Source organism: Chrysemys picta, chromosome 3 (genome assembly GCF_011386835.1).
Source record: "Chrysemys picta bellii isolate R12L10 chromosome 3, ASM1138683v2, whole genome shotgun sequence".
NCBI lineage: Eukaryota > Metazoa > Chordata > Testudines > Emydidae > Chrysemys > Chrysemys picta.
The window spans coordinates 207,047,251-207,109,496 of NC_088793.1; the positions used below are offsets into that span (position 1 = coordinate 207,047,251).

Genomic DNA, 62,246 nt, shown 5'->3' on the forward strand with positions numbered 1-62,246 from the left:
TTGTAGGGAGACCATGAGGAAAAAATATGAAAACAATTCAAATGGGGCTTTAAAAATCAGTTTAATCTATTTTGGGACCACAGCATTAAAATGCATCTATCACCATTGCATGGTTATTGCATAATGTCACTGTTGGGAAGAATTAAGGTTGTTTATCTGTCTTAGCTATGAATTTCCATACCTCCCCCTGAAGGTGTTTATTTTTAGTTTGGCTCTTTCCAGTTAAGGTTATTCTTAAAGCAAGATGGGGCGAGTTGTGCCTTTCTCTCTGCCTTAGGGAGCAGGTTGTTCTCTCTCTGTTCTGGGTTTGGTGTGTCGTCGTCTAAAGTCTAAGAATGAAAGCAGGGCCGCCCAGAGGATTCAGGGGGCCTGAGGCAAAGCGGGGGAACGGTCATAAAAAAAGGCACCACCCGCTGCGGCGCTTGTACTCACCGGGCAGCGCTCCGAGTCTGCGGCGGCGGGTCCTTCAGTCGCTCCGCGTCTTCAGCAGCACTGAAGGACTCTCCACCAAAATGCCGCTGAAGACTCGGAGCAGGTGAAGGGTCCGCCGCCGAAATGCCGCCAAAGACACGGACCGGTGAGTAAAAATTTAAAAGGCGCCTCTAGCCAGGGAAGGGATTCTCAGCCAAATTGTCCCACTTGCCCCTCCCCCCGGGCGGCCCTGAATGAAAGTATCTTACATTGCAGCCTTCCAGCAAGATTATCTATCTAACATCTCTGTCTATATGATGTGAATATAAAAGAGGCACACTCGTGGCCGTGCTAAGGCTACGTCTACACTAGACACACGTTTGGTGATGGGGTGTCCGCAGTGGAAAGCACACCATGTCCACGCTGCAGTGTGTAGCTACACGGGTCAGTGAAAGGCTCTGGCAGAGGGGAGAGACTGAAGCAGCTGCCCACTGCTGGAGCTTCGCACTGTGGCAAGGAAAGGGTCTGGCAGAGGGGTGGTAGACTCTCTCCGCTGTCTCCCCACTCGCAGAGCTGTGGGGAGCTGGTAACCTTTCCCCACTGCCCCCTCCCCCGGGCAGCTGGAGTCTTTTTCTGCGGAGTAGGAACCGGTATGGACGTTGCGCACTGCCGCAAGAATCCTGCCCCGTGGAGGCACCCTACGTTCTCCGGGGTTCCCTCTTTTAGCCCATTTAGAAAAAGCACATTTATAGCAGTAGGATATGGATGCAATGCCTACATCAGGTCACAGCGAATTCCAAGAAATTACAATCCTGTGAGATCTAAACCAGCCTCTGTGTCCCGTCCAACACAAGTTGGATATTTGCTCCTGCTGGCCACAGTCACGGCCCAGGTCCCAGTCATGAGGCTTTCACGGCTTTAATTTTTATGCTCTAACCTACTTTATTGTGCAAGTATGTGCAGCAGCCTATTTATGGCTTGAGGATCTGAGAGAAATAAGACGTGGGTTGCCGAGTCCTCTGCCAGTGCCCCATGGTCTTGGCTCACCAGCACTGCAGATGTGATTGCGGCTGCTAAAACCTGCTTTTTCTTTTACTAACACATCCGGGGGAGCAATTATTCCAAGAAAAACATAGACCTCGGCTTCCTGAAGCAAAAATAATTTTATACGGGTGTCTTCAAAATTCAAACATTTCACAGGCTCATGTCATCTCTTTTAGTAGGAAGGATGGGCTTGTGGATGAGGCATGGGACTGTCCCTCATCTTAGCCCCGAATGTTTTTGTCAGTATAAGCCAGCTTTATCCTGGTACTGAAATAAAGGAGAAAAGCAGAATTTGGCCCCAGTATTTTTTGCAGTGTATTTAAGTTTTCTTTGTTTAGTTTTGTTAATTTTTTTCAAGGGCAAATCATCTGCATTAAAAACAATTCCTTAGTGATCCATTAACCTGAAAATCCTTAATGTCTGACTCTGTACACGTGGCTAGTTAGGTAACGATTCAATTGATTAATTGTTGAATGATAAATCTAGATGCTGTAGACATGAAAGATGACAGGGGCTCCATGCACACAGTTACGGACGATTGAGCCCAGCTGTCCAGATGGAATTCTCAGTTCACAGACTCAGTGCCGTGGACTGCAGAAGAGCTCTAGGTTGGCTGTTGTGATGGGTGAGACCCCGGCGCCTGCATACAGATATCAACAGAGCTTCTTGAACATTTCATTGAGAGACGCCCAAAAGTAACCTGACTCGAGCACTTGTTGCTATCTACAAGGACAGGGTTAGATGGGGATTCTGGTGCATTTCTTTGGCAGTACCAAGCACCAAGGCTGTGCAGGAAGGTTTCAAAGGGACCAAACTATTCATTGTTCAGAGCTCACGCAGCAAAACCAGACGTTATTTTGATTCTTCTATAATGCCGTCTCCGAGGGAAAGTACTGGGGGAACTTGGGTGCAGGAGACAGAATGTAATTACCTACATTGGAAATTGGCCAGAACATTGGCATTCCCAACTCTGGTTTTATAAACAGCGCAATGAAACCCTGGAGGCTTCAACTGCAAAAACAAAAGTCACCCCTCTGGATTCCCTAAACAAGAAGCTTAACTTTTATTTAACAAAGAAAACATTTTTCAAGGAGCAAGAGGGGCAAAGATAGAAGTGTAACCAGCATCCAAAAAAGCTCTTTAGTAGGGACTTTCCAGCATAGCTCCGGTTCCAGGCTAATTAATTAAACACAGATGCAGGCTACATTGTTAGAAATAGGCCTGAGCTGCAAAGTTTGTATCCAGAGCCGAACTTTCCCAATGCAGAGGGGTGTTTAGGTGTGGGGGATGTTGGTCCCTTCTCAGTCACTTCAGAGCCAACTCCCATTGAAACAAATATGGAGCCGATGATTAGATTTAATGGGAGTCGGATTGGGTCTTCAAAGCTGGCAGGAATACAGCAGGCACCTTCTGTTTTAATGAATCCAGGTGCAACAGACTAAAAAACTTGAATCACTAGATGAAAATATAATACACCATGTATAGCAGGACTATGATCATCCCCTGTAAAACCACACCCTGGGAAAAAGGCATGCAGACCATGGTTTTCTTGTTTACACATTCAATCTGGCAGCTGGTTTTTAATTTATTTTACTCACGGAGGTGGGACAAATTGTTGCAAACAGTCCATCGTCTTTGGAGACCGTGATACAGGCCCAGAATGGGGTGTAGTCTGCTGAGCTTTTGACAAAGCCACCATGTCACAGAAGGCAGTTCTCTTCCTTTGTCCATCACGCAGCTGGAGATTCCAAAGACTTGTTTGCGCCTTCCGAGGTGGTGTTCTCCCCTCCTGAAACGGCCACACAGCACAAAACCTCAGCCCCTTTCATAGGTGCCAAGGCCAGAAGGGATCATTGGGATCATGTAGTCCAAGCTCTGTTAACCGTGTTGACCGTCGTGTGTGAAGAGCTTCAGTGCCCCAGACATTTGTAGCAGTACAGAGGTAGAACTTACAGTCCCAGGTGTCGGAGTGCCCACTGGAAAAGGCCCCAAGAAATCATGTCTCCAAGCAATAGACAAGCACCACTTGTATAGCAGGCCACAGAACCACGGCTGCTAGGATACAGTCTTCTGAGAGGTGTTCAGCATTGCCAGCGCCAAGCATGCAAAAAGCACAAGTCACGTCCTGGTGAACCCTGAGATTATCTTAGAGAGAGAGAGAGAGAGACTCTCAGTCTGTAGCGTGCCAGTTGGGCCACTCACCTGGGCTGGAGGATCCCCAAGTTCAAGGCCAGAGGCGCCGACTTTCCAATGTGCCGGGCGGTGCTCCCCACGGCTCTGACCCAGACCCCGCCCCCACCCCACCCCTTCCCCCGAGGCCCCACCCCCACTCTGTCTCTTCCCGCCCCTTGCCCCAAGCACACCCACCCTTGCTCCTCTCTCCCCTGTCGGAGCCACATTCATTTTGACATATTTTAGATCGGGGTAGCCAACCTGTGGCTCCAGAGCCGCAGGGGGCTCTTCAGAGGTTAATATGCGGCTCCTTGCATAGGCGCCGACTCCGGGGCTGGAGCTTTCTTTCCAATGGGCCGGGGGGCGCTCACTGCTCAACCCCTGGCTCTGCCACAAGCCCTGCCCCCATTCCACCCCTTCCTGCCCCCTCCCCTGAGCCTGCCGTGCCCTCGCTCTCCCCCCGTCCCCACCAGAGCCTCCTGCGCACCGCGTAACAGCTGATCGCGGCAGGTGGGAGGTGTGGGGAGGGAGCGGGAGGCACTGATTGGTGGGGCTGCCGGCGGGCAGGAGGCGCTGCAGGTTGGAGTGGGGGGAGCTGTTGGGGGGCTGCTGACGTATTACTGGGGCTCTTTGGCAATGGACATTGGTAAATTCTGGCTCCTCCTCAGGCTGGCTGCCCCTGTTCTAAATTAAAAGGTGCGACTTTCGGTTTTATAACAATGTTTTGGTTTGGAATTTAGGTAGGCTTGTTGAAATTAAAAAAAAAAGTAAAACAAAACAAAAACAAAATAATTTTGGGTCAAACAAAACATTTTGTTCCACCCCCAAATATCCCCCCCACCATTTTGGGTGAGAAAAAACAAAAACGATTATTTGGATTTGACCCTAATTGAATTTTCTTTTGTTCAACCCCTGAAGCGACCGATCAGTTATTCACTCAGCTCCACCGGCTCACGTGCGTTATCAGGGGTTCTCTCTCGGACCATTGCCCTTTGTTTGAGGCAGGGGCTGCTTTTCAGGGCCACTGGGTTCCATTTATTTTATAGTTTCAAATTTGTGCAGTATCCAGTATCCCCACCGCTTGGTGACAAGTGATTTAAGAAAATAATAACATCCACCATAGGGTCAGTTACTGGAGTAATCCAAAATCCCTTTCTTGCTACTTCCCTACATAACACTGCCTTGCTTCTCTTGTAGAAGATCCCCTGTATAAAATAAAAGCTGGTTTTTTTGCACCCCCCCAAAAAATTGTTCTAAGAAAACGTAGGCAATTGGATTTTGGCTAGAGAGACCAGACGGGTGAGGTAATCTCTTTTATTGGACCAGCTTCTGTTGGTGAGAGAGACAAACTTTCAAGCTTAAACTAGTTTCCCAGAAGTTGGTCCAATAAAAGATATTCCCTCACCCGTCTGGTCCCTCTAATGACCTGGGACCGACACAGCTGCAATAACACCGCATACATAGTGCAGGAGCCCGACTGGGCTAGGATAACTGTGAGGAGAAGCAGAGGCAAACCAAGACAAGAGGGATAATTTAAAAATTTTAGAACTGTACAAGGGAAAAAAATCCTAAAGTTGTACCAGGAGCATAAACACAGAACATTACCAGGCACTGACTACTTACAATAAACTATCAACACATTAACCTTTGTGAGCTTGTACACGCTTCTCTTCCTCATTCTGAGCAGCGAATACCAGATGCACTGTTATGAATGAGATTACCCTACAATATACTGGGTCACGTCAGAGAAGCATCAACTTTTCCTCTCCTTGGCTGTAGATCCAGCTCCACGCTTGCTGTCCTGTTTCTTTGCTTCTCTTCGGCTTGAAGTGCTCTTTAGATAACATGTTCCTGTGGCTCTACATCTTTGCACTGAATTTATCCACAAACAGATGTCTTCACCTACTGGGCCCTGACTCTCCCATTAGGCACCTTTGCTCTGTGCTCCTTCAGTAGGTGTTCAACCAACCACTTTCTCTGTTCATATACTTTAGGTCCTTTGTGGGTGGGTTCTCATGTGCTGTTTTTAGGGTCCGTTTTCATCTAATACAGCTTTCTGATCAGCTCCCTTTTTCACCCGTTCAATTTCCTTTCATGTTTTCCCCTTGACACGCTCTCTGGTACATCAGTAGATTTCACTTCCCTTCTCTAATGGGGTCTGCTCGTGTATCAAGGTCTATTTTTTTTCTGCTTCACCTGTGGATCTGGGAGTCACGTAGCAAATATCAGTGTACGTGGGGGCCAGAGTGAGAAACTCAGACCCTTACAAATGGGAAAGCTGGCAAGGACACAACCTGCTACCAGAAGGCAGCCCTGAATGACAAGAGGAGTAGGCAAGGCACGGAACCCTGGTGCCATGCTCTGCTTCTGCGCATGAACCATTGGCCTGGCATTCTCTAACTGCACCAGGCTCACAGGCAGGGCCCGGTCTGGCATGAGTCTATGAGTCTATTTCACTGATGGGGCAGGGCAAGCAGGCGAATACAGAAATCTGTCTCTGCAGACCTGGGTTCTATTCCTGGGTCTGCCACTGGCCGGCTTGAGGGCAAGTCTCCATGGCTGTGTTCTCCCCATCTGTAAAGTGGGGAGAAGGATACTGACCTCCTCTGTAAAGGACCTGGAGATCTACTGATGTGAAGTGCTACAGGAGAGCTAGCGGGTGATATTGTAGGTTATTGCAGGCCAGTTCCACTAGCCTCTTGCTTTCAAGAGGAAGAAAGTTCACTCCAGAAAAGCATTTATTTTTAAAGAATTCCAATGGAAAACAAGCTTGCTATTCTCCAACATTCTTTTTAAACAATTCCCGGCTTTATAACGCCCATTCTTGCATCAAATACACGTATATTTAAGATTTATTTGGCCTAATGTGTTAGCTGGCAGCTATTTTGATACATAATGGGGTAAAATGAATGTTCAGCTGTAGTGCCATGAATATGTTTGTGATTCAGGCCTGAGCATGACTTACAAACCAGTTCCTTTCAACCTCACAGACGCCGGGGGAGTTCCAGCCAATCCAAACTTCCTGATGTATCTGAACTCAGCGAGGTAAGCCCTGAATCAACAGTAACGCTCCTTATTTAAGCCAGATACACATAAAACAGTCATTTCAGCACATGGAAGAGGAACGCCTACGCCTTGTGAATTCTTTATTGTCTTCGAGACTGAATGTCCCTCCTTGTGCTGCAATGAAGAGCTCCATTTTCAATTCCAAGTCCAGGGGGATGTCATGGGATAACCCCCATGGAAATCAGGTGCAGAGACACCAAGTGATTTCCCACCCAGCTCCCGCGCTCTCTAGTTACTCCACTGGAAATCTTGGAAATCTCTGCTGCTTAAATTACCATAAAATGCTGACAACTTCTTTTAAAAGCCATGACTTCCACGGATGGGGTCCAGCATTCTGCACTCGGTCCATATTCATTAATCCCAGGGCATGGGGATCAGAGGTGTAATTGCAGCTTGGGTGGGCACACCCACGCTCGCTTTAACCGAATGAGCATGGCTAAAAATGGACACAGCAATGCGGGTGCAGCGTGGGCCGTACAACCCCCCCCCCAAGCCCTTGGTACATACTTGCTTTCCTAGCCTGTGCTGGGGTCCATGCCACCATGTGGCATGCTAACTCAGGGAGAACAGGGGGTTAAAAAGCCAGCTCCGAAGGGACCAGAGGAGTTTTGCGAGGAAGCGTGAGAGCTAGATACACCTAACAAACATTCTCTAAATTTATGCCTATGATCCTCCCCCACAAACAAAGAACAAACAGAAAACCCCTGCAAGAATCAAAAGAATGCAGGCAGAAGTCCAGCAGCAGAATAGGGGCGATCTAGTTTATTGCACTGAATGCAGCCTGGGTAAAGATTTACCTGCCTTGTGGGCAGATGGCAGGTGTGTGCATTCAGTACAGGCAGCTCATGGCCCTCAGAGACCCAGTACTGGCTCCCGAGGGCAGAATGGCTGAACTGGAGGAGCACAGGGAGACAGAGAGAGGTGCATAGAGGAGACTTCCCAGGACACAGCAGAACGGTCCCACCCCTGGTCTGACAGCCTCGGTGCTGTTGAGGAGGATGAAAGTCTCATGGAAGGAGAACATCAAGCTGGAGTGGAGAGAAACAATCCAATAGTTGGGACCCTCCTTCCAGATGATGTCATGGTATCTGCAAGCACGGAGGATACCTCTCTGGGGGAGGGAACCCCAGTTATTAGGAAGAGACAGACAGGTAATATTTATGGGGGATGCGGGCATTAGAAATACAGATAGCTGGGTTTGTGATGACTGGGAGAACCACATGATGAATTGCCTGCTGGGTGCACAGGTTGCAGATCTCCCAAGACATTTAGTTAAGCTTATATGCAGTGCTGGGGAGGAGCAGGTGGTTGTGGTATGTGTAGGTACCAGTGATACAGAAAAAGGTAGAAGAAAGGTCCTGGATGCCAAATTTAGGTTGCTAGATAAGAGATAAAAGTTCAGGACCTACATGGTAGCATTGTCTGAAATGCTTCCAGTTCCATGCACAGGGCTAGGTAGACAGACAGAACTGCAGGGTCTCAGTGCATGGATGGTGTAGGGAGGAAGGGTTTAGGTTTAGTAGGAATTGGGGAACCTTTTGGGAAAGGAGGAGCCTATGCAGGGAGGATGGGCTCCAGCTAAACCAAAACAGAACCAGATAGCTGGCATATCAAATTAAAAAGGTTACAGGCGTTTTTAAACGAAGGGCTGGGAGAAAGCCAACAGGTGTGGAGGGGCACACGGTTCAGAGGGAGCCATACCTTAGGGGAGGATCTATTACTGGGTATTCTCTATGTCCTACAGAAGAGGAGAAGCTAGAAATTGATAAAGTACAGGCAGGAACTGAAGAGAAAAAGTCAAATAAAAAAGAGAGAGTCCTATTCAGCTACATCGCATGAAGGCAGACAACTAAATATTGATACATTTTATAAGTAGTTGTATACAAATGCTAGAAATCGAAATACTAAGATGGGTATTAAATGAGCGCTTGGTATTAAATGAGGATATTAACAGGCATTGCAGAAACTTGGTGGAACAATGATAATCAATGGGACATGGTAATACCAGGGTACAAAATATGCAGGAATGGCAGAGTTGGTCATGCTGGTGGGGGAGTGGAACTATATGTGACAGAAAGAGTCTCAAATACAGAACAAATCTTAAATGAATCAAACTGTACCATAGAATCTCTCTGGATAGAAATGCCATGCCTGACCAATAAGGATATAGCAGTAGCGATACACTACTGACCACCTGACCAGGATGGCGACAGCAACTGTGAAATGCTTGGGGAGATTAGAGAAGCTACAAAACCAGAAAACCCAACAATAATAAAGGGGGATTTTGGCTATCTGCATATTGACTGGGAACATGTCACCTCAAGACAGGATGCAGAGATCAAATTTCTAGACACCATAAATGAGTGCTTCATGGAGCAGCTAGTGGTGGACCCCACAAGGGGAGAGGCAGTTCTTGATTTAGTCCTACGCAGCACACAGGGTCTGGTCCAAGGGAGGCTATAGTTGAACTGCTAGGTAACAGCAGCCATAATGTAATTATATTTAACATCCGTGTGTGCATGGGGATACCAAAGAAACGCACCACAGTAGCATTTAACATCAAAAAAGTGTCTATACGAAGGGAACACTCACTTCTTGTGAATGCCTCTTGTGGCTGCATCTGGTACTGCAGGCCTTTCCCTGCTCCAGGCGTCCCCTGTAGATTGTTAACCAGGTCTTCACTGCCTCGGCCCTCCGGCCAAGTCACTCTCTCAAAATGGAGAAACCCCTTTCAGAGTAGCAAAGAGTTCAACAAACTGTTGGCCCCACCAGGTCTTCAGCCCCGTCTCTGAGCCCTTTCTTTGGCTTCTAAACAAGCCTTGTCCCCTTCTTGGGGTTTAGGCCATTTTCTCAGAGCCTGCCACTGCTCCAGGTTCCAGCCCGGGGACCCTATAAACAGCAGCCATGTACTGCTCCCTTTAATTAATTGCTGCTGTTTTCGCTGGGCCTCTTCCCACCTGGCCCCTTTATCTTCACCCCTTAGCTCGGGTTACAATTCTCAGGTCCCCACTCCCCCAGGTCCAGTAAATGCAACCAGGCAAACTCATGTGGCCACAGGAGACCACCACCACTACCCCTCTGGTCCCAGCCAGGGACTGCTTTGCTCAGCCCCTTTGCTCAGTTCCTTTTATCTGAGCCTGCTGGGCTCTGATTGGCTGCTGCTGTACAGACTTTCTAGGCATGCATGGAGGATCCACCTTCACTGCTCCTTTCTTCCCTCCACATGGCATAAGATATAAAAGCTCCCGGCAACACCTCCATTTTGCCTCTTTTCTGCTCAAACCTCTGCACTATGGCGTTCTACTAATGGGAGCATTCTAACCAATGGTCTGAGGTCCTTCCAATGATTTGGAAGCAACCAGAGACTTATCAAGCCAGCAGTTTATCCCATCGCTGCTACAAGCCTGAACCAAGACCTTTGCATTTATTGTATATATTTGATTCCTTTAACCAATTTTAACTCTCACCTTTCTTCTTTTTCTGAATAAATCTTTGCATTTTAGATACTAAAGGATTGGCAACGGCGTGATTTTGGGGTAAGATCTGAGTTATATATTGACCTGGGTGTATGGCTGGTCCTTTGAGATCAGAAGAACCTTTTATTTGAGGAGATTGGTTTTAAAGAACCACTCATCTCTAAGTCTAGTGTTTTTGGTGGATACAAGGACTGGACTATCTAAGGAAACTGCTTTTCTGAGTGCTTGTTAGCCAGTGTGGTGAAACAGAAGTTTACTTTTGTTGCTGGTTTGGTATATCTCATGGGAGAATAACCTCCAGTTTTGTGGTGTGTCTGCCCTACTTCTCAGCTGTTTGTCCTGAATTTGGTATTCTCAGTTGTGACCCACGAAGGCATGGTTACACTCTACCACAACGGTAAGACCATTAGTGGGTACTGTGGCCAGTCCTGTGTCCCTACTTTAAAAAAGATGTTGAAACATTAGGGAGGGTTCAGATGAGGGTTTGGTCACAAGAATGACTTCGGGCCTGGATATTCTGCTTTCCAATGAGAGCTACAGCTACACTGCGATAAAAGACCTGCACCATGGCTGCAGCTGGCCCCCGTCAGCTGACTTGGGCTTGCGGGGCTATAAAATTGCAGTGTAGACAGTCAGCCTTGGGCTGGAGCTTGGGCTCTGAGACCTTCCTCCCTCAGGGGACCTCAGAGCCTGCAGCGGAAGGTCTACCCTGCATCCTGAGCCCCGTGAATCCAAGTCAACTGACCCAGGCTCTGTGCCTCGGTGCCATGGGGTTTTCATTGCAGTGTAGACACAGCCTTAAGGAGACAGCTACGAGGCAACTTGGCCCAAGCAGCCAGAGGAAGCCGTTTGCAGTGCATAACAAAAACCAGGAGCTATGTAATGTATGTCGCTGGCACCTTATCTATTAACTAACTGTTTACCTGACTACAAATAAAGCATTCCTGTACCTACACAGGGAGGTGATATCTGTAGCAGAGGGCTCTTTAATCCAGCAGGCAAAAGCGGAATGAGAATCCAGTGGCTGGAAGATGAAGACAGCAGAGTTCAGACTGGAAATCAGGTGCATATGTTTAACAGAATAAAATCAACCATTGGGCCAACTTACCTAGGGAGGTGGTAAATTCTCCATCACTTGGCGTCGTTAAAGCGAGATCACTTGTCTTGCTAAAAGAGATGCTAGCATGGCCACAGGTTCTGGGCTTGATGCAGGAATTACAGGGTGAAGTTCTATAGCTGGTGCTATGCAGGTCAGACTAGCTGATCGTAACGGTCCCTTCTGGTATTAAAAATCTATGAGTATCCTGATAAATAAGAACAATCAAGGTAGCTTTGATCTCTGATCCCAGTCCTGGGAGATGTAGCAAGACATACGCAAGTTATCAAAGTCCCTTTGGGCCCACATCTCACAAGCTGGCGCACTCCCACGTGATACTCTCTCCTCCTCTCACCTTGCCTCTTTCTCCTCTCTCATGCCTTTTCCTTTCCGAGTCTCAATCTTTTCCTCCTCTGGTTTTCATTTCAGGCCAGATGATGACAAGTGGACCGATGCCTTGACAGCCACTCCACTCCCGAGATACTATCCTGCCTAAAGCATGGCAAACACTTTGACAAGTTTCCCTTAAAGGGCCCCCTGGGAACCAAAGATTGGGATTGTGACATCACAGGGCTAGGCACAGCTGGGACAGGAACCGGCTAGAGTCCCAGTGAAGGATAACCCCGAGAGCAAAGGGTGCCCCACTGTAATGAAGCCCCTTCTCCTAGATGAAGGCCCATGAGACTGCCCTGACCAGCGTTTAAGTCAAACGTGTTGTTGACTCACCAGATACGTGTTGGCGTAAATCTGTCGGAGATGCCCCAGGATGCCAAAGGAGATAGGCTAGTAACAGCAGTCCAGAGAGAGATGGGAGGATGTTTTTTGTGCCCAGCCCCCTGCTGTCACGTGCAGCCTCCCAGAGCTGAAGAGACGAGCTGAGGGAGATGTGGGTGAGACGGCCCTGGAACACACGACTGTCACCGCCTAAAAGGACATGACGGGCAAAGGGTGGGAAACAGGGCGTGTTATCCTTCCTGCTGGACCCGAAGCCACACAGCGACTCAGCAGCCTAACCAGGAATAGACCTCAGCTCTGAGTCCCAGGCCAGGGCCCTCCCCATAAGACCAGCTTGCCTAGCAACAATCAACAAGTAATATTTGGACATGTTCTATTTAAGGCAGCACAAGTCTGTAACATTGCGTGTCCATGCACGTGTCCCTTATGCTTACCCAGAGCTCTCTGTTCCTCTCTAGTGGCTGGGCCGGAGAGGTTATAAGTCTGTCACGGTCTTCGCGCTAACAGAGCTGTGCCTTTTACCTCAGGCAGGAGCGGCTCACGCTTTTAGCTCTAGGGATCCCGAGTTCAGTCCCTACAGCCAACAGCCCACCCAGGGCGTAGCACCACACACACACTCAGAGCACATGCGTGCCTGGACACCCAGGCTCTGATTCCCCACCCCATTACACCTGTTTACCCCCAGGCAGGGGCTAATGACTTCAGAGGAGTTACTCTGGTGTGCAGCTGCATTGACACACAGCTGACCCAAGCCTAGTTTTCACAGCTTTCCCGTCCCGTGGGACACCTTTTGCACTGCTCTCCATACCAGGACCAGCGAGCGCCTTGTGTCACACTCTCCCGGAGTGACCCGGTGCCGAATGTTCCCTGGCCCATCAGCACCTTTGGTGGTGCCGGCTGGGGGAATGTTTGATTCCCTCTGCTCCAGCTCAGGGGTGGGAGTTCCAGCCTCCGTCTAGGCCTGCTCTTTACAGCGAGCCCAATAACGGCTGCCTTCAGGCTCCCAGGCGAGACTGAGCCCCTGGGAGAAGGGCGGCTTGCACACTAAAGTGGAAGCATTTGAACGCTTGCTTGGTTAGATTTACCAACTCTGCTGAACAGCTCCTAGAAACTGTGACTGAGGTTCTGTCTTTTCTCTATGGCTGACTTAAGCTCACATTCCAGTGCTGTCAGGCCTAATTTGGAGGGAAATTCACTTTTCTTCCTACTGTGCCCCACATCACTGACTCCTGTCCCATGTGTGCTGAGCTGTGGTATTTCGGTTCCATACAGCCTCTCATGGCAGCTGGGGAGCCTTCAAGTCACATTCTGAGACAAGCGTGTTGGAGAAAAGTGGCAAGGAATTCGCTCCTGCGGTAAAGCTTTGATGGCGGTGACCTGAGAGAGGAACCAAATTTGACTCATCCGGTAAGTACTGATTTTCTTTCCAGAGACAGAGCTGTAAATTTATTTAACAGAGACTAATCGAAGGACAGGCTACTCGGAAACCTAGAGGCCGGCTTGCTCTTTCCAACTGGAAGGCGGTCTGTATAATAGGGTTGTTTACTTTTCCCCCCTTTTGGCAAATAAAGGTTCCCTCTCTCCCAGATAATGGAATTCCTAATATTTTGGGTTGAATTCCAGATAAACCACAAGGTTCTATCCTTTGAAAGGGTGTAAGGTGTCATGTCTTGATATTAATTACAAAGCCCCAGTGCCCGAAGAAGAGGAATAACACATGTTGCCTCACAATACATATTTCTTGTGATTTGACAATAAATAACAAGCACAGTGTCTGTTAAAGAAGCATCCAAACCTCCTGGTCTTACTAAGAGTGGAATGTTCTTGGGTTGAGTTTAACGCAGCGCCAGTGTTTCACCCCGTTCGAATTGCAGCTCTATGCCTTGTCGTGATTAATGGGCCTATTTATGAAGATATTGTTTCAATCTAGTCTCTGACAAAGAGTGACTTTTGTTGTCTCCCACAGCCCATTTGGAAAAAGCGGAGCAGGGAGAAAGAACTGGAGTGTTTTCGATTTCCTACAGTTGATAACTCCCTGCAGATTTCTGGAAGAGAACAGGGAGCTCAACCAGTTTCCTGCCCAGTCTGACTGACATGACATTTCTGAAGCTTTAGGGCCTCTGCTTTCCATAATTAAGGACTTTAATATTTTGGTTTTCAGATCATTTCTGAAAGGAATGGAAGCCCTCCCACCCTCCCCTTTGTAAGGAACCATAAAACCAGATGCAACACTAAACAATTTGTAATCCCAGGTAATGCAACATTTTCAGCATGGAACGTTGGGCCCAGCCCTATGCTCCTTGTTCAGGCAAGTATGTAATTTCATGATTCTGTAACCGTCTCCACCCTGTTCTCCGTTCCCTTCCTTCCTCTTGTCAGTTACACACTCGTTCTGCTCTGATTTTCAGGGCATCACTCATTGTAAGCAGAGCTGGGTGAAATGTTTCAGATGAATAGCTTATTTGCCGAAAATGCAAACGATTTGCAGATTGGTGCTCAGACCCAACGGGAAAAGTCAAAGTGTTTTGGTAAATGTCCAGTCAAAATGTTTTGTTTGGGTAGGCAACATTTCATTTGGCTTGGCAGGCATTTTCCCAAAAACTAGGGAAGAATGGCTAGTCACCAACCAGCCAAGAAGGAGGAAGTCCTGCCCCTACTGCCTCCCTTAAAAGCTTCAGCCCAGTGGTTCAGGCGCTCATCTGACTATAGACTCCATCTTCCTCCGGAGCTCTGGCTACACACAATATGGCTTATGGCTGTGCTTTCCCTCCCTGGGGTAGCCTGGGGTTGGCTTGGTGGAGGCAGCTGCCAGACTGCCCCTGGGGGTGATGGGATCAGAGCTCAGAAGGAGTAGGGGTGAAGGGCAGGGGTGATGTGTATAGCATGGCTGGATGGAAATGAATTGCTGTGTAGGGTGGGCCTAGGTGCACATGAACGGGCGGGTGTGGAATGTGGGGATGCATGTGCACGAGTGGCTCAGTGTGTGTGTGTGTGTGTGTGTGTGCGCGCGAGCATGCACGCAGAATGAGTGGCTCTATGCGTGCAGTGTGTGCGTGCAGAATGAGTGTGGAATGAGTGGGGGCAGTTGGCGTGCAGAGGAATGTGCTTGTACTGAGCGTATGGGTGGAAAGCGAGGGTGGAGGGACAGTAGGAGGGGATGGAACGCCAGTTGAAAAGCATGGAGTGCGTCTGAGTAGGACAAACAAGCAACCAGTCTCTCAAAGAGAATCTACTGGTGGTTTGTTGGCAAATGTTGGCGGGTTTGCCTGGAACCCCTCCCAAGGATAAGGAGGTTTGTACCAGCAAGGTAAAGCAGAGGCCGGGCACAGCAGGGCAGATATTCCCCCGGACAGTAGCTGCAGTAACAGCTGTTGTTGGGTGCCGCCTGCACAGCTCCCCCTGCTGTGAGGCTAAGCACTTGACTACACTTACATGCTGCCTATGTCGACAGGAGAACGTCTCTCGGCATAGGTTCTCCACCTCCCCAAGGGGCGGTAGCTATGGTGACCGGAGAAGGCCTGCCATCGACACAGCTCTGTCTACACCGGGAGTTAGCTCGGGATAACCACGTTGCGCAGGGGGGTGGATTTTCCATCTCTGAGTGACGTAGTTGTACCGACATAGGTCTGTAGGGTAGACTAGTCTTAAGGCAGCTTAGAGATGCCTGGCATTATTGACTGACTTACTCTGCAGATTGCTCTGGGTTTGGATGCAGGGCCTGGTGTTTCCTGGGAGCCTTGGTCACTGCCAGAGGGTAGCGAGCGCCCTCCGTACCCTCCGACCGGAGGGGGCCCCGCAAGGAAGGGGGCCCCTAAAAGGGGCAAAATAAATACCGCATTCCAGTTTCTGCACTGTAAGGGGCCCCGCCTGGACATATGTTCGGAGGGGGCCACGTTCGGAGGGGGCCACGTTCTTTGTTGCTACGGCCCTGGTCACTGCCCCTCATTTACATAAACGAATCCAGTTTTCAGCTTCAGGCTTGTTCCTCAGGCAAATAAACAGGCCGAAGGGAAACACAGAGGGGCCCATGCTAAAGAAGAAGCCAATCAGAATGAGTGACACTTTGGATGTTGCTTGATTATTCGGTCCTGTTTGCATAGCTTTACTCATTGGGTGATCTGGCCAAGGTTTGAATGCCAATCATTGCAACCTTTCACAACTCCCCAGAGAGATTTAATATTCCCGTTCATGATACCACGCGTGCCCTTTTGGGGAATAAATCTCAACCAAAATTTCCAAATGGTGTGAAGTGTTTTATTCTTTTCTTGCAGCCAAAGACTATGTCATTGTTTAACCACTCTACGCAGGGGTATTAAAGAAGCATGCACAATGTAGTGTTTTGTGGCTAACATCTGAACACATTGAAATTGAGAAACAGGTGCCTGACAATGGAAGCGGTGATAACTTGTAACTGTACGGTGTATGTGTAAGCATTATATCTACATATGCAAACCATGCAGGCTATTTCTGAATCAGCATTGCTGCCTTCTACAACCGCGTAAACAGAACTAAAAGCATAGGCCGTGGTTTATCAAAAATCAAATATTCACATCTCACGTTCCCTTAGCTCAAGCCCTAAACACGATCAAGATATATTTTTCCAAAAGGGATAAAATTCATAGTCACTACAAAGTATTTTTGTTATAATAGTCTCATGGAGTTTTTCCTTAGGACTCATCCGTTAGGATAAAAAGAGCAGTTAATGAGTGACCTAAATGACGCAGTGGTAGGAAATGTATGTGGCTTAGATTAAAACAAGCTATGGTTGAATTGTTCTGTGTCTTTGCTAAATGGTCAACTAGTGTAATGGCTGTCAAGGGAAACTGTCACAATTGTTGACGCACTGGTGGAGATCTTTGATTCCTTAAGAAATCACAATGCTATCAACAATGCAATTCATAAGGCGACTTGGAGGATCAGAAAACAAGGCATACATTGACTTTTCAATGGATTTCATCACCCGTTGGTTCATATGGGAGTGAGGTAGCCGATGATCTGGCCAAAACTGGAAGATTGGAAAGTCAGGTTGGAGTGACAACAATTGAGGATATTGATGCTCTATCAAGGGAAATATTAGCTGAAATGGTCAAAAGATGAAAGATCCCATGATTGATATCAAAGCAACAGCTGATTCACATGGCTATAAATTATGTACCCATGGTGTCATGTGGAATGAACGTCCATCTCAAATGGTCCCTTGCAAGTCTTCTTCCTTCATCAAGATTCAGTCTGTCATCAACTTTCCATCTCAGCAGTTCTGAAGCTAAGAGGATGCTGAATTTAAACTTCCATGGCAAGGCAATTGCCCCCAATAATAACCCTCCTTACCTAGGAGTCGCTCTCAATCGCAGACTTACCTGTCAACAACATGTGAAGCAGGTAAGCCATAATATGAAGATTTGCATCAATATCATCCAAAAGCTAGAGGGTTCTAGCTGGGGTTGTGATCCTCGAATGCGACAAATGGGAACACTGGCTTGAGTTTATTCCATGGCCAAGTAACGTGCACCTGTTTGGGGAAGGAGCTCACACATGGACCTCATTGATATCCAGCTAAATGTGGTTAGAGGACTTGTAACGGGCACCCTGAAGTCCATTCCACTGTGTTGGCTTCCAGTCTTTGCAAACATCCTTCCTCCAACCATCCGGCGAGAGATGGCGACGTTGCACAAGTACAAGAAAGCTCTCACTGACCCAAAGCTCCCGCTCCATGACAACCTAGTTCACACACCTCACACTCGTTGTAAGTCTTGCTGACCATTCTGGGCAGCTGGAGAAGCTCTTCTGTCATCCAACTTCAACCCAGAAGACACCTGGTGGATACAGGCTCTGAGGTAAACAACAAGCTCCTCACAAATGATCCCACCTGGTTCCTTGCTCCGTCAAAGACAGTGGATGACCATCAACCATATTAGGATGTCCCATGGAAGATGCATACACCTGATGCACAAATGGAGAATCAACAATTCACCACAGTGTGCATGCGGAGACCTCCAAAGCATCAAACACATTGTGAAGAAGTGCTCCATCTTTTCATTCCCAGGAGGTCTAGCAAAGGTGCACTCTGCATCTCCTGAAGTCCTCGAATGGATTTCTAATCTTTGTATTAACTTGTAAATGTTGCTATTTCCAGCGGAAAAAAGAAAATTCAGTATGGGAGGATTTAGGCTTCTTAAATCCCTCAAAAATTGCATCTTCCAACCTCATTTGTGGCTGTCCTTATGCTCTACATCCTTCAACCTCAGCTCTTTAAACCTTCTGTAGAAGGGCACCTTCTTCTGCACGTTGGACATGACCTCACCACTGCCGTCATCTTATTCTGCACTGGTGCAAGACTTCAATTTGCCAGGATCGCCTCATTTGTGACAAAGCAACTCGGGAAATCACATCCGCTCTTGTGAGATTGCAGACAGGGCATACTGCAGGAATGAAAATCAACAGCGAAAGGACCAGGATCTCTCCTCTGTGCATGCTTTAACCCTTGCCCACACTGTTCGATGTAATATTGCAAGGAAAGGGAAGCTTTTCATATCAAACACCCTTCCAGAGGACCCCATGTGAGGCGCCCAATTCATTCTCAAACGTCACGGCCTGATATGATCATTGCGGGACACGATAACAACTGTCACAAGCCATTCTTACTGGAAACCATTCTAATTAACGCACACGCTCTAAACAGACAGAATTGTTTCCCCTGCTCGCTCGCTCTCGCTCTCTGGCCTTAGGATAAACAACCTCAGAACAAGAATGATTTGAATGCTGTCACCTTATCAAGCCCAGAAATTCAATTTCCCAGTGGCTGAACTACAAAGGCCTGAAGTCTGAATGTGATGCTGCCGTCCCGTATAGCTTACTACCATACGCTCCAGGCTGCATTCTCCTTCCTATTGTCCCAGAGCTGAGAGTGCCAAGGAAGCTCCAAACCCCTCCCTGGACCAGCAGGAAGGAGATTAGATGCTGCAGGCTGGCACTGGGCTTCAGGGTTTCTGCGGAGCTTTTTCCTTCTGTCCTACGGTTCCCTTGTCTGCCTGAATCTTTTTACAGTGTGAAGAGGGACCTTTGTGGACTGGCCCATTGCTCTGTTGCAGCCCCCTGATCTATTGCTATGGGGAGACGCTTGTGCTGATAATCTCATTTCCATTCCAGCACTTCATGGCTTGCTAGTTTCATTCATTTTCATGTTCCTGGCAGTAGCAGCTCATGGGCCTCTGAGCATGGGTGACTCTTCCCAAGGCCTGAGCCCGATCCAAATTCTGGTTGAAACATTGACCTCAGTTCTCCTCCCCTGTTTCTTTCTGAAGCTGTCACTTGTTTCCCCTCCCACCCCCGAGCTGTGACAGCCATCCCAGTGCTCCAGCTGTGGCTGCAGTGGCTGCAGGCCTGGGCCATGCCTGTTCTGGGGCTGCTCTAGGCTGCTCACGTGGGTGCACAGCTTAAATCTCCCATTCCTCCAAGGGAGGGCCGACAGGTCACGTCTGTCATGGACTTGGTCTCAAAATCAAGTCCAGGGCCACTCTCAAAACCGGACCGATATGTGCTGCTGCTTAGCCAGGCTGGATCTCTCGATATGCAGGTTCTCCGATTGGCACCCAGCCATCTGAGCGCCTCTTGGTTTTATGTTGTTTGAGGGACTGGAAAAGCTGTGCCCGGATATTGCGGGGATATGGCCAAAAGAAGCAGCATGGTTATGAAATCTAGTTTAGCCACAGGGCGTATGTTCGCCCAGTCCGGCCGACAGTACGTACAGCCGAGTGGCTCTGGGGAACTGGCCTTTTCCTGAAAGGCGGGCGAGGGGTTTGGCTGCATGTGACTGGTTAAGCTCACACGCCCAGGCCAGCAGGCTCAAACGGAGCTCTGATAGGAAACGTGTTTATGTTCTTTCTCCCTCATTCATTGCCTGGCACAGAGCTGGGAGATGGCGGCCTTCTGACCAGCCGTGGGAACCAGGATGGGACACGTACAGTAAGTTAAGAAGATTTCGGAGAGCTCAGCCGTGACCTCCATATCCAGCAATGGTGATTGCCGGGGGGAAGCAGTGCTATTTTGTCTCTGCAGTTTCATTTACTCGACGAGTCAGTGAACTCCCTCCAGTGCCACAGAATTGGTTTGAAGATGTGACACAACTCGGTCCTTGAAGGGGACGTGCCTGGAGCCCCCGGGGGAAGTGCACGTCTGCCCCACTGGCTGCAGATATCTGTGCTTGAACTGACAGGAGAGAGCCTGTCATCTGTCTCCAGGGTGGTTGCATCTGGCTCTAACACAGCTGCACAGACCTAAGCCCGGGAGATGTTATCGGGCTGGTAGAAAGCCTACAAAGCAACGTCCCAAGTGCATGTGTATTTAGATTAAACACCAACACGGATTTCAAACTCCAGATGTAAATGGCTTCAGGATTACGCAAAGATAATGGGCCAGAGACTTAGCTGGTGTAGGCGAGCGTCTCAATGGAGCTATCCCCCATCTACACCGGTGGAGAATCTGGCCCAATATTGGTAGCACTTGCCAGGGGAAAGAAACGCCCAGCGTCCGATAGCTAACCACTCCACTACAGGGTTGTTTGTGGGCTGTGCACCAGGGATCTGATCCAATGCCCACTGAACCCAAGGGCAAGATACCCATTGCCTTTAGTGGTATTAGCTCAGGCCCCACTTGGGGGAAAGTCTGTGGGTTTGCGTCTCCCATGAATGTGCAGGGGGAGTTTCCATGGGGAATGGCCATCAGTGAGTAGGTGCTGTGTGTCAGATCCTCCTATGTAGCCATGTGCGCATGGCCTCTAGTCTCCTTCCTGTGTCTGATGATACTATAGCATAAAAGGAAGGCGCATGAACCTCTCACCACAGGGTGCGGGTGCTGGAAAGAAACAGACACATTTCATCTTGTTGATGAAGGAAGCTTGAGAAGCAGCCATTGGAGTAACGTGCTGAGGTACCCGAGTGATGAGAGCAGGCTTAAAAAATGAACAAACCAACAAAAAACCCCAATCCCGAGCTGGATGGCAGCTGAATGCACAACACTACATTGTTTATCAAGCCACTGAGCCAAATTCTTCCCAGGAGTAGTGCCAGTGATGTAACCCCGGGGCAAATTTGACCCATGAGCTTCTCTAGGGCTGCAGGAATGAAACTGGGAGCAGAATTTGTCCCAAGCACTGTAAGATAGCACACACTATTCTGCATTCATAATGCAAGACACGGGGCATGGTGATGTCACAAAAACAGCCATTTTTCCTTGTCTGATGTGAGCTACGGAAAAAAAAAAAGTCTAAAAAGAGGCGGATTGGGTCTAACTTGTGAGCTCAGTACACATCTGGAGTAACTCCATTGAAATCAATGGAACTCTGCTGATTCACACCTGCTCAGGATCTGGCCCGTAGAATTTAATACAGAATGATCTCCTTTTGATAGCTTTTAGAACCATCCAAGGGCTCCATTAACAGGGAGGGGTCCATCAAACTCTATGGGAGGGATCAAAATGTCTATAGAACTCTTAGCGTTTATTACAATCCAAAGGGTATTTTCATAAGAGGAGTTTAAACCTTAATTGCTTTCTCATAAATATATATTTTAACAAATACTCTTACTCTGAAATGTTTCTTTAAGAAGGAAAATAGCTCGTGACAGAGAGTAGAACAGGCCTTGATTTTTTATATTTTTTTAAGGACAAATGGTATCTCCTTGTTATCTGTGCTGGGTATTTTCTGATAATAAAGCCACAAATACCGTATCCCTTTTGGGGAGGAAGTTGAGGTAATATATACTGACTGTAATCTGTAATTGTAGCATGTCGTGCTATTGATATGGGTTATTTTGGTGCCATTTTACACTATGCTAAACATGAGACTTGGATTCTAACTCTGGCTATGTTACGAGTGAAAGCAATCGGCGGTCTTAGTCTACTCCACTGGCGATCCAGCTACCCCACAGAACTCCCACACATTGTGGTGCAATTCAGAACTCAAGGAACTTCATCCTGCACCATTACACTGACGACAGCTTCCCCCCTGATTTGAATGGGAGCACGATCATGCCCTTGGTAGACCGCGCTCAGTAGCAACAAACGGAACTAGAACGACAGGAGAACTGGAGCCACTAGCCCGGAGCTGTCTTGCAGAGAATCTTACAGCGCTGGGTACCATGCCCGGCCTGTGCTATTGGCTCTTTGCACTTGTGTAAGCTCCTATTCAGAAAATTGAGTTTTCTAAAAAATGTTCATGGCCTTAGTTAATTGACATCTACAGACTTCAACCCTTTATTGGGGCAAATGCCTTGGGACGCCTTTTGAAGGGGATTGGACCAAGACAAAGGAGTTATAAGCAACATCCGTTTGTTCAAAGATTTCTCACTAGCCCGTTTTCCATTGATGGGGAGGCTACTTGTTGTTACGGTGTCACTGATAACTGTTGGGCATGTGGCCCATTGCTAATCTGACTGCAGGGCAGGCCAGATTTCTGGGCGGGTACAGCTGCTGGAGAGCATGTGATTTCATTCACACTTCGATGGCTGTTTTCCATGTATGTGAGTGTAAAACCATCCAGGAGACGGAGCAGACAAATCAACCTGAAATCTGATAGAAGGATATTTACTCTATGGAGGTTTATATAGGCTATAATCTGGATTTCATTGCTACATCTCTGTTACTATGATTAGTGTTCCTGGAGGCATGTGCTACAGAAGATGGTGAGAAGCAAAGTCAGAAATGTCCAGAGTCAAAACTTCTCAAGAACAAATGAGTCTGAGATTATTGCAAGCCCCATCCTGGCATTGCCAGAGTAATGTGGTTTGTCTTGTCTCTCAGCACTGGGCTTTTAAGGTCCTGGTTTTTAGAACTGCTGCAGCACCGTGGCCTTTCACCATTTCGAAAGGAAGGAATTTTGTTCGAGTCAGCGCTGAAAGAAAGCGAGGGATGACCAGGAACAGTCCTTGGGGCTGTGTATTTGCTGACTTGCAGAAATTGCGTTTCTTTAAAACTCATAGGGAGACACGAAGACTGTGATCTTGGAGACATGCTTCGCCTGGAAGGTGCGATCCAGATACTCGGACATGTCCACCTCCACCTCGATGGTCTGGGGTCCTTTCAGACTTTGCACAAGGATCAGTTCTCCCGTCTGCCGGTCGGAGCGCTGCATCACAAAATGCCCTCGGTTGTTGCCCCCAATAATCCCGAAGCGCAGGCTGTCAGGCCCAGGCCGGCCTGGGGCGGAGGCAGTTGCCATGCGGAAGAGAGGGGTGGGGGTTATTAGATTGGAAGGCAGAGGGAGATAATGGAAGGAGATGGACTTTGGGGCATGATGGCACAATCTGCTGTCCATTGGGCAGGGGTTGCGTTCACATTGGCTAGCAATGAAAGAAAGGACAAGGGTTAAGGCAGTCCTGGAAGCGGGAAAAGCCTGTGCACACTTACATTGTTACCGTTGGGCCTTTGTGTTCTGTTCTGTTTCTGATGAGCCATTAATGATCATGTGGAGACCTGACCGTCACGTTTATTGCCCACGCATTTCCTAAAGCACCTTCTCCAAAGTCACCTGGTGATAAAGCAGCACTCACGTACGGACCCCTAAACCACTGGAGACGCACGGCCCTAGGGATCTGAGGCAGCACTTTCATGGCTTGGACTCCTGAAAAGTATCAGACCAGGGGCCAAATTCTGTTCCTAGTTACACCAATGTAAGTCTACGGGATCTCCACTGAAGTCAATGAAATGAGCTTGGATTTATCCCTCTGTAACTAAGGACAGAAACTGGCCCCCCCAGTGACTGAACTAGGCCCCCCCAACCTAGACGCAGGAGCCTCTCTGGGTACGTCTACACGGGAGGTGGGAGCCAGCCTCCCAGCCTGGGGAGCCAGATTGTCCTAGCGGGGCTTGGGCTAGCATGCTAAAAACGCTGTCTGGACATTGCGACACCAGTGGAGGCTCAGGCGAGAGCCTCCATCCTGCCTGCTGGGTCTGAGCTCCGGGGAGCAGCCCAGGCCTGCACCAGAGCCGCAACATCCACACGACTATTCTTAGTGTGCTAGCTTGAGCTGAGCTAGCAGGAGTCTGTCTGCCCGGGCTGGGAGGGTCGCTCCCAGCTGCAGCATAGACAGACCTTAAGAGAGCTGGAGCTAGAAAGCCAGGCTCCGTAGAGGGAACTGTAGCAGACATCAGGTGTGGCTCAGGCACAGCAGGGGACGTGAAACCCATGCTGACCAGGGTGTCACACACACATCTCTCAGGCACGCCTGGAGGAGACCCAGGCACTTACGAAGGGTTGGGTATTGCCACTGAGATCTGCTAGGTGAAGCTGAGGGTGAAAACCAGGGAAGTCAATGGGAGTTTTGCCATTGACATCAACAGGGCCAAGATTTCACCTGGAGAATGGTATTGAACCCTATATTCATAGATGATACGGCCCGAAGGGGCCATTGTCAGTGATCATTTAGGTTGTCTTCCTGTCTAGCACTGGGCACAGGACTTCCCTGAATTAATTTCTGTTTGAACGAGTGCACCCCTCTGCAAGATGCTCCCTTCTTTTGGATTTAGCCAAATGGAGAACTGAACTAAGTTCCCGCCGAACAACCTGGGAAGGGAGGAGCCCTGTCCCCGGGGGTGACAGTGATCTCCCCAAAGCAGGCCTGTTTTAATACTGTCGGTCAAAAAGGTAAATACCCTGTCGAGCTTTTCAGCCATGGGCTGTTTTCTCTGGCATTGCCAGGGGGCTGATTCTTTTGCAGTCCCCTACTACTTACAATGGCGATGTTTTCACATAGCTGGCATTGCCGCTGGGCCGAGGGCACTCGGCGCTGACGCACTGGAAGCCTCCTCCTGTATTAATGCACGTCATGCCCCTGGTGCAGTTGTGCTGGGACAGGCTGCACTCGTCTATATCTGCAAAACAGCGAGAATCGAACAGAGCACGCCAGACGAAACTGCTCAAAGGGCAGAAAAGTGACCATCAGTCGGCACTGAGGGCCTGACATGGCCGCCGGACTCCTATAAAACACGCTCCCTTTTATGAAGGGAAAGACGGGGTCATTTTTTAGAGTAGATTTGCCCTTGGAAGACTTCACGCAGCAGCGCGACTCTGCGTTGTCAGAGACATTCCAACTCCCCTTGCGTTATAGCTGCCTCATTAGAAACGATTGTAAAGAACGTTAAATGTTGTTTTACTGAGCTGAAAGGGTTAACACTCCATTGTCACTCACTCTTGTCCACCTACATTTCATCTCTTTACTGGGGAAATTTGATTTTTTTGGGTCAGAGGCTGCTCTTATCTCCTTTTTGCCTGTTACCATCATAATAGCTTCTAAAGTGGTTAAATGGTTAAATATAAGGAAGAAAACATGATAGCAGCAATTTTCACCTGATCCCTCTTCCTCACTTAGCAGTCAGTACCTTCTAAATACACATTATCCATCTCCAGCAAAGTGAGTTAAAAAAGTAAAGCTAATGTAAATCATTCAGACTTGATAGAAACACTAGCATTCTCCATCTCTTCCTTTTTTCTGTCCTTCTGGCACATAACGGGATGCTTTTTGTACTATAACCTCTGTCCGTAGATAGGTTAACCCTTGCTAGCCCAGGAAAATCAAAAAAAGGTCTAAACTAGAGCAGAAAAATTAAAATCTATTTTTGTGACAAATTTCAAAATTACAGAGTTGCTTGAAACTGACCTATTTTTTTAAAATATGGATAGAATATTTTAATTAAAATCTTACCAAACCATTATAAAAATTGTATGTTTTCAGTAACTGCTTCTCCCCCGCAAAAATATATATATATTAAAAGGCACTAAATTTTTCACAAAAAAACCACATTTTGACAAAACTGATGCTTTTTCATAATGAATTTCATTTTTGAAAAAAGGCTATTCTTTGATGAAAATCTGTTCACCCAAACAATTTCAACCAGATCTAGTCAAATCTTTTAAAATAACCAGCAATGTTTTTCTCCTGTGAATTCAAATTGGAACAGGTGCAGAGAAGGGCTACACGGATGATCAGGGGAATGGAGGGCCTATTTTATGAGAGGACTCATGATAAAATCCAGAGAGCTGGAAGCATCGAGGCCTTGATTCAACAAAGCACTAAAGCACAAGCTTAGTTTTGAGTGGAGAAAATCCCACGTCCTCTCCCTTTTACCTCTCTCCCCCACTTTGTTTCCACTGGGAAAGGGGAGAAAAAGGTAAAACAAAGGGAGATAAAAGGATGTTTTTGAACAGCTTTATTAAAGACACACCTTCCACAGGATTCAGGAATGTGTCCATTTTGATGAAATTCTACCTGGTGTCCTGCCAGCTCACCTGCTGTCTCCTCACCTGAAGCCCCAGCGCCCAGGCTCACTGATCCGTGGCAGCCTGGAATTACCACTCTCCACCCAGCTCTAACAACGAATACTGGCAGGGTGAAATCCCGGAGTCAACGGGAGTTTTGCACCATGTGAGGCTTTCAGCCCACTGAAGTCAATGGGAGTCTTCCTCTATAAAATCTCTGCACACGTTCGGTTGGACCCAGCAGGTCTTTGTGACAGGAAGTTACATATGAAATCAGAAAATAATACAGCTTCTGCAAATGCGCTTTTGTTTCCTGCAGCAGGCCCCAGCCTGTGGTGCCCAGCTCTCCGAGCGCGCTGGCTCACCTTCACAGCTTTTCCCGTCTCCGAGGATCTTGTACCCACTGGGGCAGGAGCAGCGGTAAGAGCCGGGAACGTTGACGCAGGCGTACATGCACAGACGAGGGGCTCCCTCCAGCTTGTAAACCTCACACTCGTTTACGTCTGCAGAGGAAACACACCGTCCCATACAGCGCAGACCCTGCACAACAGGGTCCACCCCGGCAAAGAATTCCTGCTGACAACCATTTCGCTCTTTGCCAGGACAAGAACACCTGGGAATAGCAGCAAACTGCTCAGTTCCTCCCAAGAGTGGCCAGGAGTGGACCACCATGGAGAAACTAGTGAAACTGCAGAGGCACAGTGTTACCAGGGCAAAGATATTTCGGTGCTCAGTAGTGTGTGGGATGAAATCTGACTCTCCCCCGCTTTGGGGCTGGCTGACTTGATTCTAGCCCATGCTATCTGACAATACGAGCGAGCAGTATGCAGGCCACAGGTCATGCAAAATGTGCACGCAAATTGGACTAGTATTTCCTTAACGAAAGGGCCAGTCTGCTGGGTTTTGCAAGTGATGGAGTTCTCGAGATGCCCCCAATTGCAATAGACGTACCTAGATTAGCTGGGTTTAAAATTCTTGGCATTTATCCTGTCCCTTTTAGCCACAGACCACAACGCACCGATTTACAGGTAGGGGTGGTTTCATCCACTACTGAAATGCAGGCGCTTAGGGTTGGGAGGCTGCACCGGGGACACAGCTGATTAGGACGGTAAGTGGAGGAGAACAGCTTGTCATAGAAATGCAGGGACTCTGGCTCCAGGGAATAATGTGGCTTGCAGGTACCTAGGAAGTCGCCCTTGCATGGCCGCGGCCTGAACCTGCAAGGTGAAAGCAAAGCTGTTCTGCTTGCAGGTGTTTCTTGCTAGTGAAAGCAGATTCTAAGCAAATCGTAGGGTGATGGTAATTTATTTTTTATCTTAAAAATGTATTTTGGGGTCCTGGTGAGTTCCCAGGAGGCGCTGGCTGTAGCCAATAGAAATTGCAGTGCAGTGATTTATAGTAGGTAGAATGCACTGTAATTTCCACTCTGCTTGCAAAAAAATGCCTGAAGATCTTAAATGGCCACAAAGATCTTGATTTTGTGTCTGAGCCAAAAGATGGCACCTGGATTCTCCTCAGCGGTCTCCTGTCCAAGTGCTGGCTCCAAGCGCCTTAATTTATGAAACGAGACCAGAGCACGGACCTGGGCGGAGATCACAGCTTCAGCACAGAGCTCAGTGCAATGTTTAAAAAAAACAAATAGAAACAAGGCAAAAGAGATGTCTCTGAGCAAAACGAAAGGAGGGATATTCAGTAGGTGCAGCAGTTTTCGCGGATGATTGCGGTGGACAGGGCTGCTTGGAAGAGGCCAAGGCTTTGTCTACACTGGACTTTCATCCGCAAAACATTTGTCGTTTAGGGTGTGTAAAAAACCACATCCCCAACGACAAAAGTTTTGCCAACGAACAGCGCCAGTGTGAACAGCACTGAGCTCTCCTGCTGACAAAAAACGTCCACCCTCAACAAGCAGGGGTAGCTTTGTCGGCAGGAGGAGAGCTCTCCTGCCGATAAAGCGCTGTTCACTCTGGCACTTTTTGTCGGCAAAACTTTTGTCATTCAGGGGTGTGTTTTTTTCACACCCCAAACGACAAATGTTTTGCCAACGAAAATCCCAGTGTAGACAAAGCCTTAGCCTCTTCCAAGCAGCCCTGTCCACCGCATTCGTCCGTAAAAACTGCTGCTCAGATGTGTTGTGTGTGCATTGGGCAGCAGACGGGTGAAAGCTGCCGATGGATATTTCTGCTCATCTCCTACCCTGACATATGCTGTTGTCGGCCGTGCCGCTCATGTGGAAGCCGGCTTCGCAGCTGCAGTGCTGAGTCCTGTCGATTTTGGCACAGCGTGGCTTGCGACTGAAAGCCGGGTCGTTCGTAACACTCCACGCAGGTGGGGCTAAAGGAGAGAAGAGAGGAAACTCTAAAGTGCTTCTTGGACACCTGGCTCACAGGCCTGCAGTAACATTTTCAAAAGTGCCTAAATCACTTAAGAGACTCAGTCCCATTTTCAAATGCAACTTAAGCACTTAGGCCTAGATCTTTAAATGCACTTTTGAAAATTCCACCAGATGCCTCTATGCATCTTTTGGCACCCAAATACTTTGAAAAATCTATCCCCGAGGAGCTTAAGTCTTATAGAAAATCACTGGGAATTATACTTTTAAGTCACTTAGGGACTTTTGAAAATGTTGCTCTTGGTTCCTACTAGAGCCATGTGATTTTAGTTTATTATTCATATAATTTTACTTGAGTATTTATCACAATTCCTCTTGCTCAGGGGCATAGGTGACGGGTAGGGGCAGGCTTGCGGGGTCAAGTGCCCGCCAAGATTTCTGGCTGGCCTGGCAGCGGGGAGTGAGAGAGGCTCCATTCTTCTCCCGCTGCGCCTGCCTCCCGGCATGCTCGGCCTCTGTCTCTGGCAGCTGGCCCGGGCGGGGGACTATTTGCTATTCATTAATCCTGTTCTGTGACTGGTTACCAAAGTCACATGCCATTTTTTCTCCTCCTTGATGAGATGGGGCAGATTTTGGAAAGTGCATAGTCTTTGGAAGCTCAGGGGCTGTGTTTGTACAGCACCCGGCACAGTGGGAATTACTGTCATTCTGAGGTTAGAAGCTGACATCTGAGAATGGGCAGGGGCTTCTGCCTTGTAATTCGTTGTCTGCCTTGCTCGAGTCTCTTTCTCTTTCGCACCTCACCTGGTTACATACCTGTTTGTGATTGGTACTGGCAGTTCTCACCGGTCCACCCTTGAGGACAAGTGCATTTGTACTGGTTTACTCCATCCACACAAGTTCCACCATTCTGGCAGGGATTGCTCGAGCATTTGCTGATCACTAAGGGGAAAAAACGTTTTTAAAAACAAACTATACTGGCTCTATCTTTCCTAGCGTAAGGCCTGACCCGACAGTCCTTCAGTGGATGTCAGCGGGAGCTTTGCCTGAGTAAGGACCGCGCGATCAAGCCCATCATTTTAATAATTCATGAAATATAATAATAATAATAATAATAATAATACATTTAAATCAGGATTTTAAAAATGGGTGCCAACATTTAGGCTCCTAAGACTTCCTTAAATGTTAATGGGGGGTGGGTGGGTGCTGGGTGCTCAGTGCTTTTGAAAATCAAGGATTTAGGAGCCTAAAATAGGGATTTAGGAGCTTAAGTTGAGGCCCCCCATTTTTTTAAATCTCGGCCTTAATTTTTAAGCACGCCTTTCCTTGCCAAGCCACAGTGTGAGTGCCCAACACCACTACCCACGTCGCACCTTGACAGCTTTAGCGCCAGGTGCATGTTTTCCGGTTGGCTGTTTCAGGTCAGTAGGTGTATTACTGCCGATGCAACTAGTTTGTTTAACTGCATCGCCAAAGTCATAAACCTCCCAAAGGATCTTTTCGAATAGTTTTTATTAGCGAGTAACCCCCTTGCGATGACTGGCCCCGTCGCTTGCAGAATCAAGCTAAAAGCTATCGTAGACGGTCAAACAAAGACGACAGAACCCAGTGCAGTTAGTCACACCTCCGCCCCAGGATCATGTTGGCCTAAGTTGGGACAACCCCTAGCTTTGGAAACAATAGCGAGTTCACCTAAGCCATATTATCACTCCTGCCCGGCATATTCTCTTCCTAACTCATTAGTTCAAAGGAATGGCCATGAAGAAGCAGGCTGTGAATGCAACATGGCTAGCAATTCCTAAGCACACGCCAAAAGCCGAGCTTGCTTGGTCATCAATAGCATATTCGAAATATTTCAGGACTGCTAGAGCATGAAGTTATTGACCAAGACGTGAGAGAGTATTAACCGCCCCTGTCCTTGAATTTGCTGCCAGCAGAGATCCAAATCTCTCCTCTCACTTGCTCTCTGGAGCGATTGTGTGCAGTGGGACGCACTAACACCTGGCCTACAAGCTGCGGGGGGAGACAACATGTCTCGAAGTGGAATGCACATCAGTCGCTGCACAGGTGTTCAGGAAAGGAATGCAGGGGTTCGTTGGTTGCCAAGCATTTTCATGTCAAGGAAGGCTACATAAAGCCTCCTTTCTTTCTCATCTCCATACCGAGCCTGGGAAGATTAAATGGCCCTCTGTCCTTATCCCCAGCTCATTCTACAGACAGTCCAGGCTGTCAGCTTATCTAGTATGGCTGAGTTCATCTCTTTAGACACTTCATAATAGACCACTCCAGCGCTCGGTGATTTCAGCAATGCAGAGGGTATATGTTGGGAGCTTAGTAGACCATTAGCATTTTAGACAATGTGGTGGAATTTCCTTAAACAAACCCCACTTTCAATCTGCAGAGCTCCAAGCTATTTAAACCTTGTGAGCCCTACTGCGTGAATGTCAACTACCCAGGCTATAAAGAGTATATTGGCCATAGGGGACCGTTTTAGGATCCAAAAGACTGATACAAACATAGGCTTTATCCAGAACAAATTACATGATGTGTCTCTCATCCAACCTAAATACCTGCCTGACTTTAAATTAACATTCAAAGTCAATCCTTCCCTACGAATTGCCAGGCACGAAAGGGCTGGTACTAGAAAGACTCATGCATAGCAGGTGGCAGGGTTTCTTTTTCAAACTCTCTCCCACAACCTGAGCTCCCGCAGCGAGCCACTCCACATGCCAGCCGGGGTGAGTTCTGTGGGAAGTTTGTGATGTGGACAAACTCCTTATAAGCTTAATGACAAAATCAAAGGCTCCATATGGGATGAGAAGACTCGCTGTCTTAGCAAAAGGAGAACACAGATTTCTCAGTGAGAGGCACCAAAGATCCCTAAAGATCAGCTGGGGGGGGGGGGGGGGGGCGGTGCAGTCAGTGACTTTGTGATTCTGAAGTGTTTGCTTGTCATAGGTGTTGCTAGGCCGTAATTCATGTTCTGATTGCGTATAGCTTTGTAGGATTGTTTTTAAAACAATGAACACTTTATAAGCAAAGCAGGTGCCCCTGTTCACAGCCCTCTAACTTTAAACAGTTCATGTTGCTTTTATTATCAGATCATTTACTTTACACCTGGCCAAGAGTTTGGTTTTAGCAGGTCTGTGAGGCTCTGATCTCTTTCTCAGCTTATCTTTGGGGCACCTGGGGAGCTTGTTTTTTTTGTTTAAAGAACCCTTAAGCCCACTCCTAAAAGAGCTTAAATACTAGTAATACTTAGTACTTCTCTGGCACTTTTCATCAGTAGATTTCAAAACACTTTACAAAGGAAATCAGTATAATTATCCCCATTTTACAGATGGGAAAACTGAGGCAGAGGGCGATGCAGTGACTTGCCCACATTGACTCAGTCAGTCAGTGGCGGAGCCACAAGTAAAACAGCAGGTCTCCTGAGTCACAGCCCAGTGCTCTAACCACTAGGCAATGCTGCCTTGTCTAAAGATGGAAATATCCAAATCGGGGCAAGCATGTTTCTACCATTCTAGGTTGAAACTGGCCTGAATATAGAGCAGCCACTGTAAGTTCATTGGCTTCCTGGTTGAAGCATCCATGTTAGGAGTGGTTCAGTGGGAGGTTTATCTAGCATAAATCATTCTTCTCCCATAGGTGTTTCTTAATGGGGGAACCTTTGGCAGGTCCATGTGCATTAAATGAAAGCAGATGTCAGTGTCTTGTGATCGACTTGTGCACAGTTTCTAGAAATGCTGCTCAACAGTGTTTCTTTGGAATGATTCAAAATGTTGCATTTGGAAGGGAACAAAGCCCAGCGCAGCTCTGGGAATGACAAGGGCAAGGGAGCGCTGCGGGGATTCCAGGGTGGGTTACTGTGAAGAGCTGCCAATATTTTAACAAAGGACGCCTCCGAAACGTTCCCTCTTTCTCTGCGATCAGGCCGAGGTGCCAGGGGCTGAGCAGTGCTGAGAAGAGATGTGCATGAGGCACTGAGCAATTCTGGGCATCGTCCTCCGGGGAAATGTTTTTAAACGAGCCGCCTTTTGGTGCGATCTGGGCCATTACCAATGCAAAACAAGTGATGGTGAGAAGTGGTTCCAAGCGCCCGAAGTGGTCAAAAATCGTGAGTTGGGTCTTCAAAAATCACAAGACTGGTTTAAACAATCATGAGATTTAAAAAAAAAATCCCTAATACGTTTTGGGTTCCTTTTATTTAACCTCTAGTTTCCGAGCCTTCGGGGGACACTTGGGAGGCATTTTCAAACTTTTCTCCCTAACCAGGGGAGCAGCTGGTTTGCTGCAGTGGAGGGGTCCTTGCATAAATTACGTGTGGGCCTTCCCCAGCTCCACAGTGATTCCCCACTCCCACCCGGCAAACAGCCCTCGCTCCACAGGCTCACACGTGCTACTTTGGAGGGTCAATCTTGAAAAGCACTTGGTGCCAGAGGACAAACTAGTATGCAAGTGCCCTTGCAAACAAGCGCCTCCCGCCTGTGCCACATCCCTGAAACCAGGGGTGGCTCTATGTATTTTGCTGCCCCAAGCAGGGCAGTCAGGCGCACCCGCGGGAGGTCCGCTGGCAACGCAGATTCGGCGGCATGCCTGTGGGAGATCCGCCGGTCCTGCGGCTTCAGCGTACCTGCTGCCGAATTGCCGCCGAAACTGCGGGACCGGTGGACCTCCCGCAGGCATGCCGCCGAGGCTGCCCCCCGCGGCTTGCTGCCCCAGGAACGCGCTTGGTGCGCTGGTGCCTGGAGCTGTCCCTGCCTGAAATACACAGTGTTTTAACAGAAAGAATAATCAGTATCCTCGAAATGAGAGACACGTTACATAACAATGCGTTAAGCCAATTTTAAATGGGTGTAAATTGGATCAGAATTTGGCCCAAAAGGAAGACGAGAGCACGGATCCTGCTGGTAGAAAGCTCAGATGTCGTTACAATAATGTATCTGTGAATTAGAAATACATGTGAGAGCAATAGTTTCAAAGTAAATTTATTCTCCACCCGTTGCACTTAGAGAGGGTCTTTCAGCTGAGGATCTCCCTGTGGGTGTGTCGTCCCCCCGTTATATAGAGGAGGGAACAGAGCCATAGAGACTCTAAATGAGCTGAACAAAGTCACAAAATGACTGAGTGGCAGAGAACTGGGAACAGAATCCGTGACCCCACACTGCCCCCGAGCACAGGAATGCCGCATCGGCGCAAAGTCTTTCTTTCATGGAAATTTGTGGGGATTGTATTTCTGTTGAGTTACTTCGGTGGTCAGAGCACCACAATGGGCGCTGTAGGCTTTGAATACCAGTTTCAATCAGTCTTGTGGTTTTGGAAAACATACTTAAAAAAAAAAATCCTTTTTTGTGCAACCGCGTTAAGCCAAATGCCTGTTAACTACCATGAAACATATTTCTGCCCAGGAAATTATTTTTAATAGAGGTAATTAGATATAATTTTCTTGTTTGCCAATTCGGATCAATCACACGTTGGACAGAAAGGCAGCCGTCCAAATAAGCATCCGAGGGGAATTATTCTGAATGTGATGCGCCAGCTGCTTCAGACCCTGATATTTATTGTTATGAAATAAACTGTCTATTGAGGAGTTGGTTTTATGCTCAGAGCTTCAGCCCTGAGCACAATAAATGAAACTCACGTGGACTCAGGACGAGAAAAGTGGAACAGATGTGAGGTTGACTGTTAGAGCCGGGGACCCCCGTTACGCAGAGCTGGAAACCAGCCGAACTATTGGTACACAACGCAACGGACCCAGCCATTATTATTCAAAGCTGAAGAGGGGGACTTTTCCAGTTCAGTGGAGACTGTCCAAGCACAGCTCCAAGTGTGTGGGCTTGCTGAGGCCTGCAAAGGGCCAGCTGTGAGTTCTGCAGGCAGGAGAGGACTAGCCGTGGCATCTCCACATCTCCTGTCCCTGGGAGTTGGTATTTGCAAAGAACAGAACATCACTAAGCTAAATGCCTGGGTCACAGGACCAGCCCGCTACTCAGTAAAGAGTGTAAGGTTGCTAAGATTCAGGAGAAGAATCCTTAATGGATAAAACCACCCCTCCCCCCTCATCACCACACTTATGCAAGAAGCTGAAGTTGGGGAGATAGCTGACAAGCCAAGGGGAAGCAATAGCATCGAGGAGAACCCAGGCGATGCATTAATCTCTCCTGCACACCCACCAGCTGCACTGAGGAGTTACGACATTTTACGGTAGGGTCGCTACACTGGTTTTGTTCTCTCACCGGGGCATGCACGGGCCTGTGCGGTGACATGAAGATGGACTCACACACTCAAACCAAGGGCATGAAAAGGCAAAGTACCTTTGCACCGCGGTGCTTCTCCAGTCCAGCTGCCATTTGCCTGACACACTCGGGTGCTGGAACCCAGGAGCTGAAAACCAGGTTCGCAGGTGAAATGGACTTCATGGTCCACAAAGTACTTGGTACCAAATCTTCTGCCATCCACGGGGGCATCCAGTGCAGGGCAAGACACTGCAAAAGCACAGTGGGAAATGCTGAGGTTAAATACTCAGTATGCTAGCCACCCCTGGAGTACTCGGTACACAGTACTCGGACAGCCAGCTGGCTTACTGCCTTCTGCCTCTCGGCTCAGGATTGTTCCCATGGAGTAACAAAGCCACCTCCTCGGACAGCCTGAGCAATTGTAGTTACCCCTGGTGTTGGTCAAGCCATGCCGTGCCTCCTGTCTTTAAATAGTGAAAGACCTAGAATCTGACATGGATCCTCACAAAGGAGAATTTTATGAAGAACAGGCCAGATACTGAGACCTTTATTCATAGCGAGCGATACTTGAGGCTGGAAGTGGGTTCCATTGACTTCAGAAGGGTTACTCTCAGAGTAAGGCACTATTCAACTAGACAAAGGCCCTCAGAATCTGCCTCCAAAATACATGGCTTATTTTACATTAGGTATGAAATAATCAACAGAGAAAGTGTATGGAAAATCAGCTAGCAGAGCCCACTCCCCCAGGTGCTGTCTTCCAGCTGAAAGCAAGAAAGAAAAGTGAAGTATTGACATTTACAAAAAATCCACAAACCACACGGGGAGAGTGAAATAGCGGTACCATTAAAGAATGCTCTGTCCTCAGCAGAAAAGAAAATCAGCACGTCAATAATAGGTTCGTGTTCAGAGCCCGCTGGCCTATTTCATGACAGAATTATCTGAGTGCCCCGTGGGCTAGACACGTATGAAAGGAAAGAAAGAATGAGCTGGTACCTCGCAATGGAAGACTATAGGACATCCCTACTTGTATGGTCTGGGAGGTCCCTACTCTGAGTAGCCATTGGCCGGATGAAGCATTTGATAACACGCAATTGTTACACGCTCTGAGCCAAATCTTCTGGTGGAGTAAACCGGTGCAGCACCACTGCAGTCAGTTTAGAGCAGCAGTGAATCTGGCCGTCTTTCTGTTTTACATGAAACCTCTTCACTTTCCCCAGAATGAGAAATGCGTCTCTGCGGGAGTAAAATGCCCCCTTGCTAGATGTCAAAAAAGTGCCTCTTAGGGCAGGGGCTGCAGAGCACCATGTAGAGTGGTGGGCATAGGTTCCCCCCAACCCTCCTCTTGCTGTCTCATGGACCTCCCCCACAGCAGCCTGACTCCCCTGGCCCATGAGTCCCTACACCCACCCCCTCCAAATCGGAGTGGTGTCGCCCACCTGCGTGCCAGGTCACAACCTCACTCTTAAAGTTGGCCTGCCTGCACCACTGTCATGACAGAGGGGCCACCGGGTCACGTTTCAGTGAGGGGGGGTGTGAGCCGGTGCACAGGGTCGCAGTGCCGCTCAGATGCCCATGGCCCGGGAGGCCCGTCTGGCTCTGCGACCTATGCTTTTGAGGACCTGATCCTGCCAACGCTACAGGGCGTAATGCTTCCTGCCACTGACTCCAATCGGCAGGAATCTCACACCTGCACAAAGTGTGTGAAAAGTTTAGGTTGCCATGTCGAGCGATCAAAAGTCACAAGTGTCAGATCCATGGAGGCCCACGCAAGCTTCATTGTGTGTCCAATCTGCCCACTGAACGAGGCAGGGATCCGGTGGGTGAGCCCATAATTAAAGACCGTACCTGAACGCAGGGTGATGCGAACAGCGCCAGCCACCATGGAAGGGCCAATATTCCTGTGTCCTAGGCTAGCTCCAGTGCTGTATGGAAACGTGCCCCCCATTGAATGCCTCCCTGTAGCAAGCCCAGTGCAGCAGCAAGAGGGACTGTGGAAGGGGTTGGTTTGTCTCACCACCGTGAACGTTTCACACGATGGCTGGTAAAAGGTGAGACGGTTTCGAAGGCTCACCCAGCACTTGCGGAGTGGGGCTCTCCGAGGGCGCCGCCCAGCTAGGTGACAGGCGTTGGGAAGCCGTTCCAGGCAGAGGGGCAGCAGAGCAGAATGCAGAGAGGTCTGTGAATGAAAGGGCTATTGTTGTATCATTAGCAGAGCAGAGAGAGTGGGGGAATCTGTGGGGGGTGGCGTTTGCAGGCTCCCAGAGGTGAGTCAGCTCTGGAGAAAGGCTGCTGGGATTTCTTGAGTCAGGTTGACGCCGTTCACTGCTCTGTTGTTTTATTAGCATCACGGGGCAGCAGTGAATTTTATTCAGCATTCTCAGAAATGTTCTCCGACACTCTTCGCCGCCAGTGGCTCCCAGCTAACACTCAGCCAGCTCTCGGAGAGAAGGCAGCTATCCGAATCTTCACCTGAAGTGTGAAGATGTTTGGCCAAAGGCACTTCTGCTAAGTCAAAGCTCTTGGTTCTGGGGATGCCATTTAGTGCGGTATCAATTCTGTTCCCTTACAGCAATGTCAGATCGGAAAGTGAATCAGTAACGTCCAAACTATACCATGAAACTGAAAAGGAAACTACAGGGCTTTTCATTTGCACCTTTCAATGTGGATGTGCATTCTATTTACAACAGGTGCCGTGCCCTGGCAGCTAGTGCCTGGGCGAAACAATACCCAGAAAAGAACCCTGTGGTGGAAGAGAAATGGATAGTGACTGGCAAGAGTTAGGAGAATGGAGGGGTAACATTTGCCAGGAACATCCGTTGGCAGTTTAATTTCAGTGGGAGCTGGATTGAACCTAATGTGAGACTTTCCAGGGACGTCTGGGAGATCAGAATTAGTGCTACGTTGGAGTTGTTTTGGAGCTCACCATAAGCGCTTCTGAAAGCGGCTTGTAGGCTGAGTTGATAAAATGACCACATCTTGACCATACATGTACAGCTCCCGTCTCTCATGGAAATGCCGGTGTGAGAGACTTTCATTCTGTGCATACTTCTGCTCTGTAGGTGAAAGAGACTTGGACACAAAAGATACAGGCTCTTCATCCGGTAGCAGGGTAGCATCCAATCCCATCTCATTGACATGAGTTAGGAAAAGAACTTAAGTCTCCTGACTCAGAACAATTGTTCTACACACTAGACAACACTTCCCTAGAAAGTTTAATCATATGAGATTGCATTGGAAGGGCCTGATTCTCCACTGCCTAGCTCCTTGGGGAGTCATTTGCACTGTGCAAATGAGGTGCAAGGCCGCTCATAGATTTCAAGGCAGGAAGGTCCATTATGATAATTTACTCTGACCTCCGGCATAGCCCAGGCCAGAGAATTTTGCCCAGCGACTCCTGCATCCAGCCCAATAACTTGCGGCTGAACTACAGTGATTTTTTAGGCAGACATCCAGGTTTGATTTACATACCGCAGGTGACGGAAGATGTTCCTGTGGTTAATTCCCATTCTGTGTTAAAAAGGTGTACCTTATCTCGCGCTGCATTTAATTTAGCTTGAGCTCCAGCCATTGGATCTTGTTGGATGGATGTAAGGATCAAGTAATAACAAAAGAATGTGAACATAAGAACAGACATGCTGGGTCAGACCAATGGTCCATCTAGCCCAGTGTCCCATCCTCCAACAGTGGCCAGTGCCGGATGCTCAAAGGGAACGAACTGAACAGGGCAATTAGTTAGTGATCCATCACCTGTCGTCCAGTCCCAGCTTCTCACAGTCAAAGGTTTAGGGACACCCAGAGCATGATGTTCCATCCCTGATCATCTTGGCTAATAGCCATTGATGGACCTATCCTCCATGAACTTGTCCAATTCTCGTTTAACTCAATTATCCTTTTGGCCTTCACAACAACCCCGGCAACAAGTTCCTTCCACAGGTTGACTGTGCGCTGTGTGAAGCATTTCCTGATGTTTGTTTTAAAACCTGCTACCTACTAATTCCATTGGGTGAGCCCAGATTTGGGTCTTATGTGAAGAGGAAAATAACACTCCTGTACTACTTGTGCCACCCGGTTCATGATTTTATACACCTCTATCACCTTTTCTAAGGCGAACAGTCCCAGTCTTTTTAATTGCTCCTTGTATGGAAGCTGTTCCATGCCCCTCATCATTTTTGCTGCACTTCTGTATGCTTTTTCTAATTCAAATATAGCTTCTTAGTTTTGAGATGGGGTGACCAAAGCTATATGCAGTATTCAAGTGTGGGCATACCATGGATATATCAAGTGGTGTTTGATATTTTTTGTTTTATTAACTATCCCTTTCCTAATAATTTTTTTGGACTGCCGCTGCACATTGAGTGGATGATTTCAGAGAACTATCCACAATGACTCCAAGATCTCTTTCTTGAGCGGTAACAGCTAATTTAGACCCCATCATTTTGTATGTATAGTGGGGATTATGTTTTCCAATGTGCATTACTTTGCATTTATCAACATCGAATTTCATCTGCCATTTTGTTGCCTACTCACCAATTTAGTGAGATCCCTTTGGAACTCTTTGCAGTCAGCTTTGGACTTAACTTGAATAATTTTGTATATGCAAATGTTGCCACTTCCCTGTTTACCCCTTTTTCCAGATAATCTATGACTATGTTGAACAGCACTGGTCCCAGTACAGATCCCCAGGGAACCTGCTATTTACCACTTTCCATTGTGAAAACTGATCATTTATTTCTACCCTTTGTTTCCTATCTTTCAAACAGTTACTGATCCACACACGATACGACCTTCCCTCTCGTCCCATGACTGCTTACTTCGCTGAAGAGCCTTTGGTGAGTGACCTTGTCAAAGGCTTTCTGAAAGTTCAAGTGCATTATATCAACTAGATCACCCGTGTCCACATGCTTACTGACACCCTCAAAGAATTCTAATAGATTGGTGTGCCTGTGTGGACTCTTCCCCAACATATTGTGTTCATCTATGTGTCTGATAATTCTATTCCTTACTATAGTTTCAACTAATTTGCCTGGTACTGAAGTTAGGCTTACCGGCCTGTAATTGCTGGGATTACTTCGGGAACTTTTTTTTTAAATCAGCAATACATTAGCTATCCTCCAGTTATCTGGTACAGAGACTGATTTAAGCAATAGGTTACATACCAGTTAGTTTTTCTGCAATTTCATATCTGAGTCCCATTAGAACTCTTGGGTGAATCCCATCGGGTCCTGGTGACTTATTACCATTTAATGTATCAATTTGTTCCAAACGTCCTTTCCTGACATCTCAATCTGGGACGGTTCCTCAGATTTGTCACCTAAAAAGAATGGCCCGGGTGTGTGAATCTCCTTCATATCTTCTGCTATGAAGACCAATGGAAAGATTTTGTTTAGCTTCTCCACAACAGCCTTGTCTTCCATGAGTGCTCCGTTAGCACTTTGACACTCCAGTGGCTCCACTTACTACTGGGTAGGCTTCTTGCTTCTGATTTACTTACAAACAACTTTGTTGTTAGCAAAAGACACAAAAATTAGTTGCTCTTCAAATTCTTTTTTGGCCTGCCTAACTATACTTTTATAGTCGACTTGCCAGAGTTTATGCTTTTTTCTATTTTCCTCAGTAGGGTTTGACTTCCAATTTTTAGAGGATGCCTTTTTGCCTCTGAGTCTTCCTCTGCTGTTTAGCTATGAACAGACTTCAACGAGAAACTGCAGAACTGGAATTAATTTGCAAACTTGACACCATCAAATTAGTCCTGAATAAAGACTGGGAGTGGCTGGGTCACTACAAAAAATAATTTTCCCTCTGTTGATATTCACCCCTTCTTGTCAACTCTTGAGAATGGGCCACATCCACCCTAATTGAATTGGCCTCGTTAGCACTGACCTGCCACTTGGTAAGGCAACTCCCATCTTTTCATGTGCTGTATATTTATACCTGCCTACTGTATTTTCCACTCCATGCATCTGATGAAGTGGATTATATCCCACGAAAGCTTACACCCAAATACATTTGTTAATCTCTAAGGTGCCACAAGGACTCCTCGTTGTTTTTACTGATACAGACTAACACGGCTACCCCTCTGAAACCTGTTTAGCTATGGTGGCATTTTTTTATCCTACTTTTTTTTTATTTGGGGTATACATGTAGTTTGAACCTCTATTATGGTGTTTTTTAGTAGTTTCCATGACGCTTGCAGGCATTTCACTCTTGTGACTCTCCCTTTTAATTTCTGTTTAACTCACTTCCTCATTTTTGTGTAGTTCCCCTTTTTGAAGTTAAATGCTACCGCAGTGGGTTCCTTTGGTATTTTCCACCCTACAAGGATGTTACATTTAATTACATATGGTTGCTATTGCCAAGTTGTTCAGCTATATTCATCTCTTCGACGTGATCCTATGCATCATTTAGGACTAAATCAAGAATTGCCTCTCCCCTTGTGGGTAGCAGGACAAAATGCTCCAAGAAGCAGTCATTTAATGGGGTCTAGAAATTTTCTCTGCAGCCCTTCCTGAGGCGACATGTTCCCAGTCAATATGGGGATAGTTGAAATCCCCCATTATTATTGAGTTTTCCGGTTTTGTAGCCTCTCTAGTCTCCCTGAGCATTTCAGAACCACCCTTTATCATACTGGTCAGGAGGTTGGTAGTATAATCCTACTGCTATACTCTTATTGTTCAAGCAGGGAATTTCTCTCCACAGAGACTCTGTGGTACAGTTTGATTCACTCAAGATGCTCTCTTTCACATATGGGGCCTCTCCCACACCAGCATGACCTACTCTGTCGTTCCAATACATTTTGAACCCTGGTATTACTGTGTTCCATTGATTATCAATTGTTCCACCAAATTTCTGTGATACCTATTATATCACTATCCTCATTTAATACCAGGCACTCAAGTTCACCATCTTAGTATTTAGACTTCTAGCATTTGTATATAAGGACTTATAACATTTGTCAGTGTTTGGTTGACTGCCTTCCGGTGATGTAATTGAACGGGACTCTTTTTCATTTGACTGTTTCTCTTCAGTTCCTACCCGTACTTCATCAACTTCTATCCTCTCCTCTTCACTAGGATATTGAGTATCCCTTTTAATAGCTCCTCCCCTAAGGGATGTCTCTGGACGAACTGCGTGCTCCTCTGTACCTGTCCGCTTTCCCGCAGCCCTTAGTGTAAAAACTCCTCTACAACCTTTTAAATTTTAGATGCCAGCAGTGTACAACGATCTGCAGTGTTGCAGTGAAAAGGCTGGGAAACTTGAAAGTCAATACGGAAATTACCTTCCTTTCAATAGACGTAGGAGAATTAAGTACGAATGATGGGGGCTCAAAAGACCCTAAGTGACTTCAATTTCAATGGGACTTGTTCTCCTAAGATGCTTCTATAACTGTCACCTGACAACGCTCAGGGCTTGTCTACACTGGCAACGTTAAACCGCTGCCGTGGCAGTGCTTTAACGTGGCTTGTGTAGTCACGGCACAGCGCTGGGAGAGCTCTCTCTTACTTAAAAACCCACCTCCACGAGGGGCGCAGCTCCCAGCGCTGGGGCACTGTCTATACTGGCACTTTACAACGCTGTGCTCAGGGGGGTGTTTTTTCATACTCCTGAGCGAGAAAGTTGCAGCGCTGTAAAGTGCTAGTTTAGACAAGTCTTCAGTTTCTACACTGTTGTGACACTGCAAACCATGCATGAGAAGTAAAGCTTTCAGGTGCCATTGCTTTCCACAGAAAAGATGATTTCGGCTTAGCATGTGCTGAGAAAACTGAATATCATTCTAGACCATAGACAGACATATTTATTACCGCGTATGGAGACCAAGCATGGCCCCGAGAGAGAAACAGGAAAGAGGATTGAGCGAGCGAGCATTATAAATATACTGACCTCATTTTAAGATCTAAAATTAGGATCATGGGCTACTATATGGTCAGACGGCTTGAGCTGGTTGTGTGGGAAGAGCAGGTCACACTGAACATGATCTACTGTAGCTACTTTGGGGCAGATTCCTGATCTGTGTGCAAAGTGCCGTGTACAACCATGGGATGAGACTGATGGACAGTCTGGTATGGGGAGAAAAGGTGCATTGGGGCTGTCCCACAATGTATGGAGCTGTTTGGATGGGGCACATGTTCCCCTTCTCTTCCAAACAGTAGGGAGTGGAGGGGGGGGGGGAAGAGAGAGGGGCAGCAGCACCCCTAGGTCTTGGCAGTCCACAGTGCAGCGTGGCATGGTGGGCAGCGGGATGTGCCAAGAGCTAGCTTGCCAGGCCCTCGCTCTCCCTGCCGGGGCCGGGGGGGGAAGGGGAGAACAGCCTGTCGGCACTAGTGAACACCGCAGCCAGATGCGCTACGGCTGCTCTTGTTGCTGAAGGGCCAGTTGTGGGTTTTTACCGGATTGTGGGTCCGGGGCGGCTTTCGTCACCGCGTTCTGCAGGGTTATCAGCCGGTTCTTCATGACGCGCACTCCCTCTGCAAACCGCGTTTCCTGCCCCTTTAAGAACTGCTGCATTTGGCGGATGGCAGCCAGGAGCTGCTGCTTGTTGAGACAGTTCTGTGAAGAAGAAAGAGAATCCGTTTCAACGCTGAGCGCACACGTCACGCACTGCGCGTTAGCTCCCTTTATCTGCAGCTGCCAGCAACGTAGTGACAGCTCATTAAGCACAATTAGCGAGCGATTATTCCAGCGGCCGCTTCCCCGCCTAACACATGAGGTCTATGTACATTCAGTGGGGGGCTGAGCAGTTTTGTTGGCACACCCCGGCCTTTTCAGGGGTACACTGTCAAATAACGGCAACACGGTAACCAGAGTGAGCAGCCAGAGGTACCGCACTGAACTCAGTGAGCTTGTGAAAATCCATCCATATTTTTAACCATAGCAACAGAAGTTCAACCCCCTCCAGCATCGTCCCATTCTGCAATTCCTCCCTGCAGCCCCAGCAGAGCCATGCGCCTAGTGCCCCCTTCCTTGCCAACCCTCCAGGACGTAGAGATTAATAATTAATTAAAGATTATGTCATGTGACTAAACCTCCAGGAATACGTCCAGCCAAAAATCAGCAGCCCCTTCACCCACCCTCATCCCCTTCCCTGTGTCCCCAGCATTTTGTAACCCTGTTTTATTTACACACGAGGGGGATCTGGTGAAGTTTAGTCCCTCAGAAAGACCGAGTCAGTATGGCGTCACCAACGAGTTCCAGGCACTTTGTCACACAGCTGAGTGCCAGTGCTACAGCCCACTGCCCATCTAGCCAGCAGTCACCCCATTGCCGGAGCCTTTCCTAAGCAAAGACAATTGCCAGGTGGATTGGTGAGGTGACCCAGGAGGTATCAAATTCAATGTATATGACAGAAATGGCAGAAAAGCCATGCTCTGATCTGTGAGGGGTTATGTCACCACTTGCCATGCACCCCTGGGGGCCTCACAATGCTTTGCTACGGTAGCTCCCAGCCTGGGCTCCTGCAGGTCACATCCTGGGTGTCTGTGTATAGCCACCGCCCTGGTCTTGCAATTCTGACCCCAGCTGCCTGTGCACAGCCCCACAACCCTACTCCGGCTTCCACCAGCCTGGGTTATAACAAGCAAGGTGACCCCAACACACTCCCCATCCCAAATCTTCCCAAACCCAGGTGCACTGCAATGTCCAGTCCTCTCCTGGACAACTCAGAGAACTAAAAAGGTTTGTTTGTTCCTCTAAAGACACAAAAGCACATCACAGCTTACTAACTTAACTGGGGTAAATACACCCTTCTATTTAAACAGAACACCGAGCTGGTTTATAGTAACAACAACAACACCTGTACTAACAATAGGACACAGGTTAAGGGATGCCAAATAAAAGGAATAAAGTTAGAAAGGGTTGCAAGCAAATAAGCATGAAAATGTGCATCTAAAAGTCTAGAACAATCTAGCAAGGTACAGATGTTGTTCAAGATGGTTTCTCAACTATATTCAGTATATGAGGTACACCATAAGTTGTGATAGGTATGTGTAGGATCCATGGATCTTGAAAGGTGTGTTGATCATCATGGCAGTGGCTATACAGGGGGGAGGGATAGAGCTCAGTGGTTTGAGCATTGGCCTGCTAAACTCAGAGCTGTGAGTTCAATCCTTGAGAGGGCCATTTAGGGATCTGGGGCAAAAATCTGTCTTGGGATTAGTCCTGCTTTGAGCAGGGGGTTGGACTAGATGACCTCCTGAGGTACCTTCCAACCCTGATATTCTATGCCTACAGGTTTTGCGTCTGGTGCTGCTTTGAGTTGGTGTGTCCTGGTCTGTGGGGGGCTTGCCGCTGATGAACTTGGAGAGATTGCAGGGTGGGGGTTGTTTGAAGGCCAGAAGACAGAACTGAAAAAGATTTTTTTCAGGATGGGGTCCCCACTGAGTATGGGTTGTAGTTTGATGATACCTCATGTAGGTTCCAGGTGGCAGGTGACAACTAGGGGTGTGCAGTTGGAGGGGGGTTTATTTCTGTATTAAAGAAAGTTCTCTCAGGGTACTTGGGTAGTCCATTGCATGATGCGATCTACTATTCTGGTGGAGTGTCCTTGTTTGGTGAAGGTGGTTATGTGTATTTAGATGTGTCTCCTGGACTTTCTCTTTGGAGTACATTCTGTGGTATCTGAGTTCCTGGCCATAGAGAAGAGATTTCTTGGTGTGTTTGGTCACATATAACAGAAGTTGGTCCAATAGAAGATATTACCTCACCCGCCTTTTGTCAGGCTCTCTCATGAGATTCAAGGGCTTTCCCTTCCATAACCCAGGTGGGCAGGGGTCTGCGAAGATGGAAACCAAAGTCACCCCAATTATTTCAGACCTTGTGAAAAGTTCAGTTCCTGAGGTTCCAAATGGGCTCACACCAAAAACTGACTACGTGAAGATGATAGCTGACCGTTCCCAGGGAATATGCCCAGAGACGAGACAGATGGGGCAAATTTTCAGATCAATGAACAGTGATTTGTCCATCTAAATCACAATGCTACTAACTTCCATAGTCCCTGCACACTGCTTATGATCATCAGTCCACAGGAAAAAGAAACCAAAGGGGATCCAAGTGTGCTCAAGGGTATGAACCACATGAATATCAGTCATCTCAGTCCAGCACTTAGTACCTTCTGTCTGCTAGTGGCAACCTGGCCAGATCCAAATCCTGAGAGGTGCTGAGGCATTGCAGTCAGTGGGCGCTCTGTGAGTTTGGCTCCTGGGAACTTAGAGGGCCAGCAAGGAGGCGGGATGTTGGGGAGTGGGGCCACTAGCTATCCCCTTAAGAGCACAGGATGCTACTATCACCGAATGTCTGCAGAGAAGGTGAAAAGCCACCCCAGTTCCCATCAATGGATGCTGCATGGGGGGGAAGAGTGTGCCATTTGTGATACTTCTACATTAGGCCCTCCAAATATGGGAATTATCTTGACTCCTAGTCAAGGCAATGACAACCAGAATACTCACTCACAGCAATGCTCTATCTGGGAATCCGGCTACAGGTACTAGCCGTCATCTCATCACAGGCAACGGCAACTGGGTAATACCACCTAGCTCTTCTGTAGCACTTTTCATCAGTAGATCTCAAACCTGCTGGTACCATTCCATGGAGATGCTCCGTACAATAGCTATCAATAAATCGACCTGGTAAGCGTGCGGTGACTGATAACGGGAGGAGTTCCAAGTGGAAATTTCTTGTCTCACAGAACTCCTTTTCAGTAAACACATGCAGGGCCATGACACTGTGGGAGTTACACCCATGACATGCTGGCGTAGAAGACATGAACCTCCCCAAAAGGAGCCAGCCATTCTGTATTTTGCAGAGTGTTGTGCAGTCACTTGTTACGATGTTTCACACTCCCAGACCCAAATCCGTTCCGATTGCCTTTGATTTGTTAAACCGTCTCTCCTGGTTGGGTTATTGCTGTGGGAAAAAAAATCTCCTCAGAGAGAGAGCGAGAGAGAGAGAGTTTTGGGGGACAGATTGGAGATCCTGTTCCGCTGATCAGGAATCTTGGTCATAGGAGAGTTATTTTCCAAGCGCACACAAAGCTGAACAAGAAGTCTTCCTGTTGTAGCTGGAAGTCACTCATGTTTTCTTCCTTTTCCAATATTTTAGTCCCCGTTGGTTAGCACTGCCCTCTAATTACAATGGGCAGACACTAAAATCAACCCTTCTAGCTACATTGCACTCCCAGTTCTCTTGATAAAATCTTCATAAACTTAAAGAAATGAGTTTTCCTAGGATTCACGCTGATTGAATGTGTTCCTGCTGAGCCCAGCATGGGGCTTGCGGGTTGAATCTGGCTCCAGATTTGGGCCTTGATGCTGCTTCCAGACAAACCTTCCAGTGGCTCTGATGGAACATTCTTTGTAAGATCTGTCTGGGGCAGATCAGGACTTTCTGCAGATTTTGCTTTTCATGTGACCAGATCCTTGAGTCCTTCATCCTAATAAAGAAATTCTTACTTCAAGGACGGCTTCCTGTGAACTACTTGTAAGAGAATAATTCAATGCTGAGTATGACAAGCGAGGGCTGTGATTACTTTGGAAATCCTGGGAGGGATTCCATAGCTCATGTTAAGTCCTTTTGGAACCAGAGCTATATTCCACTTCAGTTTTACAAAATAATAGGAAAACAGATGTCTTGTCCTTTCTTAGAGTGCCAGGAACACTTGTGAGATTTATGCCTGAAAGCTAACAGTTCTGGTTCGGAGCTGGAGGGACTGATTCACCCGGGAGGTGTGGATCTTTGTGACAACATGCAGCAGAACTAACTTAAAACCAAAAAGCAAGCCTGAACCAAACAGGCAATTCTGTAGCTCACCAAAACTCAGTTTCCCCCACAAATAAGCAACTTCTGTTCTACTGGGAAATGCCCCTTGTCAATGGGAACAGAGAGCAGATATGGTTCCTGCCTCTTGTCAAGAAGGTTTCAGAAGGACCACAGAGTGCATAGGGATTGTCGTACAGTCTTTAGCTATCTGCTCACACGCTATTTGCTCAACTTGGCCTTTGCCTCAGTCAGTGCACAGAACAAACAGCGAAGGAAGAGAACGACAGTCTTGGGTGCTTACGGCATTAGCTCGGGACTCAGGAGAAATGGGCTCTAACCCTGGCTCTGCTACAGTCGGTCTGTAACTAGCTTGGTGAGAGCGGGGAAGTAAGCTGCACCCTCTCCAAGGCTCTCTCTCCGAGGAACAATGTGAGACCCCGAGCTATTCCTGGGGGTCCCAAAAGCCACATCCACCTAGTGCTAGGGAGGGGTCACCAGATGGCGCTGTAGTGTGGTGCAGATTCCTTGGGGAGGCTGATGCTGTCAACAAGGGAATTTGCGCTCTGCGTTATTCACTAATTAGAGGCAGTTGGGGCAGAGTCCCTTGCTGGGAGCCAGGCACTGGCGTTTGGGCCAAGCTCCCCAGAAAAGGGCCTGGCCCGCATACCAGTTGGGACCAGCTCTGTTCAGGAACTGGTGGATGAAAGGAACCAGCTACACCAAGAACATCCCCAGATCCACATCACTGATTTCTCCTGCAACAGGAAACCTGCCTGCAAGGCCCCAGATCTACTGCTGGGCCGAAGGGTGACTTGTATGGCAGCTTCACTTCTCCCTGTTTGCAGGGTCCATGGAGCAAAGAGGCCCCCGGCCCAAGCCTGGGAAGGGGCAGGAACTGTCCTAGGCTTCTTTGCTGGCACCCCCGTGAGGCAGGCAGATGGGTGAGAAAGGGCGCCTTGGTCGGGCGTCTGTGAGCCAGGACTGCGGCAGAGAGAATGGGAAAGGAGTTTTCGGATTTTGCTATAAACCCGTCGGAGTCAGAGTGAGGAGTGAGTGGAACGACCCACCCTAAGTGGATAATTGTGCCATGGGATGGTACCCTGCGGAGGGGTGGTTTAGTCTGGCTGGAGATCCAGACACAGGCAAGTGGAGGCACTAAGACAAGGATGAAGCCAAGGGGCTGAGCAGAATACCCTGGAGAGAACCAACAGGAATGGCCTTGGGCAAAGGACCAGAGACGGCTCGGAGACTCAGACCAGGCACCCTCTTCCTTTTTGGGGTCTCCGGGTGAAGCGCCCAGCAGAGGGTGGGTGGGAACTGCCCTTCAGCCCTGCCCTAGCACGGTGGAAGCTGTGCACATCCGTCTCATGTAGCTGTATCAGGAGGGTTGTGCAAAGCTGCCAGTACCATGGACTTCTCCAGACAGCAGCTGCATTTGTTGGTTTATCTATGATGGTCATTCTTGCTAGGGAACTAGTCCTGCTGCCAACACACGGTTACTTGGAGGCAGATAAGTGGGAAACGGCCCAACTTAATTTCAGTTTAAACAGGGAAAGGTGGTTTCTGAAATCTTCAAGGAACTTTTCAACAAGATCCCCTGATTCAGGGGGATTTTATAATCAGCGCGGGGTTGGCAACTGCAGACTCATCACTGCCAAGGGCACACTGGTTGAAGAGCACAACGAACAGTGGTGGGCGTCCTTCCAACATGCCATTGAATCTGGCCTGGAAATTCTGTATCATTCATTCAAGCGGCTTCTTCGTCAAAAAGAGCGCGATCATCCGGATAAACAACCGGTGCTGCAATCCTCCCGAGAACCTCAATGAAGAGCAGAGCAAGGGGTGCGCCATGCCAAAGCCTCCGGCGGAGCTGGAATCCTCCTTCCGCTCCGGTCATGCTCTAGGGCCTCTGTGGGCATGGTGCCTCCTCCCACACAGGCAGGAGGGGTGTGTGCATGAGCTGATGGGTCAGGGAACTGTGGCGCGTTGGCTGGCCCCATCCCTACTCTCATGCGCCCCTACGGCTGGAAGCCCTGCCGAGCCCAGCTCTCAGAGACCTGTCTGCCTAGTGAAGTGCAATGACCAAGCCGGACTGCTTTCTCATGCCCAAGAAGAGGAGGGGGAAGGGGGGGAATGGAGCCTATATGAGTAGTCCTTAAATAAACAACAAAAGAATCCTGTGCACGTCTAAAGCCCCTCCCACAGAGGGTTGCAGTGCAAGCCAGATGCTCACTCGCAGCTGTGCATCTTATACCTAGTCTCACGATGGACAAACTAACGCAGGGCGAAGTTCAACAGTGGCTCAAAGGTGTGAGTGATGGACAGATGGGAGTCATACCCAGAATCCTTGGCTCCCCATCCTGTGCGCTGACCACTAGACTCTCCTTCCCCTACCCCCATCCAGGCCACGCTCCCTCTTCAATCACTGTACAGTTTTGCTAGGGTATTTCACAGAGTGGGAACCCGCCAGCATTTCATACAAATGCCTGTTACACCTTTGCAGAGCTGCAAGCCTGAGAGAAGGCTAGTAAACGATAGATCACAACAAAACTGACCTGACCATTGGGGACATGTCTGGCCATAGGCCCACCAGTCTTTTCCTAGCCCCCTCGTGAAGCAGTTCCAGTTACTTCTACTGTCTAAGCAGCCACTGTTGGTTTAAAATAACCTGCTCATGACTATTATGATTAATAAGAGACCCTTCCTTCCCTCCGGGTCTGCTCACCCCTTTCCTTCCTGTGAATACACTCGCGATTGACAACCCTCCAACCAGCTGCTCTGGAGCAGTGCTGTGTGCCCAGAGCCACAGCATGGTAGGAAGTGACCCACGTTCCTTTCTTCCCCAATGGAGTATTGCTTTTTGGCCTAGATTATGGATTTATCCCAAGCGCTATGTGTGGGGCAGCTGTGCTCCCCTTGCCCCAAGGGGGACAGGAATTTACTACTGGCCCTTACTAGCAGGGAATTTCTATGTCTATCTGGCAAGGTTCTGCCCACTCCTCCACTCCCTGGCCATCTGCTCTTGGGGTAGGATTGAGAATGGGGCATACAGTGCCTCCCTGTGCGTCAGGAGGTCTGGGGAGGCCATGCAGCGTAAGGGGCGGGTTAGGGAACCTATTTCCTATCATGCTGCTGAACAGACTGACTCAAGCCTAGCGCTTCAGTCTTTAGAAAGCTCACAGGTGTTTCCTCATCGACGGACAAGCAGCATCAGAAAGATCTGTGTTGTTCCCCTGCCTCTTTGAAAGAAGTGGGGAACAAAAATTCAGGCACAAAATAGAGATGGCCACATCCGGAAGACGAGGCGTCCCAGCTCGATCACAGGCAGGGTAGGATAGAACAATTAAGAACCCAACATTTCAACCCTCAAATTTTGGCAAAAATTTTTAATTTTGACCAAAAAGGAGGGATGATTTTGGGGGGATTGGGGAGTTTTATCCTGTTTTTTTGACTAGCTGTAATGACAGGTAACAGACAGAACATATCTGAAGGAAGGTCTTTCCCCTGCATCTACACCTCACTGAGGCTGCCAGGGGCCCACGCAGAAGCTGCTAGGACATGGGATGTCCCGTCAGGGCGCAGCCAGGAGCCATTTGACAGAGGGGTTCCAGGAATGTGGGCAATGCTGCACACCATGGTGGGAAAGTTCACACTGGCCAGCGTTCAAACACAGACCCCTGCCCCCAGGCACACACCGAGCTCTCCGACAAACACAGGCAGCTGGGACCAGCAGACAGGAAACGTCTCTTTGACTCGGCCTTGGCGCTGCTCAGCACGACGTTTGCAGAGACTCCAAGGCCAGAAGGAGCCATTGTGATCACCTCCTCTCCGACCCTCCTGCCTAGTACCGGGCAGAGAATTTCACGCTGGGATTCCTGCCTGGACTCCCCGCCTTCTGGTTGAGTGACAGTAAATCTCTTCAAAAGACATCCAGCCTGGATTTACAGATTCCAAGTGATGGAGACGCCATCACATCCCAAATGACTTTGTTCCAAGACTCGATTCCTCTCCCGGTTTAACGATCTGCCCCTTCTTTTCAGTCTGAACGTGTCTAGGGTGACCAGATGTCCTGATTTTATAGGGACAGTCCCGATTTTTGGGTCTTTTTCTTATATAGGCTCCTATTACCCCTCACCCTGTCCTGGTGGGACACACTTGTTCTCTGGTCACCCTAAACATGTCTAGCTTCCGCTTCCCACCATTAGAGCTCACCGCGCCTTCGTCTGCAGAATAAAGAGCCCTCTGTTCATTGTGAGAAATCTTCTCCCCATCTAGGTGCTCTGGGCGGGGGGGAAACGCTCACTGTGACTAGGGAAGGGTAGAGAGAACGGACGGGGGAGTTACTCAGACTCAGGGGCTGACCCCCCAGCTCGGCATGCCGGTGCCCTTGCTCCCAAGTTCTTCCCTTCCCCAGGGCTGGGGGTTTCCTACCTACTCCCCAGAGACTGGCCCGATCTGGTGCCCCATGGTGGCTGCTCCAGCCCCTCCTCCAGGTCCCGCTCTCGTCTCTGTGCCCCACACACGTGTGCAGGGGCAGAAACACAGCTGGGGCCCATTGTGGGGGTGGGAACATGCATCAGCCCCCCACCCTCCAATATTTCCATTGTAGGGGCGCTAGACCCCTCCGCTTTCACCATTGCTGTAAGTACAGACAGGCCAAGCTCCAGTCGCTTCTTAAATGTCTCTTCACACAAGAAAGAGCTCAGGGGACCAGTGACGCTTTAATCCTGCCCCCAATTGCAGGGTCACCCCTGGTTTGTAGTTGTGAGGCAGACTATAGTGGGGATGTCTGAGGGGAGCTGGTTATGCCCGCATAGCGCCACGCCCTTACTCCTGGACTTAGCAGCAGCAAGGAAGGATCGGGGCCGGCTGTTCCCTGGCCTTCGCAGCACGTTTTACCTTGCGCTTGTGCCCTGCCACACCCTAGGGCTTTGCCCATGGTGTCTGTCAGAGTGTCCTGCCCCACAGCAAGCCCCACACACAGAAAAGCGACTCACCAGTCAGCGCCCCCATGTGGCTGGGTGAGGGCTGGCGGCCGGCCGGACCCTGCGGCGGTTGGGGTTGGTGACTCTGGACAGGTCACACTTAAAAGCTCAATCCCCTCGCAGGGTATGTGGTCAGGCCCTAAGCTGGCTTCCCGAAAGCCCCTGATCCAGCAACAGTCTTTCCGAGCTGTACAGACCCTCACACGAGGAGCCCTCTCCGCCCTCACCCTTTGCTTCAATCACACTCTCCTTCTGGAGTCGCTGGGCCCTGGGCTTCTCCCTGGGACCCTGCAGGAGAGCTCAGCACTACAAATCCGCCACCACCGCAGCCCTGCTGCAAGCTCAGACCTCCCATCCCTCTGGGCTTCTCCTCAGCAACACCAGGCCCCACACAGCCTCCCGGGAGCCTGGCCTCACCCCAGGGCCGACCATAGGAACTAGCTCCACTCTTACGGCTGTCCCTCCACACCTGAGCCTCAGCTGTTCGGCTTCCTCCCACTGTAAGTCCCACACCTGCAGCTGTGGCGGGCCAGGGCTAATTGACCAGAGGCTGGCTAACCCAGGCCTCCTGGTCCTTACAGGAGCAGGCCACCCTGTTACAGGGCCTGTCAAACAGAGCTATTCCTGCATACCCTCCTTCCCAGAGCACCACACGTGAACGAGCACCATGCCAATGAAGAGCGTCATCGATAAACAGAGAACACCAAGTCCTCACCCGTAGGCCGCTGCTCTAACCATTAGATCACACTCCCCTTCCAGAGCCAGAAACGGAACCCAGGACTCCTGACTCCTTACATTCCACTGCTGGACAGCAAATAGCGGTGTAACCCGCTAGCAAAATGCGTCTTACGGCTCTCTCTGGGGGGCTGCCCCCCCCGCAAGGATAACAGCTTTCTACAGCTGCCAGTCACTTCACTTCTTTAGCTCAACTGGTAGAGGTCGGTGCTGAAAATCTAAAGGTCTGGGATTCAAAACCCACTAACGACCCAAGAGAAGGGTCACTATAGTGGCACATAAGATGATGTCTTTTTTTTTAATTTTTTTTTAAAACCTAGGTGATTCCGTTAAAAAACAAACCAAAACTATATTAACAGACCATTAAGGTTGCAATTCAAGCACTCAGAATTTAAGAAAATCCAGATTCAGATTACCTATGAGACTTTCATAACACAAGGGGGCCAAATTAAACAGTCTTTACTTTCATGATACCCTCCTATTTCTACAGGACTGCGGCATCATTCAGTGCCCAGGGCAGACAGTAAATGAAGCAGGAGTGTGTAAGAAGTGAACTATTGCCTTGTGATTGAGGCACTCGCCTAGCATTCAAGAGAACTTAGCTTAAATAAAAGAAGGTTAAGGGGTGACTTGATCACAGTCTATAAGTATCAAACAAATATTTAATAATGGGCTCTTCAGTCTAGCAGAGAAAGATCTAACACCATCCAGTGGCTGGAAATTGAAGTCAGACAAATTCAGACTGGAAATAAGGTGCAAAGTTTTAACAGCAAATAATTAAGCAGTGGAACAATTAACTGAGGGTCATGGTGGATTCTCCGTCACTGACAATTTTAAAATTAAAATGGGATGTTTTTCTAAAGCTTTGCCCCAGGAATTATTCTGGGGCAGTTCTCGGGCCTGTGCGATACAGGAGGTCAGACTAGATGATCACAATGGTCCCTTCTGGCCATGGGATCTAGGCATCCCTAGTTCTGCTACAAACTTCTTTTGTGAAGCTGGACAAGGTACTTAAACAACAGGCTTCAGAGGCCAGAGTTGCCAGTTTTGCCTTTCATTGAGCTACCTCGCTGGGGCGTTAGAAGGGTAAGTTCATTATCGTCTGGGATGGGTGCTGATGAGTGCCATAGAAAAGCCCATGAGAAAACAAAAAGCCCCTTCTTTGGGGCAGGCTTAGGCTGGTGGGCTGTAAATATGGGACAAGGCCACACAGTGAATGAGGGGGATAAAACAGCTATTGAACAGCCTCTTTCATTGAAGTCCTGTCTACCCTCTGCACTGAGAGGGGCTGGGTCAGGTGGAAAAAGGAATACGTAATTCAATACTGCATCAGACAGCATGTGCACCCAGGGACTGAACTGAATTTGCATGGGCAACTAACTTTTGAACACTTAACTTTGCAACCCCAATGTTCTTTTCTTTGTGTGGAATACATCTGTAGATATCTAATCCAGTTACGATGTGTTGTCCAACACGGTCATAAAAAATTATAGCGGCTGGATGTGGTATACAGAAATCGGGGGGGGGGGGGGGGTGGAGGGAGGAAGGGAGTGGATTCCTGGCATGTAGTTTACTTTTATAATAAGTTCTTTGTTAAAAGGCTATTTTTAATTTGAATCGCCAGACATACTGCAGCTAGCTTATGCTAACCAGAATAAACAGCACCAGGGAACTGCTCTCAGAAAATTGGTTTTAGTCTTTGTCCCTAACAGGCCAGCAGAGTTTGTCAACGTGATTAAGCATGTGCATTGTATTCAGTATGTAACTGAAAGACCTAAGTATTAACCGTACTATTGTCTGCTGAGAAAAGGCTCGTACATACCCTTTCTGATTCTCCGGATAATTATAAACTATGTTACAGTCACTGGGTCGTCACAGGACTGCAGAGTTCAGATACTTATGTGACATCTATGCAAGGATCCAAAAATCACTGCCAGCGTGGTACTGTGAGAAAGGTTCTATTACCCGTAAAAGCTGAAGGGAAGATCATTACGCTGGGAATACAGGTCCAAAATGTCCAATACCTTTGACTGTGTGTGGTGAAGAAGAAGAAGAGTTTGAGAATGATGCAGGGTGAAATTATGAAGACTACAGCACCTGTAGTTTCATGGATGTGACTTTTAACTCTTACCTTGCCTTTGAAAGAGAAGTGTCAGTGACAGAGGATAGTCAGAAGTAATGGCCTGCGAGGGGTAGTTTTCCAGTACGTTTATTCACAGGATGGGTCACAAGGCCATGAAAAGAACAAGCTGAAGAGCAATAAAGTCCTGCTCGGGGCAAACTATTCTGTTCCATAAACCAATTTTTAGCAACACAATTTTCTGCAAATGCACAACGGTCGTTGCTTAGTTAGTTCTGCGAAAGAAAGCTGGTTAGCACTCCCAGGCTACTATGCACTGGGGATCATACTCAGTCTCTCACCTACATTACATGGAATTGGCTTGTAAAACACACACATCCCTTGTTTGTCTTCTACACCTGGCTGAGGAGAGGCAGATTCTCCAGATGCCATGGGAAGACATAAAAGACAGTGGGCATTATAGGGGTAAGAGACAGGAGACAGCCACCTTCTCTGCTGTGGATACTGTAATTATAGGATAGAGACGGAGGCTTACCTGAGAAGCGGGAGAGCCCTGGCATGCTGTGAGGCACAGGAACAGAAGGAGGCTGTACTGAAATCCAGAAACCATGGTCCTAGTTTCAAGGTAAAAATCTCTTCTCAGACTATCTTCGAATGCGTTCCCCTCCTGAGCGTTTTCTCAACCTGCCTTAGAAGTCCCTGGGAATGCCTGGAATGCAGCCGAGGGACAGCTGACTCCGGCTTGCCAGCACCAACCTGGCTGCTCCTCTCCCGGAAGGGTTGAAGAATACCGCTCCGTTTTCAAGTCCTCATCTGCTGCCTGCCCTCGCAGCTGCTGCTGCAATCTGCCACTGCAGCTGCCTGTGAGAGCTCTTACAATCCTACACCTAAGCTGTGTGGGTCTGGCTGGGGGATTGGTTTCTCCCTCCCCCTCAAGGTAGTGGTGGAAGGCTGTCTGGCTCGCCGGGTCCTAGCAGTAGGTGTTGGTCTCAGGGGAGAAACACTTGCCAAATAGAGATCTCCTTGTAGCCCGCACACTGGGCAGTGACCGAAGTGGGAGAGACTCTCCCCGTTTGTCTTCTAGGAGAGGTTGGGGCTGTATTTCCCCAGAAGGCCCCTGAGAAAGGAGCACTCCTTTGGGATCGAATTGGTTTCCACTAGCCTTGCTTCCTTCTCGGATGGGGAAGAACGGCCCCATGTGCAAAGCTGATCTGCTGCAGAGCAACTGGAGAGAGGAGGATTTGGGTGGAGGTTCATCCCTCCCTCACCCGGCCTTCTAGGGCGCTATGCTGGGAACACAGGGTTCAGGTGCACGTCACCACACTTCTGCCTTCAGCTCCCACGGAAGCCTGTGGACCCATGCATGGGTGTGTCTCCAAGGGCAGAACTGGGCCCTGGGCCAGAGCCAGTGAGAAGGCCAGGGTGCACTCAGCTGGAGAGCTCCCTTCCTAGAGAGATTGGGTCTTGTCATGCAATACCCGGCAACTGATCTCGAAAAGCTTCTCCGCAAGCCACCTTCGGGGGTTCCCTCGCTGTGCAGCCTGCTAGCAGCAGCTCCACCTCGCACACAGGGTGGCCAATGCCCCGCGTTTGATGCTGACAAACAGCCACTTGAATATAGCGGTCTTTAGACTCCTCGATCCACCCGGAGGCCTCTTTACAGACATGGGGGGAACATTTACTCTCCCAGTCCACCTTGAAGCTTTACGACTCCTATAGCTTTGTGATTGATTTGGGGTGAATAAGTGGGGCTGCATTGATGGCTGAGTAATGGCAGTGGCTGGCTCTGAATGTCCCCTCCCCATCCAACCCCTTCCCCTGGTGGTGGCTGGTCCCCTCTCCCTTCTCCACCTCTAGGCTCACCTGCAGCCCTGGAGTAGAACTAGGAGTGATGGGGGGACATTAAGCAAAGGAAAGTGGAGCTGTGTTGGGTGTGGTGGGACCAGCCCTGGGAAGTGGGGGAAGCCCCGCCACTGAGACTAGACTGGACAAAGCAACGTCAAATATACCGCGGGAAACAATGCCAGCAGCAGAAATGTGGATGAAGTAGGACTGGGCAGGAAACAGTTTTCTTGGCCCCTGAGTATTTTTAATAGTTCAAAATTCTTTTCCATTGTGAATTGAGGAAAAACCCTCAAAATATTTGCAAATCAAAACAAAACAAACCCCAAACAAAACAAAACAGATTTTTGTGCTGTTTTGGGTCAATCAAAATGAAACATTTTTTTTAAACTCCTTAGTCTAATTTGCTTAAATTTCTAAACAACCAGAATGGTTTGGTGCAAAAGCATCCAAACAAAAATGTTTCAATAATTTCAAACTCCCCCCCCCCCCAACATTTTTCTGAGTCAGGAAATTCATGGAAAATGACCTTGTTTGGCAAATAGTTTCGATTCTGATTGATTGTCCTATTTATTGACCAAAAAACCCACAAAGCATAAAAAAAACCCTCCCACCCAGCCGGAGTGCTAGCAAGACTTGCTTATCTCTGTCCTCTGTTATGGCCAACCCTACTGGGGAAGTCCAGAAGCTAGAGGTTTTGACTAACATAAGTGGCAGTGAAATGGTTAATAGTTTAAATTGCTACGGGAGTAGGAGCAGGATCATATTAACTCCCCATTGGGAGTTTGCAGCTCTCCGAGCCGTTCCTCACATCCCTTGAAAGGTTTTCTTCAGAACCATGGCAATGAAAGACACCAGCCCAGCTCCCAGGATCAGGGCCACCGTACTTCAAGTGAAAGCTTAAATTCAACCAGCCAGGTCACCCCAAGAAATGCCCCCTCTTCACATTCCCTTCCAGCCCCGGGTGAGAGATGGGTGGGAGGGAAGAGCACACCCCCTCAGAACTACAGCATCCACTCCTGTTAGCACAGCCACTTCTCGGGGGTAGGAAACCCAGAGAGGCGATACCCCTTCTGACCTCACCGCTGGGAACAGGGACTGGGAGTCACACAGTCTGGGTTATGTGGATGCATTTGGCTTTGATGCTGGGCGGTGTTAGCAGCCTGTGGCATACAGGGGGTCAAACTGCGTGAGCTGGTGGCCTTAAAGTCTATGACTCTGTGATGGCTATTCCAATAGCTGCTCTTCTCGGTCTCTTTTTTCTCCCCCTAGAAAGTCTGACCACAACAGAAGTCTTAGGTGGGGAGCTTTGTCACAGGACAAAGTTATATGTATTTACACACATCCCACAGCAGTAGTCTGCACTCAGCATCTACTTGTGCTCCTCTGCTTGTGTCTAAACGCACGCTAATTAAAAACCATATACGTCCAATCACAGACATTCTGATATTTGTATTTGTTTTACTCCCACCAGCTTCCCCTAGCCCAGAGGTTTATAACCTGTGGCCGACGGATGCCTGGGAGGCAGGAGACCATGCTAAGATTTCCAGATGAGTCTACACCGCCATTCAAAAATGTTAGGGGTCTGCAAATTTAAAAATAAAAAAAAAAAAATAATAATAATAATAAAAAAAAAGGTTGAAAAGCCCTGCCCTGGCTGTCCCTATGTTCCATGTCTAACGTCTAGATCGTACACTCCTCAGCATAGGAGTCGTGCCTTTTTCACCTCTGTGTGCTCCATACACACTGCCGGTGTTATACTAACGGGATTATACAGAACAGGGATATGGCAATTTGAGCAACAGCCATTTTAAATGCCCTAAGTGAGCTTTTACGAGAGTAGCCCAGCCCTGACAAAGGGCCTGATCCTGCAACCCTGACTCTTGGGAGCCGACCTACTGACGTCTGTGTGAACAAGGTCTGCACAATCTACTGGTACGTGGTGAAAGGTTAGACTTGCCAGCTCCAGTGACCTGGGGGCGGGGGCAGAGGCAGTGGAGAATCTGCCCCAAAGATTTTTCTTTTTGGACAAGGACTATCAGAACATCCGTTATCCGAGGCGGTTCGATCAGACTTTACTGAACTAGACCTTGGGACGACAGCTCTAAAGACGGCAGCGTTCAACTGCATGTGCTTCGCACTGTAGGGCCATGTTCCTGTAATGCCATACACGTCTCTCAAGCCAATCGGACGTTTATGGACAGAATGATCCGAACAATGGTCCAGACCAGGGGGACTGGAACAATTTGTATAGTGGGGGCGCTGAGAGCTATTGAACCAAACTGTAAACCCTGTGTTGGATGGAAACCACTTCAAGCCAGGGGGTGCGGCAGCTCCCCCAGCACTCCTAGTTCCAGCACCTGTGTCCCAGACAATCCGGGACCGGGTAAAAATTTTCTCCGGAATAGGGGTTTCCCCAACAGAATTCTAAACAACAGCTAGACATCTGCTGAGCTCTGCTACCATCTACTGGACAATATGAAAATGTGAAAGTCCTACCTAGCAGGCTGGTGGGGACCCAAACCTGGGAACATGAGCTCTTTGGGGCAAGAGCGGACATCGATCATAAGCTTGTACAGGGCCAGCACAATGGGCTGCCACCTGAGGGAGGTTTTTTGCCACTACCCCACTATAAATGTTAAATAGTAAAGACTGTGTGGGTCCTGCTGCAAACCTTGATGGGGTGGTGGGCTCCCCCTTGATATGAACTGGTCGCTCCCACTGGAACTACCCGAAGAACATATAAATGGCCATACTGAGTCAGACCTGATCCCTCTAGCCCAGCATCATTTCTTCCGACAGCGGCCAGTGCCAGCCAGGTGCTTCAGAAGGAATGAACAGAACAGGGAAATTATGGAGTGATCCATCCCCTGTCGTACACTCCCAACTTCTGGCAGTCAGAGGTTTAGGGACACCCAGAGTATGGGATTAGGTCTCCGACCATTTTAGCTAATAGCCATTGATGGACCTATCTGACCACCAGAAACTTATTTAATATATATATTTTTAAACCCAGTTATACTTTTGGTCTGCACAACATCCCTTGGCAACAGGTTCCACAGGTTGTGTGTGTGTTGCATGAAGTACTTCCTTTTGTTTGTTTTAAAGCTGCTGCGTATTAATTTCATTGGGTGACCCCTGATTCTTGTGAAGAGGTAAAGAACACTTTTGTATTTACTTTCTCCACACCAGTCATAATTTTATAGACCTTTATCATTTCTCCCCTTGTCTCTTTTCCAAGCTCACCAGTCCTAGACTTTTTAATCTTTCCTCATATGGAAACTGTTCCATTCCCCTAATAATTTTTGTTGCCCTTTGCTATACTTCTTCCATTTCTAATATATCTTTTTTGAGATAGGGTGACCAGAACTACATGCAGTATTCAAGGTGTGGGCAGACCCTGGATTTAAATAGTGGCATGATAATATTTTCTGTCTTCTAATCTATCTCTTTCATAATGGTTTCCAACATTTTATTAGCTTTCTTGACTGTTGCTGCACATTGAGTGGATGTTTTCAGAGAACTATGCGTGATGACTCCAAAATCTCTTTCTTGAGTGGTAACAGCTAATTTAGACCCCATTGTATAGTGGGGATTATGTTTTCCAATGTGCATTACTTTAAATTTATCAACATTGAATTTCATCTGCCATTTTGTTGCCCAGTCACCCAGTTTAGTCCAGTGAGATCCCTTTGGAACTGTTCACAGTCAGCTTTGGACTTAACTAACTTGAATAATTTTTTATAGTCTGCAAACTTTGCCACCTCACTATTTACTCCTTTTCCCAGATCATTTATGAATATGTTGAACATCACTGGCCTCAGTACAGATCCTTGGAGAACCCCATTATTTATTACTTTCCATTGTGAAAACTGACCATTTATTCCTATCCTTTGTTTCCTATCTTTTAACAGGTTACTAATCTCTGAGGGGACCGTCCCTCTTATCCCTTGACAGCTTACTTTGCTTAAGAGCCTTTGGTGAGGGACCTTATCAAAGGCTTTCTGAAAGTCCCAGTACACTATGTCCATTGGATCACTCTTGTCCACATGTTGTTGACCCCCTCAAAGAATTCTAGTAAACTGGTGAAGCATGATTTCCCTTTACAAAAGCGGTGTTGACTCTTCCCCAACAAATCCTGTCCATCTGTGTCTGATAATTCTGTTCATTACTGTAGTTTCAAGCAGGTTGCCCTGTACTGAAGTCAGGCTTACTGGCCTATAATTGCCAGGATCGACTCTGGAGCCTTTTTTAAAAATCGAAGAATGGGATGTGAGGCACAGACAGGACTTCCAGTGGTGATGCCTCTCTGCCCTTGACCAATCAGCACAGAGATGGGTTGGGAAAATCCCATCCCTCTAATTCTCCCCAGACCACACCAAAGAGGCATATGCCACAAGTGTTTGTCTTTCCTTCTGGGGGGTGAGCTAGCCCCCATAAGCTTGATTGCAGCCTGCTCACATTCCCCTCCAACAGTCGGCCTCAATCTAGGCCTCCATGTAGGCCTGAGTGGGAGTGAGAGCCAATCAGTGGGGCCTTGAGGGCGGTAGGGTGCCTGATGCCCAGCCCAACCAGAGAGGGTACCTAAGTACTTAACCTTAGTACTTAACCATTGCCTGTTTGATAGCACCAGTCTGGAAACCCATCAGCCCTCGAGGTATGAAAGAGGGTGTCTTATTTAAAGAGCCCACTTTCAGAAACTGTGAAAATGTGGAGCAGAAACTTGGACTCCTTCACCAACCCCCGTGAGAATGATGGAAGGTGTTTGAATGCTAACCATGCTCGGGCACTCACAGAGAAAGCTCTACATCAGTGGCAGTCATGAAGGGGGGCAGGGGGAGGCTGAGGGGATCTCTGTGACCCAGTTGCTGCTGGGGACTCTGGAAGCTGACCGGGAGATTGTGAGGCCATCTGACATATGTGGTGCCCACCTGTTGTCTGAACCTATGGAGGAGGACGCCTCATTCAAGGCTGTGGAGTCTCCCTCAAACAATGTGAACCCCGGAGCTGAGTCATAGGTAAATAGGACATAAAATACCTAGGG

At 48.3% G+C, this 62,246-nt stretch overlaps 1 protein-coding gene across 2 annotated transcripts; it reads right to left on the reverse strand.

Annotated features, from left to right (window-relative positions):
• Positions 1-22,577: 22,577 nt before the first annotated feature.
• Positions 22,578-56,948, reverse strand: FBLN7 (fibulin 7). 2 transcript variants are annotated; one of them, XM_005293517.4, is made up of 8 exons: positions 55,896-56,948; positions 43,198-43,357; positions 34,892-35,062; positions 29,394-29,519; positions 28,442-28,579; positions 26,614-26,751; positions 24,726-24,864; positions 22,578-23,333 (listed from the first exon to the last, which is right to left on the reverse strand). In XM_005293517.4, the coding sequence occupies exons 1-8, from the start codon at positions 55,968-55,970 to the stop codon at positions 22,961-22,963; spliced, it is 1,320 nt and encodes a 439-aa protein (XP_005293574.1). In that variant the 5' UTR covers positions 55,971-56,948; the 3' UTR covers positions 22,578-22,960. The 2 variants fall into 2 exon arrangements, with proteins under 2 accessions (XP_005293574.1, XP_042708692.1); XM_042852758.2 differs by lacking the exon at positions 34,892-35,062 and having other exon boundaries at positions 55,896-56,688.
• Positions 56,949-62,246: the final 5,298 nt, after the last annotated feature.

What these genes read in the sequence shown, in the direction of transcription:
- FBLN7 (XM_005293517.4), bottom strand. Translation starts at nt 55,970, where the DNA reads ATGGTTTCTGGATTTCAGTACAGCCTCCTTCTGTTCCTGTGCCTCACA. An exon ending in CCAGTACCAATCACAAACAG is followed by an intron (nt 28,580 to 29,393) that starts GTATGTAACCAG and finishes TCTCTCCTTTAG; the next exon opens with CCCCACCTGCGTGGAGTGTT. An exon ending in AGACGGGAAAAGCTGTGAAG is followed by an intron (nt 24,865 to 26,613) that starts GTGAGCCAGCGC and finishes GCTGTTTTGCAG; the next exon opens with ATATAGACGAGTGCAGCCTG.